Source organism: Engystomops pustulosus, chromosome 6 (genome assembly GCF_040894005.1).
Source record: "Engystomops pustulosus chromosome 6, aEngPut4.maternal, whole genome shotgun sequence".
Taxonomy (NCBI): Eukaryota; Metazoa; Chordata; class Amphibia; order Anura; family Leptodactylidae; genus Engystomops; species Engystomops pustulosus.
This window is the reverse complement of record NC_092416.1, coordinates 67,736,719-67,808,807: the sequence shown is the minus strand read 5'-3', so window position 1 is coordinate 67,808,807 and position 72,089 is coordinate 67,736,719. Positions and strand designations below refer to the sequence as shown.

Sequence of the window (72,089 nt, the reverse complement as noted above, 5' to 3'; positions counted from 1 at the left end):
ATCAAAGGTGCGCCTTATAGGCCAGTGCGCCTTATATATGAACTTATACAGAAATGTACTACAGACTAGATGTACTGTACATTTACCAGTGTTTAATAGCTCCATCCCCAGAAATTTCCTGCACCTTCCCACACAGTATACAGGGTCCCTAGCTCCTGAAGTGCCCTGGCACCACAACTAACATTGTGCCCATCCTGCCCTCCCCTAGCACGGAGAGACCGGAGCTGCCATAGTGCCGACCACGAGGCAATCATCATCATCATCAGTAAACAATCCCCCATACCTGACAGCCCTGTAACAGGGGAAAGAGAAGGAGCCACAGGTAACCCCACAGGAATAACACCCTGCCTGAGGAGGGAAGGAGAAGAGGCAGAGGGAGACCACTTAACCCCTGCTGCAGCCATACCTCTGAGATCAGAGCTCTCTGACACGCTGAAGACAAGTTTCCCGGGAAGTGTAGCTGGCTTGAACTGTGCACAGGTCTGCCACCTGCTGGTCATTTTTAGGTACTGCATTTGATCCTGCGCCTTATACTCCAGTGCGCCTTATATATGAACCTAGATGTCTTAGCAGGCATTTATTAGAGGTGCGCCTTATACTCCAGTGCGCCTTATAGGCCGAAAAAAAATATGGTAATAGTGCACATTAAGATTGTAAAGTTGCTCTTGTCAGTGAATAGCGTGAACTAATATGTATAACATAAAGGTGTTCTTGTCAGTGAATAGCGCTTAGTGATACTTAGATTGTAAAGTTGCTCCTTTCAGTGAATAGAATGCACCAACAGGTAGATCATTATTATGCTGTTGTTAGTAAGTAACACACACCAATGGGTAGATCATGCAGTAATACATAGATTATAGCACACATTAATATGTAGATTATAAAGGTGATGTCACTGAATAGTGTGCAGTAACCACTTGATTGTAAAGGTGCTTTAGTGCAGTAATACCTATATCTAATGTTTGCATGCCATTTTCTGTGCTGGAATTTTAATTATCGGTGAGCATTAATAATCATTCAGTTTTGCAATAAGTTTATCATATAGCTAATTTTTGGTTACTACACGGTCAAACAATCAAGCAACATCCACAATACAGAGCTATTCAGTAAATCAATGACATAGCTTGTATCCATCGCTTTTTCCATCATTTGTAAAAACAGATTGGGCCATTGAGTAGTGGTCATCCTCGATTGAGATCTTAGCAAATTTACGCTGAATATATAGGGTACAAAATAACACACCAACATTTTTAGGGAAACTGCATTGAATAATGCATGTGGAATCTGTATTCTCCATCTGCATCCACTACTGAGACCTCATCTTCCCACAAAAGTTGTTTGGCATCTGGAACTTCATGTTTGCAACTAGACAAGGGCAGGATAATGGCCCATTGAACCTCAGCCCACTGAATCAATACGCATTTGTAACCTAATGCCAAACTATAGGATCCATTGGGGCAGATTTACTTACCCGGTCCGTTCGCGATCCAGCGGCGCGTTCTCTGCGGTGGATTCGGGTCCGTCCAGGATTCATTAAGGCAGTTCCTCTGACATCCACCAGGTGGCGCTGCTGCGCTGAAGAGCCACGGAACGCGCTCAAGTTCACTGGCCTATTCCTAGTGAAGGTAAGTGCAAGCTCCGCGACACTTTTTTCTTTTTTAAATGCAGCGGTTTTTCCGAATCCGTCGGGTTTTCGTTCGGCCAGGCCCCCCTATTTCCATCGCGTGCATGCCAGCGCCGATGCACCAAAATCCGATCGTGTGCGCCAAAATCCCGCGGCAATACAGGGAATAACGGAAATATTCGGGTAACACGTCGGGAAAACACGCATCGGGCCCTTAGTAAATGACCACCATTGTCTGTCAGCTGTTATGGCAGCTACCATGGATAGCAACGGATCACAGCCTTGCTTTTGTGATGAGTGGGTTTGTTGAAATTTGAGTTTGACGAGTTCCGCTGAACATCAGGAAAAAATTTGGTTAAGGTTCTTGGCTTAATCCCCAACTTGGACATGAACTCCACTGAGAACAATGGGGACTTGAATTTAACACCCAAAAATGGCTGTAAAATGGTGGTAGAAAGGGATAGGGAGCTGCATAATGGGGTTAATAGCAGTACAGTTGCCCTCACAAAAAATAACTGGGGAAATGACTATAATAGTTATATTTAAAAATTAAACACCTACTCTCTTGTGTGTACATATGACATAACACGCTGCAATAAATTGCACCAATATGCACATACAAGCATAAAAACCTGTAGAGGTCCTTTATTATCAATGTTCACACCTTACTCCTCATATGCCCATAATACGGTCGATATTATAATAGAAAAGATAAATCTTACCCATATGTGGAATGGTGATTGGGACCGTATCCCATACCTTAAACTGACTTGTTTGGGCCAGTGGGTCCCTTGTCCTATCTGTTGGGGGAAGGGCTAGGTGCAAATGCACTGCTACTTAGTCCTAAACACCCAAGTAAACTGTCCCTATCTTTACATTCGCACCTCCCTTCCCTGACGTGTTTCAACCAACTCTGTATCATCGAAGGGAAAAAGCAGGGGTGCCCAGCCTAGGGGTATCAAAAGGGATAGAGTGCCATTCCCATGCGGCTCACATCAAGAACCGGTCCATTGCACAGGTAGGTATGCAGCATGGTCACACGGTCTGTGTAGCATATACATGAATTATCAAGTTTAATGTGCGGGACAGGGGTGCAAGTGAGAGTTTGGGTATATGGGGTCCCATACCAAAGTTTGCACTACAGCCCAAAAGCGTCTTGTTATGCCACTACTTATGACGTTACATGGAGCGACGATCTAAGCCAAAGTGACAGCGCCCACGTGCAGCTTTGGCAGTGGCAATCAAATGGTTAACACTCGCGAGCATTGATCGCGGCTGTTTTTCGTGGGTGTTTGCTGCAATATGCAGTGAACACCCACATTGTATGGAGAGGGCCCAGCCCTTGAGCCCTTTTCATACACCTGCAACCCATAGGTGATGTACCATTATGTCAACTGTCACTAAGGGATTTAAAATAATAAAGCTTGTGTTATTATATTAAGGAAATATACACATTTACATGTCCAAGTGTGCATATTCTACTCATTTCTCCTAGCAAACTGCCAAATAACAGTAAAATAGTTTTAAGTAATGATACAGCGACATAAAAAGGGCAACAACTACTATTTAAGAGAGCAATTGTCAACATCTGCACAGCACGTCAGCTGACCAGCATACCTCTATCATCTAATCGCAATTTTGTACACATCAATTTTGCTCAGATCAATACAGGCCAGCCCCCAGTTACATACAAGATAGGTTCACATAGGTTTGTTCTAAAGTTGAATTTGTATGTAAGTATAAAATTTATATTTTATAATTGTAGATCAAGACAAAACATTTTTTTGCCCCAGTGATAATTGGAGTTTCAACATTTTTTGCTGTAATATAACCAAAGATTATCAATAAAGCTTAATTACAGACACCTTACAGTACAGCTGATTATTGCATTCTGGGACGATAGTGAAGCATTCAGAGAGCTTCACCAGTGGTCACAATCGGCCCAGGAGTCTGTCTTTAACTATGGGTCGTCTGTAAGTTGGGTGTCCTTAAGTAGGGGACCGCCTGTATAGGAAATTTATAGTACCTATTTAACAAGGTGTGTTTTAAAATTTAGCTTTTAATATTAAAACGAAAAAGGGAAAGGGAGGTGATTTTTGTGACTTTAAAAACGCAACCCATATGGGTAGAAGCAAGGTCTAGAGTGCTGATAAGCACAAAAAATGTAGCATTCATTACCTAAATCACAGGGAAATACTCCTGAGTCTTCTTTTGCATAATGACTTTCACACATGCGGTACGTCTTAGCCTCTGGCCCTAACGACTTATAGGTTGCACATGCTTGAAGTCTTAGTGCTAATTACTCAGCATCCTCGGAGTATCTGCGCCGGCACGTAGAATTCTGAGGTATTAACCATTGGGTGTTTGTGCAAAGTCTCCTATCCTGCCATTAGGTAGACTGCACTTGTGTACATACTTACAATTATTTTCTCACCTCCCTCAAAGTGCCCGCATCGAAACTTATTGGGGCTTTTATTATTTGACTTTTGCTAGGGTTTTGGCAGACTTTTTTCTTTGCACGCCATATTTATCATGTGTTAGTGCCACAATTTAGTTTCTTTTCAGACATGCCTTAATCATATAGTGTTAGAGCATTGGATCTTTTAGATCGCTTAAACTTGAAAATTTAATCTTAAAATGTTCAGTCACTCTACTATATAGTGCATGCTTTGTCACATTGAAGCCTCTGTATTTAATATTCTGAGATAAAGCATGCATACATTTTAAATTTCCAATTCTTATGAATCTATAGAGGATTCTCAGGGACCTTGTCACCAAGATTTCTTGTCCTATGAAAAAGTAAAGGTGTTTAACACAAATTTGTGCTGCTATAAAGGCAAACAATTATAGTCTCTGCTTATCGATATTCTATCTGTGCTCTACAATATTATTATTCCTACAATCATGTAATTTCTTAACAGAAGTACTTAGAATTTATGGAGGAAGCAAATTCCCTTCTACATAAAAGAAAGTCTAATTAAAACTACTTAACCCTGAGATATGATGAATTTAGTCGCCGCCAGAAATACTTCTACATACACATGGGATCAGTTTTAACTAATAAGGGGGGAACTGCTTGTAGCCATATGGGTTGTCCCCATTTCTTCTATAAATTATATTAAGATTAAAATATTACTGTGATGAAGCATGGAAAGTTTCTCACATACTACACTACAGAAAAGGTGCAAAAGTAAAACCCTCATTACGGTCTTTCACAATTGAAGGGCTTTTCCTATTTAGGCAAATAAATGTCATTGTTTGCATAATGCAAAAGTAATACAATTTTACAATATACTTTCTTTATCCATTCCTCACAGTTTTCTAGATATCTGATTACTTCCAGTGGACATAAATGGTCACACAGGTACATGACTCGTTATATCATGCGGCTCTGATTACTCTCTTTGATACTAACGAGCCGTGCACCTGTGAGATATATATATATATATATATATATATATATATGTATATATATATATATATATATAATGATTATCATTGTGATACAACATTACTTCAAAATCTAAAACACATAAAAACCAATAAATAAACATATATATATATATGGCTAGGCAGGCACACTGAGCACTGAGTGTGAGTTGTGCTCACTGGGGCCCTGGCTGTTGCATCTTCTTTACTAAAACCATATGTATTCTAAAAACCACCAGTCTTACAATATAGACAAATCTTGCAATATACACCAGTCCAAAGAGAATGTCCACCCTCACTGGTGTGTAGCTTCTAGTGACAAAGCTGACTTGTTGGTGAGAACTCACTTATATATGGTGAAGGTACTATTTTTCAATTAACCCCTTAAGGACGTAGCCATTTTGTAGCTTAAGGCTCAGCCTCATTTTTTGGATTGTGATTTTGGCGTCGCTTTATCTGGTTATAACATTTGAACGCTGTTACTTATTAAAGCGATTCAAAGACTGTTTTTTTCCCCACATGTTGTGCTTCATTTTAGTGGTAAATGTCGGATGATAAGTTTTGTGTTTATTTACAAAAAAAGAAAAAATTATGAATTTTTGGAACAATTTGCCATTTTCAAAATTCTAAATCACTGCGTTTTCAGGCAGATCGATTTCCCACCTAAATAAATTGCTGAATAACATCTCCCATGTGTCTACTCTACATTTTCATAATTTTTGAAATGTCTGAATAATTTATTTTGATGTCACGCGGCTTACAAATCGAAGATTTTCCGCAGTTTCAGAATTGACCATTTTGGGGATAAATACCGTTTTGAAGGAAATTTTACATATTTAACATCAAAAACCCACTAAATTTTCAACCCATTTTCAAATCTGCACCCCTAAAACTATCAGAAACAGCTTTATGGATGATTGTTTACCCCTTGAGATCTTCATAGTAATTGAATCAAAATAGAGGTGAAAATTAGAATGGTCAAATTGTGCCGGTTATATGTTCATTTAGCCCTAAAATTTATACATTTCCAAAAGATAAAAAGAGAACATCTACCATAAAATTTTTTCAGAAATTTCTCCCGATTACAGAGACCCCCCACATGTGGCCGTTACTTGTTTTATGGGCGCACAGCGAGGCGCAGAAGGGAAGAAGCGCCCTGTAACTGCCAGGATTTTAGTTTTCTCGTTGCCTCCTTTTGTAGGCTATAACATTTTTGCTTTTTCCTTATTGGGGCCATTTGATGGATTTTATTTGCGGGATGAGATGCTTTTTCCAGTGTTACAATTTTGGGGTTGGTATCACCTATTGTTGAAAATTTTGGAATTTGTTTTTGAGGGCAGGAGTAGAAAAGCATCAATTCTGTACTAGATTTTTGACTTTTTTTTCGTGTTCACCGTTTAGCCTAATAATCATGTTATCTTTATTCTATGGGTCGATACGATTGCGGGGATACCAGACTTGAATATATTTTCTTACGTTTTACTAAATTTGTCAAATAAAACCCTAATGTGGGGAAAAATCTATCATTTTTGCATTGCCGTCTTCCAAGTGACATAACATTTTTACTTTCTTGGCTATGGAGCTGGTTGATGACTTGTTTTATTGCATTTTTTGTAAGATTGAATAAGTAAAAATGATAATTTTTGGCGGGTTTTTAACAGTTTTTTATGACGTTCATCATGTGGGTTCAATAATGATTTACTTTTATTCTATGGGTTGTTACAGATGCGTTGATACTATATATGTGGGGTTTGTGTTATGACTTAGACTTTTTTTTTGGGTTATATGACTCTTTATATGTTATGGGGCTTATGTGCATTTTTATTGATTTATTACTTCAGTTTTTATTGAATAACATTTTTTTTTACTTTTTCACTATTTCCACCATGGCACATGAACAAGCAATCATCTGATCTCATGATCAGTAAAGACTACCACTTAATGGCCATTATCCTCCAGTAAATGTCACCATTCTTCAAATGCCTACTTAAAGGAATAAAATAGTCACAATAAAATAGCAGCAAACGGTCGCCATGACAGCCTCAGGTCTTCTGAGGACTTGAGGCTGTCCTGTTTCAACCCATTCATTACAATGTGCAATTTGTACATTTTAATGAATGAGTATTATGACAGTATGAGTAGTAGGCAGTATATGGTATGTATGGTAGTATATGGTAGGTAGTATATGGTTAAAGTACCCTAGGAAATCTGAAAAATAGTAAAAATAAAAATAAAAAAGTTTTAAAAAAATTATAATTAAAAAACCATGAAAATAAAAAATCATCCCCCTTTCCCTAGAACTGATATAAATATAAATAAACAGTAAAAATCATAAACACATCAGTTATTGCCGCGTTCGAAAATTGACGATCTATCAAATTATAATAAAGTTTTTTTCACTGTGTTTAACCCCGTAACGGAAAATAGCTCCCAAAGTCGAAAATGGCACTTTTTTTGCCATTTTGAAAAATATTAAAAATGTATTAGCGCCAGAAGATAGAAAAATAAAAAAATGTATATTTTGTACAGGAGGTTTTAATTTTTGTAAATGTATGAAAACATTATAAAACCTATACAAATTTGGTATCCTGTGATCGTACCAACCCAAAGAATAAAGTAGACATGTAATTTGAGGTGCACAGTGAAAGCCGTAAAATCCAAGCCCACAAGAAAACGTCGCAAATGTGTTTTTTCACCATTTTCACTGCCTTTGGATTTTTCCCCCCACTTCCCAGTACACAGCATGGAATATTAACCGGTTAAGGACCGGGCCCTTTCCTGTTTTTTCATGTCCATTTTTCACTCCCCACCTTCAAAAATCTATAACTTTTTTATTTTTACACGTAAAGAGCTGTGTGACGGCTTATTTTCTGCGTAACAAATTGCACTTCATAATGATGGTATTAAATATTCTATGCCATGTACTCGGAAACGGGAAAAAAATTCCAAATGCAATGAAAATGGTGAAAAAACGCATTTGCACCATTTTCTTGTGGGCTTGGATATTACGTATTTCACTGAGCGCCCCAAATGACATATCTACTTTATTCTGTGGGTCGGTACGATTAAGGAGATACCAAATTTGTATAGGTTTTATAATGTTTTCATACATTTACAAAAATTAAAACCTCCTGTACAAAAATAATTTTTTTGATTTTGCCAACTTCTGGCGCTAATAACTTTTTTATACTTTGGTGTACGGAGCTGTGGGTGATGTAATTTTTTGCGAAATTTGATAATATTTTCAATTATATTATTTTTAGGACTGTACGACCTTTTGATCACTTTTTATAGATTTTTTTAGATTTTTCAAAATGGCAAAAAAGTGCCATTTTCGACTTTGGGCGCTATTTTCCGTTACGGGGTTAAACGCATTGAAAAACCGTTATCATATTTTGATAGATCGGGCATTTTCGGACGCGTCGATACCTAATGTGTTTATGATTTTTACTGTTTATTTATATTTATGTCAGTTCTAGGGAAAGGGGGGTGATTTGAAATTTTAGGTTTTTTTATTATAATTTTTTTTTTAAACTTTTTTTTTTTTATTTATACTATTTTTCAGACTCCCTAGGGTACTTTAACCCTAGGTTGTCTGATCGATCCTATCATATACTGCCATACTACAGTATGGCAGTATATGGGGATTTTCTTCCTCATTCATTACAATGTGCTATCAGCACATTGTAATGAAGGGGTTAAAACGAAATAGCCTCGGGTCTTCGGAAGACCCGAGGCTACCATGGAGACGGATCGCCGCCCCCCGATGACGTCACGGGGAGCGGCGATCCCAGTTAAGATGGCGGCACCCATGCGCCGCTATCTGTTTGAGGCTGCCGGCAGCCCACGCTGTAAAAACACCCGCGATCGGTGCTAGATGTTACCGGTAAGCCTTTGCTGCAATATGGAGAGGGCTCAGCCCGTGAGCCCTCTCCATGCAGCGCGACGCGACCGCCACCGTGAATACACGGCGGGCGGTCGCGAACCGGTTAAATACCATCTCTATGAAGTGCAATTTGTTACACAGAAAACAAGCCCTCACAGAGCTCTTTATGTGTAAAAATAATAAAGTTATAGATTTTTGAAGGTGGGAAGTTAAAACTGGAAATTAAAAAACAAAAAAGGGCCTGATCGTTAAGGGGTTAATAAGGAGGCTCCATATGTGTAACATTATGGTGAATATAGGGTAATGGAAGACCTTTTGCCTATGTTCATCATTTAGTTTCAGTTATTCTCATCTATAGCAGAAGAAGATAACAGGACAAATGTGAACTGGACGTTATATGGCATATTCCTTGGATATGCTGTCACTTTACATAAGGATATGACATCTTCACAAACAATGGTACATCCACACTTAACTAAAATGCTGCAGAAGAATTTCACAAAACTCCTGTGTAGAAAAACAGCAGCATTTTACAGTAGAAATAATACAGTTTCTCAGAAATGTAGAAATAAAATCTGCACAATAACTTTTCAGAGATTGACCAACAATATAGAGCATAAACGTCAGAACGTCAATTATGTGTGGTGTATTTGGACAACGGAAAGCAAAGGGTGACATTTGTGACAAATCCGTAGCATTTCCACAAAGGAATCAGCAATTAACCCAGACCAATGTGAATCTGCACCTGCATTCCCTTCGTTCAGGCTGTGCTATTCTATTGATATTGGTTGCTTATGCAAGGATACATGATGTTTCAGAGATGTGTATCTGGAGGTGCGGCAGTTGGTGAGATAATTATTATATTATAAATATTAAGGTTCTTCAGCAGCTGATATGTATATTACAACGATCTTCAGCAGCTGATATGTATATTACAACGATCTTCAGCAGCTAGAGTGTGTATTGTGTAGCTGTATATGCTGTTTTGTGGCACTTAAGCTTTGTGTTATAAGGTTTTGCAGTAGCTAAGATATGTTGTATTATGTTCTGCATTTTAAAAAGGCTGAGGTGTGTATTGTGATATTCTGCAGCAACTTAGCTTTACACTGCCCTTGTAAACAATCATTCACATGCTACATAGAAATTAGAAAACAAGTTCCCCAGCAGGCAACGCGGCACCTCTGCTACACTTAGTTAAAATAAGTTCCTTTCCAAGGCATGTTTGGGAAGATTTAAAAATACATACACAATGCTGTTTGAAGTGTTGGCTGATTCTGAATTTAAAAGCTAAGAAAAAGTTGAGAAAACCTATTTTTTCTCTCCTTTCTTCTCCTCAACATGAGTAAATGGTATAGCGTCTGCCATTATATAAAAGTGGTAAGGATAAAAGTAACTGAATTCTATAATGTATAAAAATATTATGCAAAATACTTAAATCAACTAAACATATAAATACATACCAAATTTGAAAGTTTTTGTTAGATTTTCAATGGGAAATATCAATGAATCTTCTCCAAAATCCACCTCAGATTTATCTGAAAAGTAACTGTCCAGAACCTGCCTAGTATCACAGCCATGAACATGGTAGAGCTTATGTGTGCTAGAATCCATCTTGTATGCTAGAAAGATTCACCCTCTCTACACTGGTGCTGGAGGTCTTCATATAGTTACCAGGAATCAGTTTAGAATTTGTGTTACTAAGAATCACCTGACACATCATGAGTTCACAACTTCATTGAATCATGTGTTATAATAATTTACATTACATTATGTACCTTTTGATTTTCAGTGCCTGTTGATCCATATAGAAGAAAGGGATAGAGAAAGCAAAGAGAACGAATTGAGCTTCTAAATCAGGGGTCAGGAACCTTTTTGGCTGAGAGAGCCATGAACGCCACATATTTTAAAATGGTATTCCATAAGAGCCGTACCATATGCACATGCCCCCCAGTAGATAGGTAGCCCCAGTGTCATCTAGGTATCGGATCGCAGGCACACCTGTGCCCCTCTTCGTGGCGGCGCCCCTTTCCGAGCTCACTCAACTCTCCACGCTCTGGCACTTTCAGATTTAGAGGGCCAGCGCGCCGCTGATTGGCGCTACCCAATTCCCGGGTTCCTTTAAAGACCCAGCATTCTCCGCCAGATCTTAGTGCTTCATGCCTATGAGCAAGCTTTCCTTACCAAGTGTTGACCTCCCATTGTGACCCCGGACCTGTTCCTGATTCTGCTCCAAGACCAGGTGCCACTGAGATTCCGGTCCCAGGTGTCTGCTTACATCATTGTCCACGGTGGTCCAGGGGGTTCACTACTCCAAATCCAGCACATACCCCCAATAGATAGGTAGCTACAGCACATACTTCCAGTAAATAGGTAGCCACAGCACATGCCTCCAGTAGATAGGTAGCTGCAGCACATACTCCCAGTAAAAAGGTAGCCACAGCACATGCCCCCAAGTAAATAGGAAGCCACAGCATATGCCTCCCAGTAGATAGGTAGCCCCAGCACATATCCCCAGTAGATAGGTAGCCCAAGCACATGCCCCCCAAGTAAATAGGTAGCCACAGCATATGCCCCCAAGTAATTAGGTAGCCACAGAACATGCCCCCCAGTAGATAGATAGCCACAGCACATGCCCCCAAGTAGACAGGTAGCCCCAGAACATACCCCCAGTAGATAGATAGCCACAGCACATGCCCCCAAGTAGATAGGTAGCCACAACACATGCCCCCCCAGTATATAGGTAGCCACAGCACATGCCCCCCAGAAGATAGGTAGCCACAGCACATACTTCCAGTAGATAGGTAGTCACAGCAAAAAAAAAAAAAGAATGTTCACTTACCAGCGCTCCCTCCAGCCAGCTTCTCATCACTCCCACACTCTTCTCTTAGACGATGGCCGCGATGGTACCTTGGTCGTACAAAGGATGTAGGCAGCGGTAGCATCGCTGCCTGTGTCCAGTGATCAGTCTAAGAGACACAGCAGCCATCACTATTTATTAAAGATCTGTCTGAGAGCCAGATGCTGCCAACAAAAGAGCCACATCTGGCTCCCGAGCCAAAGGTTCCCTACCCCTGTTATAAATGAAGTTCACATAGTATCATATTATATAAGGTTGAAAAAAGACTCAAGTTTATCAATTCAACCAATAGAATTAAACAAATGTTTTATCCCCATAACCCGTGATATTTTTTCTCTCCAGAAAGACATCCAGGCCCATCTTGAACATGTACATGTAGTCCAATATAACAACCTCCTGCGGCAGAGAGTTCCATACTCTCACTGCTCTTACAGTAAAGAACCTTTGTCTATGTTGATGGTAGAATCACCTCTCCTCTAGGCGTAGAGGATGCCCCCTTGTCCTGGTCACAGGCCTAGGTATAAAAAGATCTTTGGAGAGATCCTTGTACTGTCCGTTCAGTTATTTGTACATTGTAATGAGGTCTCCCCTTAGTCTTTTTTAGTCAGATTAGTAATCTGTCATTTTATTCTAGTCCCCCCATTCCACTAATAATCTTGGCTGCTCTCCTCTGCACCCGTTCCAGTTCTACTATATCCTTTTTATACACTGGTGCCCAAAACTGTACACAATATTCCATGTGTGGCCTGACCAGGGATTTGTATAAAGGCAAAAGTATGGGGGGAATTTATCAGTGCTCCTATCCCAATTTCCAACATACAAACACTGAAATAATCACAATTTCTTTCACAGAGCAAGAAATTTCTATTACTTTTGCAGCTATGCCACCTCCATCCCATGTGCTCTGAGTGGGCCAGCACAGAGGATTACTGTCCTGTTGATCTGGGCTGGTGTAGTTCTATCTGGCAGCTTGACCCCCTGACGGAAACATCAAAAGACCTATGCCTCTTGATGTATCCACCACAACAAGGGGACAACGGCCTTTATTATATGACACCGCGTGAGCACCAGCACATGATAAATTACCCCCTATGTCCCTATCATGAGAATCTATTCCTCTCTTGACACATCCCATCATTTTAATTGCTATATGAGCAGCTACCTAGCTCTGGTCACTAAAATTAAGTTATCCATCCAACAATACCACCAAGTTTTTTATGCATAAAGGGGTTTTCCCATGAAAGAAAATTCTCAAATGTCAATCCCCTAGTGATGCTAACACAATAAAGATAATCTCTAACCCTTTACTTCACAATTGTACTCATTTTTATTGCTGTTTAAGCTCTTATCACTCAGTGATGGTCGGTGCAAACTTCCAGACTCTGGGCAGAGACTCTCTAAGCAGACACATTATGATCCATTTTGTTCTGTGTGGTGACAGTGTGGTTAGATTATCAGGGTACAGGTTTATAAACACTTTCATTTACCTTCTGAACATTGTACTAGTATCTGACACATAGAAAGAGAGAGATGAGACAGATCAGAGATAATGGGGGTAATTTACTAAGGGCCCGATTTGCGTTTTCCCGACGTGTTACCCGAATATTTCCGATTTGCGCCGATTTTCCCTGAATTGCCCCGGGATTTTGGCGCACGCGATCGGATTGTGGCGCATCGGCGCTGGCATGCACGCGACGGAAATAGGGGGGCGTGGCCGAACCAAAAACCCGACGGATTCGGAAAAACCGCCGCATTTAAAAAAAAAAATTGGTCAAACGCGCCATACTTACATGCACCAGGAAGAGCTCAGTGAACTCTGACGCAACTCGGCGGACCTCAGCGCAGCAGCAACACCTGGTGGCGCAGGACCTTCATGAATCGCCGGAAGACCTGAACGCTCGTCAGAGAAGCCGCCGCTGGAACGCGAATGGACCGGGTAAGTAAATGTACCCCAATGAGATCCATGAGATGCATATTACACACTGTCAGCTCTGTAGCTTATAGTTCTCCTCATGCTCCTCAGTGTCTGTGTATCAGTTTGTATCAGTGTGCAACAGTGTGAGCTCTGTCCTGGACTGCAGGGAACCAGGGCTGCAGGGAGCACAGACAGAGAAACTCAGCAGCACGGGCGTCACCTAGAAATCCAAGATAGTGTTCCCAACCCTAAGTCAGAAGTTACAGGATTGTATCTAGGGGAAACTTTAATTGTGTACACAAGGACTGATAGAGACAGGCTGGAATTATATCTGAGAAATGTTGTATTTTTGTTAATAACATTGAATTGAGTACATTTTAACTTGTCTCCATGGGAATACCCCTTTAAGTCAAGAAATGTATAGTTTAGAGCATCATTATAACATTTGTTTCCAAAGCCCAAATTAATAACCTTACATTTATCTACATTTAACCTCACCAGCCATTTCTCTGCCCAAACCTGCAGCTTCTACAAATCCCTCTGTAATGTTATACTATTTATTACTTGCAAATATTGAAACTCTACTGTATAATAAAACATGTATAAAACACATATAATAAAATGACATGTTATCAGTGAGGGGAGGTCGCTGCTGAGACATTTTATTAGTGAGGGAGGCCTTATATATATATTTATGCCCGGCTGAAAGTTTGCTATGGAACCCACTTATTCCTAGTTACGCCACTGAAGAAAGGACAGGATAATGCAGAGAATCACTATGGGTAATCATTTAAACTCTGCATCTGGAACGCTCATCAGTTCAGCACTGAACAAGGTACGGATCTGTCTTGTCACATATCACAATGTTTAAAATCATTTGGACTGAAAGCCCACTCTGCAGAGACAAAATAGCAGAAATAAAAGGCTAGATCCACCTGTCCATGTTGTTTGGACAGAAGAGAAGTAGTCCACAGTTCATTTCTATAATAAAAGCAAGTTTAATTTATTTGGCCTGATTGGGGCAAATTTATCAAGTGTCTGAAAGTCAGAATTTTTCCACTTGCCCATGGCGAACAATCACAGCTCCCCTTTAAAATATTCATGAGCACTGGTAAAATGAAAGCTGAGCTGTGGTTGGTTGCCATGGGCAACTGGAAAAATTCTGACTTTCAGACACTTGAAAAATCTGCCCCATTATGTTTGTTGACAAACTGGGGAAAGACTGAACCTAAAGTGTGAAAATAAGTTGGTGAAAGGTGTTGGAGGAATTGTTTGACCTCTCATAAAATTATGGACAAGAAACCCACAGTCACAGAACTGTTGAAGAGACTGCCTGAAAAAGTGGACCATAATCACATTAGTGCAGTGTGAGAGACTAGTGATGTCCTCTGGCAGCAGATATTATTCAAAGCAAAGGCGTGTGCCCTCCCTACTGATTGGTGATTGTTCTAACCTACAGAAATAATTTGTTATAATCTTTCACTGTGCTCCAGTCATTTCTGTTTTCTAATTATGATTACCACATTTTTTTTTTTGCTAAATACATTTTTATGTTGATATTCTTTGGTAAATTTGTAAAACACTGTTTTAGTGGCATTGTGTACCCCTTACAAATGTTAATCAATGCAGATTACATTATTTCTGAAAACATCAATTGAATTTGATAATACAGAGTAATTTATATCTGTAGATTTATTGATTCATTGATTTATTATCTATGTCAACATGGAGAGATAAAAATATAAGAAAATATATATATGATTAGCTATCACTATTGCCCGGGATAGTAATAACAGCTCTACAACAAAATAGAATGGGTTGACAAAAAATATTTTATATGTATATATAGACTGTCTCAGACTGTCTCTGACCGTCTCTGTCACTGACCTTCCCTTTTTTATAAGCTTTTTTGACCATCTCTATCCCTTTTTTTATAAACTTTTTTTTACTGTCTCTGTCCCTTTTTTTATAAACTTTATTGACGTCTATGTCGCTGGCAGTCTCTTTCAGCGACTGTCATTGAAATTCTCTTTCAGCGACTGTCTGTTGTGGACAGTCTCTTTCAGTGACTGTCTGCCGCTGGCAATCTCTTTCAGTGACCGTCTGTCACTGACAGTCTCTTTCTGTGACTGTCTCTCTCTCTCTCGCACTCTCATTCCAGTGACTGTCTGTCTCTGAATGTCACTGTATCTATGGGGAGATTGAGCAGAAGTGTCTGAGAGCAGAACTGCTCTAGTTGCCCATGGCAACCAATCAGAGCTCAAGTTACATTTTTGCACAGCTGTTTATAAAATTATAGTTGATCTCTGGTTGGTTTCCATGGGCAACTGGTACCGTTTTACCTCAGACATTTCTGATAAATCTTCCCCTATCTCTGTATCCTTATCCATCTTACCTCACACATGAGAGTCTTCTACTAATTGCCTGCAGTAGCCAAACAAAGCTCAGAGCTCAAATTAATGACCTGTGGCAGAACAGCAACCAATCACGGCTCAGCTTCCAACTGCCACAGCAGCAGCAGACAATGGCTCCTGTATATAGTGGTTAATAAGTGGATTTTGGAAATCGTGGGGTGAAAATTTTGTCTCAAAACCTAGTCTATGATGTTTCCTGAGTCACAGACAATGACTGTGCAAAACTTGGTGTTTGTAAACATGATTGTACAGATTCCTTTAGCGTATTCCTTATAGTATATATATATAGTAATATATATATAGTAATATATATATAAGATTGCTAGTAGAGATGGGTGAATCGATTCTAATGATTCTAACTTTGGTTAGAATTTCAGGAAAATTTCGATTCGTCACAAAGTCAAAGTTAATGCTGATTCACGGGAACGAAGTTGGTTTTTTCCCCTCATGTTTCTGCTAAATGGGCGCAAGAACAACGTGTTACATGGGGCAGAGAACTCTGGGAAGGAGAAAGGAACACCCCCGATGACATCTACAGACAGGGGGCGGCGTTGGTCACCGTTCCCAGCTCCCTGGTCTCCGCTCCCAGATCCTCGGTCTCCGCTCCCAGCTCCTCGGTCTCCGCTCCCTGGTCTCCGCTCCCCAGTCTCCGCATGCACCTCACTCCCCTTGGCAACGAGCATGCACCTCACTCCCCTTGGCAACGAGCCCTTTTTTTGTGTATGTGTTTGTTTTTTTGCCTTCCAGGACCATGCATGCAGTGGACTACTTCGGATTCGATGACCAGCATGTTTTTTTTACAAATAAAATGGTCAACGAGGGTGTGTGTGCTTTTTTTTCAATAAAACTCTCTTTTTGTTATTAAAAATGTGTGGGTTTTTTGTGTCACTTCGTATAGTAGTGGGGCTGTTTAGTTGATGGTGCTCATTACTAAGGGCTGGCCTTACTAAGGTTTGCCCTTTTTTTGGTCAAATTTACACTAACACCAATACTATTACCTCGGTACCCACCGCCACCAGGGGTGCCGGGAAGAGCCGGGTACAAACCAGTGCCTGACCATCTATAGATGGTCAGGTAGTGGGGCGGCTGCAGGCTGTTATTGTTGCGCTGGAATAGCCCCCTAACAGTGGGTTATCCCAGCTCAGTATTGGCAGGCTGCTGCTGTTTTTTTGTATCAGGCTGATTCGGACAATAGGGGGTACCCCACGTCATTTTTTTTTTTTTGCCAATATATGAAAAAAAAGAATGTGGGTTTCCCCCTATTAATAAGGGGGATCCCACGTAATTTTTTTTCCCCATTTTTGGCCAAAATATGAAAAAAGTGTGGGTGTCCCCCTATTAATAAGGGGAACCCCACATAATTTTTTCTCCATTTTTTGGCCAAAAATTAAGAAAAAGAGGGTGTGGGGTCCCCATTAATTAATTAGGGGAAACCCTGATGATTTTTTTAAATTTCTGGCCAAAAAAACGTGGGGCCCCTCCAATTGTCCAAATCAGCCTGATACAAAAAAACTGCTGTAGCCTGCCATTACTGAGCAGGGATAGCCCACTGTTAGGGGACTATTCCAGCACAACAATAACAGCCTGCAGCCGCCCCACTACCTGACCATCTATAGATGGTCAGGTACTGGTTTGTACCCGGCACCCCTGGTGGTGGTGGGTACCAAGTTAATAGTATTGGTGTTAGTGTAAATTTTCCAAAAAAAGGGCAAACACTAAGGCCAGCCCTTAGTATTGAGCACCGTCAATTAGCACCACTGCTATGGCAAATTATACAAAGTGACACCAAAAAAACCCACACTTTTAATAACAAAAAGAAAGCTTTATTGAAACAGTGTGGTGAAAGTGAACACCTGACAACAATTTACAGTTGTTTGTATGGATTTATGGATATCATTGTGCCTCTCTGCGGGCTCCTGCTGCTGCTGCTTCTGATGCCGCCTTCACACTATATCATTGTGCCACTCTGCGGGCTCCTGCTGCTGCTTCCTATGCCACCTTCACACTATATGATTGTGCCACTCTGCGGGCTCCTGCTGCTGCTGCTGCTTCTGATGCCACCTTCACACTATATCATTGTGCTAATCCTGCTGCTGCTACTGATGCCACCTTCATACTATATCATTGTGCCACTCTGTAAGCTCCTGCTGCTTCTGATGCCACCTTCACACTATATCATTGTGCCACTCTGTGGCTTTCCCTATTGTTGCCACCATGTTGCTGACACCTGTGGACTCCTGCTGCTGCTTCTTCTGTCGCCACCTCCACACTCTTATCATTGTGCCACTTTGTGGCCTCCTGTTGCTGCTGCTGCTGATGCCACCTCCACACTATATAATTGTGCCACTCTGTGGCTTTCCCTGTTACTGCCACCATGTTGCTGCCACCTGTGGGATCCTGCTGCTGATGCCACATCCACACTAAATCATTGTGCCAATCTGTGGCTATCCCTGTTGCTGCCACCATGTTGCTGCCACCTGTGGGCTCCTGCTGCTGCTTCTGCTGCCGCCACCTCCACACTCTTATCATTATTTCACTTTGTGGCCTACCATGTTTCCGCCACCTCCATAATTTGTCATTGTGCCACTCTGAAGCCTACTCATGCTGCTGCCAACTGACCGCTGTCTCCCTGGAACACCCTGTGATTTCAATAATGCTGTTTTCATCCTCCATCACTCTATGATGTTGCCACTATGTTTGGTTTCCCCTTCATTTCATCTGTCAGAAGGATGAAAAGCTTCAGGATTAGCCAAAAGCAGGAGTGGATACAGAACACAGAGGACATGCAAGTATCCCATTTGCTGCTCATCTCTATTCTGGATCAACTCCTGTTTGTTTTTGGCTTTAGCAATACTGATGGATTATTGTTTAACAGAACAGGTTCTGTCGTAATCTATGGAATCATCTGATATCAGTGTAAAAAGAGTGCACTCTTTGATGTTATAGTGGGATCTTGGCCCTCAGCTCGGTCCTTTCAAGCTGGCACAGACGTTACCTTGTCAGGCTGCTTTCCCTCTTCGCTTATTTGGGGAAGTTGGCCTATGTAAGTGCACATGGAAGTGAAGAGTGAAGCGATTCTAAGAGCCGCGGCTGTCATGTGCATGTCAAACTAAAACACAGCATTGTTTGAAGACCAAACCACGCTCCCTATGCATATTTAACCCCTTAAGGACCAGGCCCTTTTTCGTTTTTGCGTTTTTATTTTTCACTCCCCACCTTCAAAAATCTATAACTTTTTTATTTTTCCATGTACAGAGCTATGTGATCACTTATTTTCTGCGTAACAAATTGCACTTTGTAGTGATGGTATTAAATATTCCATGCCGTGTACTGGGAAGCGGGAAAAAAATTCTAAATGCAGTGAAAATGATGAAAAAACACATTTGCGCCTTTTCTTGTGGGCTTGGTTTTTACAGCTTTCCCTGTGCGCCCCAAATGACAGGTCTATTTCATTCATTGCATCAATACGATCACGGGGATACCAAATTTGTATAGGTTTTATAATGTTTTCATACATTTACAAAAATTAAAACCTCCTGTACAGAAAAAAATGTCTTCATTTTGCCGTGTTCTTGCGCTAATAACTTTTTCATACTTTAGTGTCTGGAGCTGTCACTGATGTCATTTTTTGCGACTTTTGATGACGTTTTCAATGCTTCTAGTTTTTGAACTGTGCAACCTTTTGATCACTTTTTATAGAATTTTTTCTATTTTTCAAAATGGCAAAAAAATGCCATTTGCGACTTCGGGTGCTATTTTCCGCTAAGGGGTTAAATGCAGGGAAAAACGGTTATTATATTTTGATAGATAGGGCATTTTTGGACACGGCGATACCTAATGTGTTTATGATTTTTACTGTTTATTTATATTTATATCAGTTCTAGGGAAAGGGGGGTGATTTGAATTTTTATGTTTTTTTAATATAATTATTGCGCTATGGGGTTAAGCATGGCTCAACGTTCTACAACACCCTACAGGATCTCTGCAGCCAGGAAATGCCTGTTTTTTAATGTGATTCGTTTTATTCGATTCGGGTCGAATCTTATTTTTTAAAAAAATTCAGCGTATCGGGACGAAACGAATTTTAACAAATTCGCCCATCTCTAATAGCTAGCAATTGAAAAAAGTTAAAGTCCCTTTACCAAAGTTTCCACTCAATGGGGCAGATTTACTTACCCGGTCCATTCGCGATCCAGCGGCGCGTTCTCTGTGCTGGATTCAGTTCCGGCCGGGATTTATTAAGGTAGTTCCTCCGCCGTCCACCAGGTGGCGCTGCTGCGCTGAAAAGCATCGTTCCGATGCTGGAGTTCACCGAACCGGGCTGAGTGAAGGTAAGTGCAAGCTCCGTGACAGATTTTTTGTTTTAAATGCGGCGGTTTTTCCGAATCTGTCGGGTTTTCGTACAGCCACGCCCCCCGATTTCCGTTGCGTGCATGCCAGCGCCGATGCGCCACAATCCGATCGCGTGCGCCAAAATCCCGGGGCAATTCAGGGGAAATCGTCGCAAATCGGAAATATTCGGGTAACACGTCGGGAAAACACGAATCGGGCCCTTAGTAAATGACCCCCAATGTTTCAGCTCCTACACACTGGAGCCTTTCTCAAGCTTTAATGGGGTTTTCCCATGAAAGAAAATTCTCAAATCTCAATCCCCTAATGATGTTTACACAGTAAACCCCCTTACTTTACATTTCTATTCAGTTTTATTCAGTTTTAGCTCATTTCACTGTGTGTAAGATATCAGGGGACTCTCTGAGCAGACACATTGGGGGTCATTTACTATCGCGCTTTTCCGGCGGGTTACCCAAATCTTTCCGTTTTGCGCCAATTTTCCCTGAATTGCCCCGGGTTTTTGGCGCACGCGATCGGATTGTGGTGCATCGGCGTCGGCAAGCACGCAACGGAAGTCGGGGGGCCTGGCCGCAAGAAAACCCGACGGTTTCGAAAAAACCGCCATATATAAAGAAAAAAAAAAAGGGTCTCTTGACACGCACATACTTACCTGCACCCAGCAATGGATCGTGAACTCCAGTGAACTCCGACGGACTTCAGCGCAGCAGCGACACCTGGTGGACATCGGGCGCACTACCTTAGTGAATCGCCGGAAGACCCGAATCCTCCACAGAGAACGCGCCGCTGGATCGTGAATGAACCGGGTAAGTAAATCTGCCCCATTATGATCCATCTATTTCTGTGAGCTGACAGTGCGGTTAGATTATCATTGTACAGGTTTACATACATTTTCACCAGCACATGTCTCCCCAGTAAATGCATAGATAACCCCCAGCTCCAGCACATGCCTTCCTTGGTATATACATAGATAGTCCCAGAACATGTCATTCTCAGTATATAAATTGATAGCCCCCAGCAGACGGCTCCCCAGTATATACATAGATAGCCCCCAGCTCTAGCACATGTCTCCCTCAGTAAATGCATAGATAGACAGCCCCCAGCGCATGGCCGCCTCAGTGTATACGGAGACAGCCCCCAGTGCATGGCTGCCTCAGGCTGTTTTTAGCATATTTGCTGCTTGAGTCGAAAACTAAAATTCTGCCCCACCCCCTCCTTCAGTAGCCTACTCCTGTTCCATTATCCACACCTGGCTCAGTGTATTCTGAAAACTTTACTAAGAATTGTTAACATCCCCACAGGCAGCTCACTGTCACTCTGACTGACGACAGTCATTAGTGGCAGCTAGTACCTTATAGATGACAATCTCTTCCATCAGGAGGAGGACTTTATTACCGGTTTTCCCATCCATGATGTATCACAGCTGAATTTATGGCCAGATATCTTCAGCTCCATGCAGCACATCTCCACCCGGCGTCCCTAAAAATACCATAGTCACTAATAGTATAAAGTCACCTGGATAACGCTGTGATCCTAAATGATATATACCCCTCACAACACAACTACCCACACACTCTCCCACACATATAAAACATCACTTCATTATATATAAATATTCTACTAGAATTATAGCATGTACAGCACCCCCACTAATATATTTAATGGCCTTTAATATACCTCCCAAATTAAATTATATACAGACACTCTTCTTCTTCTGGCTCCACATAGCCTTCCCTGCTTAGTTATATTCTGTACCCTATTAACAGCCGCCCCTACTTTAATTCAAATCCAGCCCCATATGCAGAAATTACTAGTTTAATTATAAACAGTCTCCCATATAGTCCACCACCCCAGCTGAATTCTTATCTGACCCTAATATATAACTCCTATATAGTATCCCCCAGTTTAATTAATATATTGCCTCCATATTTAGATTCACCCTAAGTTTTACTATATACAGTCTGCTATATAGTCCCCACTAATTTAATTATTAACTTGCCCCATATATAAATTCCCCCACCCAGTTTTATTATATTCCAAAGCTCCCATCACAGTTAATTTATCTATAGCCTCACATATATAACATATACAGGCGATCCCCGACTTACAGACGACCCCTGGATTTTGGTAATTTACTGTAGTTTAGTCCCAGGCTACAATGATCTGCTGTAAGAGTTATGAAAAGTGTCTGAAATTAAGATTTGTTGTTAATTCTGGTTCTTATGACAACCCAAAAGTTTTAAAATCCAATTGTCACAGAGACCAAAACATTTTTGTCTGGAGTTACAATTATAAAATATACAGTTCAGACTTAGATACAAATTCAACTTAAGAACAAACATACAGAATCTTGTACATAGCCTAGGGACTGACTGTATAACCTGCCAGTTTATTTATATTCTATACAACCATATATAATTCTCCCTACAAGTGAAAGTATATATAGAGCCTAACAGTATAAAGCGTATCCAGCCCCTTATGAATAAATTGAGATCCCCAGACCCCCCTTCATCAGTTTTGCCAATAAAATTAATAAAACTGATACTCACCTGCAGACAGTGGGCTCCCACATGGCACGGCTCCCTTCTACTTTTCAGCCGTGGCTCCACACAGAAACACAGGCAGCGTGACGTCATCACCCGCCGCCTGTGTCCGTGCATAGTAGGGAGCGACGCAGGAAGCCGAAAAGGTGCTGCATCACCCGGCATATCTATCACACCTGTCTTAAAGAGACAGGTGCGATTGATTCACCTGGTGGTGCTTCAAGGGCGCCCAAATTGCCCACCATATTATTGGAAATGCTGTCGTTCCCCAAAGGACTCTGCATTCTGGTGCCTAATGCGAGATTTTCATTTCACCTCATGGCAGATGCCCTAAGTATATACATAGCCCTCAGCACATGGCCCCCTCAGTATATAGATAGATAGCCCCCAGCATATGGCCGCTCATAGTCTCAGCACAGTTAAAATAAATTATACTCACCATTCAACGTAGCCATGTTCCCTGCAGCCTCCACTGCAAACCCGAGTTCCAGAGAACTAAAGGATGCAGGGTCCTCCTCTCTATCATCCAGCACCATCAGCTAATCAACGGGGGTGGCACCTGGGCTGCACAAAGGATGCAGAGAGCAGAAACATCAACATCCAGTGATTGTGGATGTGGGCTCTGTGACTAAAGCGGGCCACCCTTTGACTGCAAAACAGGATGGGTCCTATAAACAGAGTCCCACTAAAGCCCCCATGATGGCGGCCAGTAGAAGATAAAATACCAAGACAAATAGACCGTACTGTTGAATTCAACAAAAAGCTAAGAAAATAAAATGTGTTCAATTCAGAATACCTGTATTCATGATGAGGGAACTCAAAAATACCCTATGCAGAAACGCAAGACATCAGATAATAATGTTCTTTCCTTCGTTTTTTGTTTAATTCAGTAGAACTGTGCATTTATATTTCATTTAAACTTCTATTGGCATTTTTTACTAATTCTGCAACTCTATTATTATGTTCTGAAATTACATCCACACTAACTAGGAATTACATGAAGGGACCAGCATTATACCTTTTTGGGGGGGACCGCACCAAATCATTTTTTCTGTGTTAATATGTTGGCTTCGTATCTGAGAAATGTTGTGCTCCTGTTACTGTGTTATAATTTTTATTGCCATTTTTTAATTACCTTATATACTCGAGTATAAGCCTAGTTTTTCAGCACAAAAAATGTGCTGAAAAACCCAAACTCGGCTTATACTCGAGTCAAAAAAATAAATATATCTAAACTCACCTTTCCGGCGACCCCTGTATATCTTCTGTGCGATCTGTTCGGCAGCGGCGGCAGGCTATATACACTGGGGCAGGGTCTGACAGGCTATATACACTGGGGCAGGGTCTGGCAGGCTATATACACTGGGGCAGGGTCTGGCAGGCTATATACACGGGGGCAGGGTCTGGCAGGCTATATACACTGGGGCAGGGTCTGGCAGGCTATATACACTGGGGCAGAGTCTGGCAGGCTATATACACTGGGGCAGGGGCTGGCAGGCTATATACACTGGGGCAGGGGCTGGCTGGCTATATACTGGGGAAGCTGTGACCAATGCATTTCCCACCCTCGGCTTATACTCGAGTCAATAGGTTTTCCCAGTATTTTGTGGTAAAATTAGGGGCCTCGGCTTATACTCGGGTCGGCTTATACTCGAGTATATACGGTAATGAGAATTTTTCATGATGGGTTACTATATGTATATGGTCTGTTTTTCTTCCACAATACACCCATTAAAGGGGTATTTCCATGAAGACAAGTTTCTTAAACATACTCAAGATAATAAAATAACACATTATCTAATAATTCACTGTTACTAACAAAAATACAGCATTTCACAGATATAATTCCATCCTGTCTCTATCAGTTCCGCTATATACAGTTTTAGCTTCCCCTGGTTTCCAACCCTGGATCTTCTGACTTTAGGGTGGGCAGCCATCTTGTCTGACGCTGTGGAGCTGAGTTCTTCTCTGCTCTCTGCTCCCTGCAGCGTTCCCTCCCCTCTGCATTCAAGGACTAGCTCTCACTGATACACACACACTGAATTTCTGCCGGCAAACATCAGCAGCAGCAAGAGGAGAAATACAAGCTACAGGCAGATAAGTTCTTTATCCCGGGGAGGGGAGGGAGGCACATCACATCTGAGAGCTGAGTGTGTAATAGTGTGCAATGTTCGTTTCATGGATCTCATCATCTCAACTCTGATCTGTCACATCTCTTTCTCTCTCTATGTATAAGATACTAGTAAAATGTTCAGAAGATAAATTAAAGTGTATATAAACCTGAACCCTGATCATCTAAGCACATTGTCAGAACACTGTATCTCACAGCACAGAGGGATCATGAAGTTTCTGCTTGGAGAGTCCTCACTCACATTCTGGAATTTTGCACTGACCTTTAGTGAGTGATAGAAGCTAAAACAGCAATAAAAAGTAAAATTGTAGAGTAAGGGGTTAAAATGATCTTTATTGTGTAAAAATTTGAGAATTTTCTTGAGCATACCCCTTCTTTAAGTATATAACTTTCTATTCAGGTCTCCATTTTCTTGTGAGCTGCAATGAATATGATGGCCTTATAGTCAGTAATGTCACTGACATTTGATCTCTTTTTAACCTCACAGAAATCAATAACAAAACCTTCTCCAACTAGAGCTTTCCTGGCAAAATCCTCATCATATCTCAACATATGGAGCCTGTCTTTCCCGACTATGAAGTATGTTGTGTATAAACATCCAATTAATATGAAGTGTCCTCCAGGTTTTAGCAACTTTGAGAACTTCCTCAGATATTGAATGTATTCATCTTGGTCTTTGCTGATAGCATCCAGGAGCCAAGCACTGATGATACAATCGGCTGATGGTAAATCTATTGGCTCTGTCATATTTTCTTTTGCAAGGTCACATTTCATAACATGTTGCAGCGCTGATCGCACTTTTCCTTCTTTATCTTGTAACTGGTCACTAAAAGAAAAATGACAAATGACAAAAATATCAGGTGACAAGATGGGTGGTTGCCTGCAGGGGCGTAATGATTATGGTCGCAGGGGGTGAGACCGTGAATGGGCCTATTGGAGGGGATGGGCCCAGCTGGGGCTGTCACTTAAACCTCTGCCTGTGCATGGTAGAATTATGGAATGTGACAGCCGCGGTCCGGGTCCCCTGTCATAAATATGCGCACTTACAATTGATTATACTAGGGCACGGGCAGAGACTTGCCCACACACGGTGTGCACGGGAAGAGCAACTCTGTGAACCGGACTGGCTCCCGCTGGAGTGCATGTACCTCAGGAGACAGCAGAGAGAGGAGGTGGAAGATAGAAAGTAGGAGGGAGAGAGGGGCACAGAGCACAGTTAAGCTTAAAGTGTAACCGTCATTTCAAAAAACTTTTGATATGTTATAGGGCAGGTAATTTTAAGCACTTTTGCTATTGGATTAGTCACCCGAATCTCTCTCCTTCCTCTTTTATTCTGTAGACTTCCCCTAGATGTCAGTATACTCTCATATGTCTGTTGCTAAGCTCCTCCCGTCTTCATTAAGAAGCTGAGACTATGGAGGAAGAGACATGCCACCATCTCTCTCCCTCCAATCAGCTTATTACCTCATGTCTCACTGCCCCAGCACTCAGTCATGTGCAGGGAGAAGACCTCACTAATGTAGTGACCAAGCAGCTACATTCTTATCTCTCCTCAGTTTTCCCTACACTTGTGTATACACACATAATCCACACAGACAAAAACTGCAGCCTCCCCTCCCCCCATCACTTCACACAAGGAAGTGGCAGGCAATACTATCCAAGTCTCCAAGCTGTCCTGTCATGTGCTGTAGTGTTAGATAGACAGATAGATAGATAGATAGATAGATAGATATGAGATAGATATAGATTGGATATACATAGATGGATATACATAGATATGAGATGGATAAATAGATAGATATGGGCTAAGTAGATAGATAGCTCTGGTGTCATTGGTCAGCAAAAGGTGCTTGTGATGAGGTGACAGGGGCAGGCTCCACCCCTCCATCTTGCTGATTGTAGTTTTTTTGAGAGCTGGAAACCATGGTTGCTATGAGCCAAAAGAGGTACTAAATGAGGGCCGAGAGGCAAAATACTTTTAGGAATAATTCCCAGGGACACCTGGAGCAGAATTATGTATTTTAGTTTTTTTTTTCTCAGAATGACAGTTACACTTTAAAGTGTACACCTGACTGTATTAGAAGGGTGCACACAAACTATAGGTGTCTAGTGTTTTGCTGCAGGGATTTAAGGGGTTAAAAGCACTTTAGGGAAGAGGGATGGGTTAGTGGTTTACCCATGATTCAAGGGGGCTGTCTCCTCCCCCTCCTAGCCAAGTGTAGCTTATAAAAGGGGATTGTGGCAAAGTCTGGCCCTCTTTTGATATTCACCTCAAGCTTTCCACCCTCTATCCCCTTTTTGATGAGATTTTGTGATACACGTTAGTTTTGATATTGTATTTTTCTGAACTGTTATATATATGTCACAGCTGGCAGAATAACAATAGAGAATTTGAGTTATCCAGGTGGTCGACTTGCCAGTCCGGCTGTAAATACTGCTCCTGGTGGTGGTGTATCAACATTCATAACCAGTTGTGCCTTAAAACCACATGGGTGAATTTCCCAACCGTTCTGCCATAAGATGTTAAAGTGCTGTGACCATTTTCCACCCAACAACAAGCCTCTGCCTCAGTTATTTACTTGGTGGGTAAGGGGTTGGGCTAAGTTAAAGGAAAAGTGAAATATGTTATTTAGGACAGTTATCTGTGTTTACTACCAATAGTCTAGCCTGGACAGATCCTGCTACAGTACTGTATATGTGTGTATTTTGTAGCTGACCTGTACTGTCTGCCACTAGTTTGGGCACATAATACTATAGAAGTTGACAGTCCCCCATGGGAACATGCGTCTGCCGTTGGAGTAGAGGCTGCTGCTGGACGTTTCAGTGAGTGGAGGCTGCTGCTGGACGTTTCAGTGAGTGGAGGCTGCTGCAGGACGTTTCAGTGAGTGGAGGCTGACTGACCGGATATAACGCTATTGTAGGCCTAAATAAGCCATTGGGGTTCTCCTATGGCCATTTTCTAACCTACACTGAAAGCACACTGCTTTGCCAGATTACTTTGAGTTATAAAAAGAAATAAACGTAAAAAAAAATAAATCGGCAGACTGTGCCTAATTCAAATCAAACCCCTAATAAATTGTCCCACTTCGGTGTTTAAGGTGGATATGTGTGTCACTAAGAGCTAAACACAACGGTAGCAAGTCTCCCTGCAAATTACTCACAATATGGTACTAGCTGCACTACTAATGGCAGCAAGCCCAGCCACAGGCAAACCAAAAAAAAGTAAAATAAAACGTTATTGTAGCCCTAAAAAGGGCTGTTGGGTTCTTGTAGAATCACTCCTGCCTAACACTATTCTAATAGAACACCCTAACGCTTTCCCTGACCAGCAGCAGCTCTCTCCCTAGCGGCATCCAGACAGAGAATGATCCGAGCAGCGCGGGCAGGGGCTAGTCTATTCCAGGGTCACCTGATCAGGCCAGCCAACCACTGCTATCGACGTGTAAGGGTACCACGTCATGCTGGGTGGAGTGCAGAGTCTCCTGGCTTGTGATTGGCTCTGTTTCTGGCCGCCAAAAATCACAACGGCGGGAGATGCCATTTTCTCGAGCGGGCGAAGTATTCGTCCGAGCAACGAGCAGTTTCGAGTACGCTAATGCTCGAACGAGCATCAAGCTCGGACGAGTATGTTCGCTCATCTCTACTTGTAACGTCATATTCTCAAAGCCACAACGCTTGAATGTTGCTAGAGCAAGCAGGATAGGAGGAGTATGAGCTAAAATATATAACATTAGTTATGGGGGGAGATTTATCAGAGCTATCTGAGGAAAAACACTTCTAGTTGCTCATGGAAACCAATTGGAAGACATTGAAAATCTTGCCACCATTTTCCTAGCACAATACAAAGTTTCGGTGTGGAAGGCAATTTCTGTGGTGGATTGGAACAAAATCTGGATCCACCAAGGGGAGGCACCCTATGGGGCTGCTACAACCATTTTGTCAAAAATGAATTTACAAACCTCCATACAAACCCCTTACCTCAGTAAATAGAGAAAAGAGCCTAAGGTCTCAGCATAATTAGCACATATATCTGGACAACTAGGACAATCCTTAACCCCTTAAGGACGCAGCCATTTTGTAGCTTAAGGCTCAGCCCGATTTTTTGGATTCTGACTTGCGTCTCTTTATACGGTTATAACTTTTGAACACTGTTACTTATCAAAGCGATTCTGAGATTGTTTTTTCCCCACATGTTGTACTTCATTTTAGTGGTAAATTTTGGCAGATAAGTTTTGCATTTATTTACAAAAAAAAAGAAAATATGATAAATTTTTGGAAAAATTTGCCATTTTCGAAATTCAAAATCATTGCGTTTTCAGGCAGATCGATTTACCACCTAAATAAGTTGCTGAATAACATTTCCCATTTGTCTACTTTACATTTTCATAATTTCTGAAATGTCTGGATAATTTATTTTGATGTCACGCGGCTTACAAATAGAATATCGCTTTTCCGGATTTTCAGAATTGACTATTTTGGGGATAAATACAGTTTGGAATGAAATTTTACATATTTAGCATCAAAACCCCCTATATAACCAACCCATTTTCAAATCTGCACCCCTCAAGCTATCAGAAACAGCTTTTACGAAGATTGTTAACCCCTTGAGATCTTCATAGTAATTGAATCAAAATGGAGGTGAAATTTAGAATGGTCATATTGTTCCCTTATACGTTCATTTAGCCCTAAAATTTACACATTTCCAAAAGATAAAAAGAGAAAACCCACCATACAATTTGTTCTGCAATTTCTCCTGAGTACAAAGACCCCCCACATGTGGCTGTGACTTGTGTTATGGGGGCACAGCGAGGCGCAGAAGGGAAGGAGGGCGCTGCAGCTGCCAGGATTTTAGTTTCCTCATTGGCCCCTTTTGAAGGCTATAAAATTTTCGCTTTTTCGTTATTGGGGCCATGTGATGCCATTTTTTTTGCGGGATGAGATGCTTTTTCCAATGTTACCATTTTGGGGTTTGTATCACCTATTGTTGAAAATTTAGGAACGTTTTTTGAGGACAGGAGTAGAAAAGCATCAATTCTGTACTGGATTTTTTACTTCTTTTTTTTTTGGTGTTCACCGTATAGACTAATAATCATGTTATCTTTATTCTATGGGTCGATACGATTACGGGGATACCAAACATGAATATATTTTCTTACGTTTTACTAAATGTGTCAAACAAAACCCTAATGTGGGGAAAAATCTATCATTTATGTATTGCCGTCTTCCAAGTGGCATAACTTTGTTACTTTTTTGGCTACGGAGCTGGTTGATGGCTTGTTTTTTGCGGGACATGTTGTACATTGCACCAGTATCATGTCGCAGTACATATGGTTTTTTGATCACATTTTATAGCATTTTTTGTGGGATTGAAAAGGTAAAAATCATAATTTTTGGAGGGTTTATAACAGTTTTTTTTTACGGCGTTTATCGTGCGGGTTCAATAATGATTTACTTTTATTCTACGGGTTGTTACGGACGCGGTGATACTATATATGTGGGGTTTGTGTTATGATTTAGACTTTTTTTTGAGTTATATGTCTCTTTATATGTTTTGGGGGTTTGGGGCATTTTTAGTGATTTATGACTTTATTTTTTTATTGAATAACTTTTTTTTTTACTTTTTCACTTTTATACCATGGGACATGAAGAAGCAATCTTCTGATTGCTTCTTCATGATAATATTCTGCAATACTCATGTATTGCAGAGTATTATCAGTGTCAGCCTATACACTTGCATAGGCTGGCACTGTGCCAGTAAGATGACGTCACAGACGCCATCTTACTGGCAATTCTTGCAGGTAACTCTGGGGTCCAGATCGGACCCCAGAGTTACTATAGCAACGATCGGCGCACCCCGAAAACGGTTCGGGGGGGCCGATCGTGGGGGAAAGATCCCCCAGATACATGTTAGATGCCGCGGTCGCGCTGACCGCGGCATTTAACGGGTTAAGCACCCGCGATCGGAGACAACTCCGATCGCGGGTGTTACACTGGGGTGCCGGCTATCAGTCACAGCCGGCACCCCGTCTTTCCCGATGCCGGTTCGGCTCAGATCTTGAGCTGAACCGGCATCAGCTCAGCGTCCGATATATCGGACGCTGAGCGCTAAGTCACTGCGCTCAGCGTCCGATATATCGGACGCTGAGCGTTAAGAGGTTAATGTCCCTGGCTGTAACATATGAAGCACCAGACAGAGACCAGTTTGCACATAAAGAGGGCATTATCCCATTCCTCATCCTTTAGTGGACATATCTCCAAGCCAAATATTACAAAAAGCAGCGCAAATAAAAAAAAAATGGGTGCACGCTAACCATGGTCGGGCATCAGGTCCTCCAATCGTAGCATGTAGAAAGGTATAATTCTGGTGTTTTTCTTCTTTTATGCCATTGATACAGGCTTGTATCATGCGCTTTAACCTGACGTCATTATGTTTTAATTTTTTTGGTTGAAATAAAGGATTCTAAATTTTTTTTATGTCACGAGAGCAGGATCGTTCAACATAACTTTCTTACTACAACTTCAACTAAAATCTAGATTGTAAAGGTATCAGTGAATAGCATGCAATAATACCTAGATCATAAAGGTGCTGTTTTCCAAGAATAAACACTAAATAAAAGATACAAAATTTCAGTTGACTGGAGCTCTTTTTCCAATAAATGTTCCTTCAATGATCAAATGAATGTATACCATGGTTCTTGTGACAGCTATGGTTTGTCACAAATCACTGTGCAGAGAATATGCCACATCCAGGAATCTACATGCCGTTCCCCTACTCTATACTTCCAATAGAGCCTTTCCACTATTCTGCAGAGGATGATTAGGAGACATATCGTAGCCTGTTTTTCAAAATTCATAAATTTGGGAAATGAAAGTTATGAATTAATTTGGGTGCTATGACTATATGCTTCAAAAGTAGAGAATTTAGAACTTTGAAAATAATTTCCATTTTTTTCATAACTAAATACAAAAGATATCAATTAAATTTTTAAACTAATTTGAAGTACAATGCGTCACGAGAAAACAATCTCAAAATCCCCTGGATAACCCTAAGGGGATATACAACGTTGGCCATCAATGCCCAACCTTGGGTTGCATTTGAAGAAGGGTAAAAGTTGTCATAGGGTCGGCTTTGAAGGAACTTTTATTGGAAGAGGAGCTCCAGTTGGAGTTTTTGGTTCTATTAGTGGGCGTTGCATCAACTATGATCTCGGATACTTGAAGAGCACAAGTGTGCAGGAGTATATAATTATAAACTGTATATTTTCAGTGAATAGCTTGCAGTAATACCTAAATCAGAAAGGTGCTTTTGTCCGTGAATATTGTGCAGTAATACTTTGATTGTACAGGTGATGCTGCATGTGAATAGCATTCACTAGTACATAAATCATAAAGGTTCTTCTTTCAGTGAATATCCTGAACTAATGCCTGGATCTCAATGATAATGTCATTGTATACTATGCTACTGTAGGTCTTTTAAAATGAGGAAAGCTGGAATTAAATGACAGGAATGTGGCAATGGTGAGGCCATGGCAAGGCTGCCTTGGTGGTGATGGTACTAGTGATGCAGGAAGAACACATGGTTTGTCTCTGACTGTTGTAATTTCTTCTGGTGCAAGTAGGTGCAAGGGTATGTAACATGAACTCCTAAGCCCCAATAGACCACACAAAATTGAGGCATTGGTCAATTACATTGCAGATAGTGTCTCAATTTCTATGGTAGATGAAGTGGATTTATGTCACACTCAGGTATTCACGAACACAGGAGATGGAAGGTAATCGAATATTTTATTTTGTATCTCTAACTCGTTTCAGAGTCTAAAATGACTCCTTTATCAAGTTGTATGAGACTGGGGAACATAAAAAAATATACAGGGGGGAGGATAAAATTATGTGTAATACAGATAATATACATTATACATTTATCATACAACATGATAAAACAATTTCATGGTAATAGATAGTTAGGGATGCGGTCTTTCTACTAACCCTAATAATAATACACAGTTAGTATAGTGAAGATAAAAATAGTTTGTTGGGGTAATTCATTATGTTAAAATTATAGTGTAAAAAAGCTATTACTATTATTTCTCCATTTATAGTTAAAAATAATAATATTTATTTATATAGCACCATCAAATTCGGTAGTGCTTTACAAATCACAGGGGACATATACAAATATGTTACAAAGAACAAACATGAAACAATAGGAGTGAGGTCCCTGCTCACAAGAGCTTACAGACTATGAGGATGTTGACCCAAGAGGTTGTAGAATGGTCCAGCCATTCTTTATAAGGGAACAATATTAAAGAATTTAATAAATAAAAATTCTGCTGCTTGAACCAGCCATCTTATTTACAGGGTCCTAGGTGAAAGAGACTGCAGAGAAGTCTGGAGCTTGGTATATATCTGGTGTTTGTCGAATAACAGACGGGAGATAGGACATAGGATGGATTAGTAAAGGGAGAGTTGACATTTTATGCAGTTAGCGAGTGTGATAGGTTTACCTAAAGTGATGGATTTTAAGAGCACGTTTAAAGCCTTGAGCAACAGTGAGCAAGAGATTGAATATATGGTGAAAAGAAGAGGTCAGGAGAGGTAATCCCACACCGAGATGGAGAGGTCAGGGTTAGGTAAGTTAGTAGATGGTGGAAAGACAAGAAGTTCAGTCTTAGAAAGATTGTTTCAAGAAGAGAGAGGACATAATGTTAGAGACAGCAGAGAGACAATCGCTAGTGTTCTGGATTAAGGCAGGGGTGATGTTATGTGCAGAGGTATACAGCTGGGTGTCATCAGCATAAAGATGATAGTAGAAACCAAATCTGCTGATGGTCCGTCCAATAGGGGCAGTATAGAGGGAGAATAGAAGAGGTCCTAGGACTGAGCCCTGAGGAACCCCGACACTGAGAGGAAGATGAGAAGAGAAAGATCCAGAAAAGGAGACACTGAAAGTGCGGTCATCGGCAGCGTTTGATTCTGTGGACCACCAGCTCCTCAGGATGCTTTGCTCCATTGGCCTAAAGGACATTTCTACTATCTTGGCCTTATATGTGTACATTATTTGGATTATTGAATAAATGTTCAGGAAATTTTTGTATTTAAACACCAGAATACATGTCAAGTGCCAAGCCCCGGAAGAAGCCCGAAGAGGCGAAACCTGGGTAGGGCAAGGTGTTTTAAAGATTTGATATGCACACTTTTTATGTTCTTTTGTGAGTATACACAATAAATAGTTTGTACCCATTATCCTGGTGTTCTACACTACCTGTCCATAAACACAGGGACAACAGTGAACCTCGGACACAAGAGTGGGACAGGGTGCATGCTTCAACCCAGTGAGTGGAGGTGGGGAGAGGAGCAGTGAACGCTGCCAATAGATCCAGAAGAATAAGGAGAGAATAGTCGCCTTTGGATTTTGCAGTGAGGAGATCATTGGAGACTTAAGAAAGGGCAGTTTCAGTGGAATACATAGAGCAGAAACCAGATTGCAGGGGGTCAAGGAGGGAGTTAGCTGATAGATAGCGGGTTAGTCGAGAATAGACCAGGCATTCCAGGAGTTTGGAGATGAAAGGGAGGTTAAAAACTGGTCTGTAGTTAGTAGCATTGGAAGGGTCCAGTGAAGGTTTCTTTAGTAAAGGGGTAAACAACAGCATGCTTGAAAGAAGAGGGGACGACACCAGAAGAGAGAGAGATTTTAGTGAGGTGAGAAGTGACTGCTGGGGAGAGAGACTGTATGAGATGTGAGGGGATGGGGTCACAGGTAATGGGTCGAGCAGAGGAAAGGAGCCTGGAAACTTCTTCCTCTGTGACCAGCTCAAAGGAAGTGAGTGAACAAGGTAAGGAACCGGAGGGATTTAGTGGTGTGAGAGGATTGAGCAATTATTTCCTGACGAATACAATTTTATCCTTAACCTCTTCCTGACATTTGACGTAATAGTACTGCATTGCGGGAGGTGCGTTCAAAATACATTACTATTACATCATGCATCATACATCCTTAACGGTGCCGGGGCCAGAAGCTGCGGGTGTCGGCTGTAAATTATAGCTGACACCCGCCTCTAACACCCGCGATGCCCTAAGGGCATTGGATGCGATTCGGACGTGATATTATAGCTGACACCTGCCTCTAACACCCTCGATGCCTTAAGGGCATTGGACGTGGTTCGGACTCCCCCCCCCCCCCCCCCCCGCGGCGCTTACCGGGGGTATCCGCTGCTCCGATCACAGCCCCGGGACTGCCAGTGTCCCGGGGCTGTGCGATCTTCTTCTAGGAGCCGGGTCCCTGCGCAACAGCTCAGTGTCTTACATTACACAGTGCAATACATCTGTATTGCACTGTGTAACCTGTAAAAGAGCTTCAGAAGATCACTTGTTCAAGCTAAGATGTCAATAACAGTAAAAAAATGTTTAAACAATAAAGGTTTTAAAAAAAAAAAAAATAATAAAGTGAAAGTCCCCCCAAACACCACATTTCCCTGTACACAAGTAATATAGTACAAAAAAAAACTAAGTCACAAAAAAACCACTTATTTGGTATCGCTGCGTCCATAACAATCTGTACAACAAATCATAATCATAATTGGACCCGCTTGGTGAACGTGGAAAAAATAACCCCAAAAAACTTGCCAAAAGATTAAATTTTTTATCAAATTGCTTTACAAAAATGTTCTAAAAAGTGATCCGAAAAAGATACAAGCACCAAAATGATAGCACTGAAAAGAACAACTTGTCACGCAAAAAATAAGCTCACAACCAGCTCCGTCAAACAAAAAATACTATAGTTATGCCGCTGTGAAAATGGCAATACTAAAACAAATGCAATTTTTCTATTCTAGTTTTCCTTCAATAAAATTGGACAAATATAAATAAAACTATATAAATGAGGTATCACCATAATCGTAAAATAAAGATAATTTATTATTAGAGATGAGCGAGCACTAAAATGCTGAGGTGCTCGTTATTCGAGACAAACTTTTCCAGATGCTCGAGTGCTCGTCTCGAATAACGAGCCCCATTGAAGTCAATGGGAGACCCGAGCACTTTTTTGCTAAAACAGAACAGTAAAAGAACAGTGTTTAATAAAATATTACAGATGTTTCCTCATGTTTGCTTATTAGAACACATTGAAATAACACTATTCTTCACTAAGTTCGGAGATGTTGGGAACATCTGGAATGTGAAGAATAGTGTTCTTTCAATGTGTTCTGCACTTAAATGGTCCTGTATTCACTGGTTTTAATGTTTTAATTCTATTCTTCACTTTGCAGATGTGCGCACGTATCTCCGAACCTATCGGGAGACACGCGTGCACACCTGCAATGTGAAGAATAGCATTAAAACGTTAAAAACAGTGAATACAGGACCATTTAAGTGCAGAACACATTGAACGAACACTATTCTTCACATTCCAGATGTTCCGAACATCTCCGAACCTAGCGGGAGACACGCCCGCACACCTGCAAAGTGAAGAATAGTGTTATTTCAATGTGTTCTTACAAGCAAAACATCAGGAAACATCTGTAATATTTTATTAAACAATAAAAATACTGTTCTTCACTTAATTTAATGCTTGATCTCGAGCAGGGGAAATACTTGTCCGAGTAACGAGCCGGTCCGAGTATGCTAATACTCGACCGAGCAGTATACTCGGACGCGTATACTCGCTCATCTCTATTTATTATTGTTATGCTACAGTGAACACCCCCCACCCAAAAAAAATTTAAAAATCCAAAACAAGAATTGATGATTTTATTTTCCTCCACACGTAAAGAGTTCATAAAATTATAAAATTGCTTCAATAAGCTAAAAACCCACTAAAATAAAGTTTTTTTTACAGTGCATCTCGTCACGCAAAAAATAAGACCTTATTTGTCTAAATTGCCAAAAAAAAAAAAAAAAAAAAGATTGTATAGCCTATAAACCCCTTCCCAATGCGCGCTGTAATAGAACAGTGCAGCAGGAAGTGACTTGCCAACACGGTTCAGACACAGTGATCGGGGAAAGATGGAGGGTGTTCCTGACGGCCATCCATCCTGCCCCATGGACCAGGAGGGTTTTGTCACCCCCCCCCCACCCTCTACCCCCAGTTCATGATCGCTGCTATTGGCTCATCAATTCAGACCAGCCAATAGCAGCGAATTTACTTATGACGTCAGTAATGCCGATCACCATGTCTGTAGAGGCGGTGATCAGGGCAGGGTGGCGGCTGTTCCTTACAGCCGCCTATTTTGCCTTTCAGCCCTGAGGGGTTTTGTTGCCCCCCTCTGTCCATGTTCGCCGCTATTGGCTGGTCAATTTGGTCCAGCCAATAGCAGCAATATTCGTCACAATGGGCATTGCTAGGGTGAATAAGAGCAACACTTGGCGATAATTGTTCCTGTCTAGGACAGCACCAATCATAAGTGGTAGGGGCCATGTCTGGTGCCTTCTTGCCATCTCTCAGAGAGCTCATAGTGACCGATCTGTGCACCCACTGCTGGAGAAAGGTTACCACTTGTATGTGGATAACCTTTATCCCAGCGTTCCCCTACTCCAATTCCTCAGTTCCAGAGGTTCTGTAGCGCACACAATTCGTGGGGACTCCTGCACCCTCACCCCTGTACAAGGTACCTCAACCGCTGCCCCCAAACCACAATAAATACATGGGTTAGTTGGTCCCCTGGTATATTCCACTTCCTTATACGCAACACATTCACAATTCACGTCCAACCTTTGTTGTGAATTCATTTCGGTAAAATGAATAATTGTAACAATTAGGTCACACTGCTCCCTATACCCCTCTATTATTAAATTGCGGGATGTAGTTTGCAAACTAGGGGCACTTGTGGGTTTATGTTTTTTATTTAGGTTTTCTATTTCCCCTCTTAGTCTCTGGATTTGTTAGTAGATCCTTTATATATCTCCAAGTTTTTATTTATTATTATTATTATTTATATTCCAAGTGCTTTATCATTCCGGAGCCCTGCTGGATTTTCTGGCTAGCATTTAGGATCAAATGTTAGGTCTTTCTCACATCAGGAAACATGGATTCCTAATCAGAGAGCTGACATTTTACAATGGCACAAATTGGGCATCACATAACGGGCGCCAAATAACGGACGCCACATAATGGGCACTGAACTTTCTAGAAATAATTGCAATTTCCATCTTGGACTCCATTGTACATCATATTTGGAAACCACCTATATGTTTAAAATGCTCACTGCACCACATATTACACCTTGCTAAATTCCCCAAGGGGTGTACATTCAACAATTAGGGTCACTTTTCAGGTTTTCCTCTGTTTTGGTACCACTAGGGCTCTCCAAATGCATCCTGACACAGGGGTTATTTCATATATTATAATATATTATTTCATATATTATCCCTTGTGGCTTACAAAAATGACATTTATAGGAAAATTTTAACCTTTTTAATTTTTAGGGCCTAATTGGATCATTCACCTATAGGGGCAAATACATATATTACACATTGCGAAATTCTCTAAGGGGTGTGCGTTCAAAAATTAGGGTCACTTTTCCGATTCTTATCTGTTTTATACCACTAGGGTTCTCCAAATGCATGTAAAACATTTCTGTCAAATTTGGCTCCTAAAAGGCAAACATCCCTCTTTCCTTCTATTGTGTGCCCATACAACATTTTATATACACATGTGGGGTACTTCTACACTCGAGAGAAATAGGTTTACACATTTTGGGGGGTTATTACATTTTTTTTTATCCCTTGTGACTATAAAAAATTAGGGGTAAAATGACCTTCATAGGAAAATTTTCCTATAGGTCCTAATTAAATCAAACACCTTTAAGGACGAATAGACATATTACACCTTGCTAAATTCTCCAAAGGGTGCACTTTCCAAAATGGTGACACCTATTGGGGTTCCCCTCTGTTTTGGTACCACTAGGGCTCTCCAAATGCATCCTGACACATGTAAAGGATGTCTGTCAAATTTGGCTTCTTTCCCTTCTGAGCCCTATTGTGTACCCATACAACACTTTATATGCACAAGTGGTGCAATTCTGTGCCTAGGAGAAATAGTTTAAGACATTTATGGGGGTTGTTCCATCTTTTATCCCTTGTGGCTTACAAAAATTTGGGGTAAAAGTGACTTTTTTGAGAAAGATTTCACCTTTTTCCTTTTTAGGGCCTAATTGAATCAAACACCTGTTGGGGCAACTACACAAATTACACGTTGCTAAACTCTCCAAGGGGTGTACTTTCCAAAATGGTGTCTCTTGTTGGGGCTTTTCTCTGTTTTGGTACCGTTAGGGTTCTCCAAATGCATCCTGACACATGAAAACTTTTTCAGACATATTTGTCCTCCAAAAACATGCTCTTTCCCTTCCAAGTGCCGCCCTGTGCCTGTACAGCAGGGTACAGTGACAAAATGGGTATTGGCATACTCAGAAGGAATTGCACTAAACATTGTAGAATGCATTTCCCTTTTTAACCCATTGTGAAGTCGCAAATTTTAGTGTTCAATGAATCTATTGTAAGATAAAATTACATTTCTGTAATTTCACTTTCATTTATCTTTCACCCTCATGAAATGCTCAAAGGGTTAACAAAATTCCCAAAGGTTGTTTTGAATATTTTGAGGGGTGTAGTTTCTAAAATGGTTCATTTGTGGGGGTTTTCTGTCATGTAGGCCTTATAAAGTCACTTCTAACTAAATTGACCCCCCAAAAGTAGATTTTGATGATTTGCGTGAAAATCTGAAAAATTGCACCTAAAGTTATAAGCCTCCTAACATCCTAAATAAAGTAAAATATGTTTGAAAAATGATGCCAAGTTAAAGCAGACATATGGAAAATGTTAGTTATCAAGTTATTTTAGTGATATGGCCAACTTTCCAAAAAGTTTTGAACTTGGAAAACAATGTTTTTTTCAAACATTTTGCCAAATTTCTGTTTATTTCATAAATAAATACTAAACATATTGCTTAAATTTCTCAACCAACATGAAGTATAATGTGTCACAAAAAACAATCTCAAAATCAACTGGATATGTTAAAGCTTTGCAAAGTTATAACCACTTAAATAGACACATGTCAATTTGAAAAAATGGCCCGTGCCAGGAAGGTGAAAAGTGGCTTCGGCATTAAGGGGTTAAAGTAGGTGGCCAGATCTTCAGCCCCAAGGTCTGTGACAGGTGGCTGCACTATTGGTGTTAGTAAGGAGTGAAGCATATTAAAGAGCCTTTTGGGGGTGTTAGAGAGAGAGGAAATTAGATTAGTAAAATAGACCTGTTTAGCATGGTGAAGGGAAGAGTTATAAGTTTTGAGCATAAGTTTGAAGCGGAGAGTTTTCTGTGAGTTGGTGAGTATCTAATGCATGTGGGTTCTGCTATGAATGATGGGTGGAAGGATTCTGAGAAGGTGAAGGATTATTGAAAGTAACAGGAGGTTATGGTCTGAAAGTGGAAAGGAAGAATTGGTAAAATTAGATATTGAAGATAGTTGTGGAAAAACCAAATCAAGTATGTTTCCCTCATTAAAAGTGGGGGAATCGCAGAGTTGTGAAAGACCTAGAGAAGTAGTTAGTGCTGAGAGGCAGGAGGGGAAATGGGAGTGTTAACAGGGATGCTGAAGTCTCCCATGATGATGGTTGGAATGTCACAGGATAGAAAGTGAGAGAGCCAAGAGGCAAAGTGGTCAAAGAACTGATAGGGTGAGCCAGGAGGACGGTATACTACAGCCACACGAAGAGAGAATGGGCGGAAAAGTCTGAGGTTTTGAACCTCAAAAGATGGGAAAGTAAGAGAGGGTACAGGAGGAATGACCTGGAAGGTGCATTGTGGAGAGAGGAGTATGCCTACCCCTCCTCCCTGCCTATTCTCAGGTCTGAAATAGTGAGAAAAGTGTGAACCCCCATAAGACAATGCCGCAACCGAGGTGGAGTCATCCTGCTGGATCCATGTTTCCGTGATGGCCAGTGGGTCAAAAGACTTAGAAAGAAAAAGGTCATGAACTGATTCTAGTTTATTGCACACAGAGCGGGCATTCCATAGGGCACATTTAAAAGGGGTTGCGAGTGGAGGAGGAGAAGAGGGAGAACACTGAATTTTTATAAGGTTAGCAGGGTTTCTGGGTCTATCAAAATATAATAACATTTTTTCACTGCGTTTAACCCAATAACAGAAAATAGCGGCCAAAAGTCAAAAATGGCCCTTTTTTGCCATTTTGAAAAAATACAAAATTCAGTAAAAAGAATGATAGCAATGAAAACATCATCAAAATTTGCAAAAAATGACACCACCCACTGCTCCATAAACCAAAGTATTAAAAAGATATTCGCTCCAGAAGAAGGCAAAATTTACACAAGATTTTACATTTTGAATTAGGAACACTACCGTCACACAGTGAGGGACACTACCGCCATACAGAGAGGAACACTAGCGCCATAGAGTGACGGACACTAGCGCCATACATAAATATACTCATGTGCATATACACATACATATAGTGCCACATGCAACATACTCACATAAAGTGTATACAGACACCATATACACATCACAGTTACTGCATACATACATCACAGTATATGTTATATACATATTATGCTGGACATGTGCAGTACAATAAAATATAATGGTGCACATCCTCCATTCTTTATTTTGTCAGGTCGGATGACGGGGCCCCCTGACAATGAGGGCCCCATAGCGGCTGCTATCGCTGTAATTATGCCCCTGAATACATCCGGGCAGTGAGGGAACACTACCGCCGGGCAGTGAGGGAACACTACCGCCAGGCAGTGAGGGAACACCACCGCCGGGCAGTGAGGGAACACTACCGCCGGGCAGTGAGGGAACACTACCGCCAGACAGCGCCAGGTTTGGGTCAGACTAGGTAGGTGATGGCGAACTCACCCTGCGACGTCCCTGCGGGCTAAGGCCCTGCCTAAAGCAGATAAACCGCCCTGGAAAGGGCGAACCCACTATCAGGAACCTACCTGACAGTCCCTGGTAACAGAAATTGCTTGTCTCTTTTTTGTCTTTTAATCCCCCTTTTTCTTTTTGTTCATTTATCCCTAATATTATTGTTGTCATAGTTTGTACTTCACTCTCTGTACCCTCTCTGCTGCTGTAATGCTGTGAATTTCCCCACTGTGGGACTAATAAAGGATTATCTTATGTTTATCTTATCTTAAACCGACACTAGATAGACAGGAAGGTGGGGTTAACCCTAGGAGATAAAAGATACTGAGGGACAACAACAGATACAAGACATACAAGCGGAGTCAAACAAACCGGGTCAAAACCAAGATGCCGGCAAAGGTACAGATTCCTATAGCAAATAGAATGGTCAGTAGGCAAAGTAGAAGTCAATACACAGAGAAGCAAGAAACACAATGGCAAGTGCACAAGATAGACTGCAATAACCATACCTCCCAACTTTTGTGGAGGAGAAAGAGGGACAAAACGGCGATGCGCAAATCGCGCCGCGGCAATTTTTTTACCCACAGAAGCCACACCCTAGCCACGCCCCCTAACCACACCCCCTGGCCACGCCACTGCTCATACCTCCAACGCATCCACTGGCACCAATGTATATTTATGTATATAATTGGGGGGCATATTCCACTCCCCTTAGACAACGAGCATGTCCCCCCCCTAGACAACAAGCATGTCTCCCCTAGACAACGAGCATGTCCCCCCCAGACAACGAGCATGTCCCCCCCAGACAACGAGCATGTCCCCCCCCAGACAACGAGCATGTCCTCCCCTAGACAACGAGCATGCCCCCCCCCAGACAACGAGCATGTCCTCCCCTAGACAACGAGCATGCCCCCCCCCCTAGAGAACGAGCATGTCCCCCCCAGACAACGAGCATGTCCCTCCCAGACAACGGGCATGTCCCCCCCCAGACAACGAGCATGCCCCCCCTAGACAACGAGCATGTCCCCCCACCTAGACAACGAGCATGTACCCCCACCTAGACAACGAGCATGTACCCCCACCTAGACAACGAGCATGTCCCCCCCTAGACAACGAGCATGCCCCCCCAAACAACGAGCATGCCTCCCCCCCCCCCCCCTAGACAACGAACATGTCCTCCCCTGTGGCTGCGTGCCCTTTTTTGTGTGTTTGTGTTATTTTTGTCTTCCAGGACCGTGCCTGCTGTGGACTGCTTCGGATTCGAAGGATTACATCGATGACCGACATTTCTAACAAATAAAATGGTGTTTCTTGCAACAGAGAAGCAAGAAACACAATGGCAAGTGCACAAGATAGACTGCAATAACCATACCTCCCAACTTTTGTGGAGGAGAAAGAGGGACAAAACGGCGATGCGCGAATCGCGCCGCGGCAATTTTTTTACCCACAGAAGCCACACCCTAGCCACGCCCCCTAACCACACCCCCTGGCCACGCCACTGCTCATACCTCCAACGCATCCACTGGCATCAATGTATATTTATGTATATAATTGGGGGGCATATTCCACTCCCCTTAGACAACGAGCATGTCCCCCCCCTAGACAACAAGCATGTCTCCCCTAGACAACGAGCATGTCCCCCCCAGACAACGAGCATGTCCCCCCAGACAACGAGCATGTCCCCCCCCAGACAACGAGCATGCCCCCCCTAGACAACGAGCATGTCCCCCCACCTAGACAACGAGCATGCCCCCCCACCTAGACAACGAGCATGTCCCCCCACCTAGACAACGAGCATGTGCCCCCACCTAGACAACGAGCATGTCCGCCCCCAGACAACGAGCATGCCCCCCCAGACAACGAGCATGCCTCCCCCCCCCTAGACAACGAACATGTCCTCCCCTGTGGCTGCGTGCCCTTTTTTGTGTGTTTGTGTTATTTTTGTCTTCCAGGACCGTGCCTGCTGTGGACTGCTTCGGATTCGAAGGATTACATCGATGACCGACATTTCTAACAAATAAAATGGTCAATGAGGGTGTGTCTGCGTTTTTTGTCCAATAAAATTTTCTGAAAATGGTGTGATTATTTATTTTTTTGCGACACTCTTCATAGTTTGCCATAGTAGTGGTGCCGGCTAGGTGACGGTGCTCATTACTAAGGGCTGGCCTTAGTGTTTGCCTTAATTTTTTTGGCAAATTCACACTAACGCCCATACCATTACCCCGGTACCCACCGCCACTAGGGGTGCCGGCAAGAGACCCGGGTACAAACCAGTACCTTACCGTCTATATATGGTCGGGTAGTGGGGCGTCTGCAGGCTGTTATTGTTGCGTTGGAATAGCCCCCTAACAGTGGGCTATCCCAGCTCAGTAATGGCGGCGGCTGCTGCTTTTTTGTATCAGGCTGATTTGAAAAATAGGGGGAGCCCAGGGGGCTCCCAGGCTGTTTCCCCCTCGTTGACCATTTTCTTTGTTAGAAATGTCGGTCATCGACGTAATCCTTCGAATCCGAAGCAGTCCACAGCAGGCACGGTCCTGGAAGACAAAAATAAAAAAAACCTACACACAAAAAAGGGCACACAGCCACAGGGGAGGACATGCTCATTGTCTAGGGGTCGGGGGTAGACATGCTTGTTGTCTAGGGGGGGGGGAAATGCTCGTTGTCTAGGGGGGGACATGCTCGTTGTCTAGGAGTCGGGGGGAGACATGCTCGTTGTCTAGGGGGGGGTAAATGCTCGTTGTCTAGGGGGAGGACATGCTCGTTGTCTTGGGGGGGGGGACATGCTCGTTGTCTAGGGGTCAGGGGGAGACATGCTCGTTGTCTGGGGGGGGGAATGCTCGTTGTCTAGGGGGGGAAATGCTCGTTGTCTAGCGGGGGGACATGCTTGTTGTCGCAGTAAAGGGGAGGGGTCCTATGGAGTGCAGTAAAGGGGAGGGGGTCCTATGGAGCGCAGTAAAGGGGAGGAGTCCTATGGAGCGCAGTAAAGGGGAGGGGTCCTATGGAGCGCAGTAAAGGGGAGGAGTCCTATGGAGCGCAGTAAAGGGGAGGGGTCCTATGGAGCGCGCAGTGAAAGCCATAAGAACCACATTTGATATTTTCCTTCCCGCTTCCCAGTACAGGGCCTGGAATATTTAATACTGTCACTAGGAAGTATAATTTGTTACGCAGAAACAGGCCGCACATAGCTCTGTACGTGGAAAAATAAAAAAGTTATTGATTTTTGAAAGTGGGGAGTGAAATATGGAAACGCAAAAATTAAAAAGGGCCAAGTCCTTATAGGGGTTTTCCTGCAAATACAAATTAGTTCCTATCCACAGGATTGGGCCTAAGTTGCTGATCAGTGGGGGTCTCAGTGATGAGATCTCCACAGATCATGAAAACGAGGGATCCTACATACCTCCAACGGAAACCCTCGTCGTTCCGTCAGCATAATGGAGCAGACGGCCGTGTATGACCATTCTGCTCCATTACTGTCATAGAGCGATGACATGTACCTTATGTGGACCCCAACAGACCCCTCGTTTTCATGATCTGTGGGGGTCACATCACTGAAACCCCCACACATCAGCAGGTTAAGCCCTGTCCTATGGATAGGGCCTAACTTGTATTTGTGGGAAAACCCCTTTAACCCCTTAAGGCTCTGCGCCGTAGCTCTACGGCGCAGAGGTATAAGGAGTGTATGAAGAGGGCTCACGGGCTGAGTCCTCTTCATACAAGGTGGGGGGTTTTGCATGTTGCAGAAAACCCCCACCGCTAATAACCGCGGTCGGTCATTGTCGCCGGCAAAGTCTTTTTTACGATCGCCGTGCCCCCGAACGTCATCGGGGGGCGGCGATCGTTTGCCATGGTAGCCTCGGGTCTTCTTTTGACACGAGGCTACATGGCTTCTGCAGATTCGTTACAATGAGCCAGAAGTATTGCAGTATATGGTAGAAGCGATCTGACCATCTAGGGTTAATGTACCCTAGATGGTCTAAGAAATACTGGAAAAAAAAAGAAAAAAAAAAGTTTAAAAAATAAAAAAAATTTATAAAATATTAAAAATTCTAATCACCCCCCTTTCTCTAGAACTGATATAAAACATAATAAACAGTAAAAATCACAAACATATTAGGTATCGCCGCGTCCCAAAATGCCCGATCTATCAAAATATAAAAACAGTTACAGCCAGCGGTGACCTCCGAGACGGGAAATGGCGCCCAAATGTCCGAAATGCGACTTTTACACCTTTTTACATCACATAAAAAATTAAATTAAAAATGATCAAAATGTCACACAGACCTCAAAATGGTAGCATTGAAAACGTCGGCCCATTTCGCAAAAAATGACCCCTCACACATCTCCGTGCGCCAAAGTATGAAAACGTAATTAGCGTCAAAAGATGGCAAAATTTTTTATTTTTTTTTTCATACACATTCGTTTAATTTTTGAAAATGTATTAAAACACAATAAAACCTGTATAAATTTGGTATCACCGCGATCGGACCGAACCAAAGAATAAAGCTGAGGTGTTATTTTGAGTGCACAGTCAAAGTCGAAAAAACTGAGCCCACAAGAACGTGATGCACGTGCGTTTTTTTAAAAAAAATTTTCCACATTTGGAAATTTTTTCAGCTTCGCAGTACACGGCATGTTAAAATAAATAACATTACGGGAAAGTAAAATTTGTTTCGCACAAAATAAGCCCTCACACAGGTCTGTACACAGAAAAATGAAAAAGTTATGGATTTTTGAAGTTGGAGAGCGAGAAATGAGAGGAAAAACCCTGCGTCCTTAAGGGGTTAAGGGATTAAGTATATGGTACAATAAAAGCAGAATAGAAGGGCACTGGGGGGATTAGGGATGGGGGCAGGGGGTCTATGGAGGAAAGTGAATTGTTTAACCCTTTAGCTGCTGCCTGCAGTCACTGTAGAGTACCTGTTATCACACTGCAGCAGCTGCACACACTCGGCTCTGCTTCATCAGAGGAACTTCAGTGAGGAGCAGGAGGAGGTGGGGGCAGGGAGCTATTGATGTAGCAGAGCTGGAGAGCTCCTGCCTGCACGGAGGCTGATCCCCTGGGGCTGCTGTGCAGGGGCAGTGCAGAGAATATGACACTCTGCACTGCTCCATCCATCCATCCATGTGCCTGCATCCTGTGCTGAGTGGCAGCCTGGGGACAGGGAGGGCTCTGCTTCCCAGGGGAGGGGATGGGGGAGGTGCCGGCTCTGCAGCAGACAGCCCGGGAGCTGGAGAGGAGGAGGACGCTGCACCCCGGGGGCGGGACAAGACAGAAAAATCAGTGACAGCGCAGAAATAACCGGGAATTTCACTTAACGGCCCGTGCAGGCGGGTCAAGGGTTAAAAAACGGGACTGTCCCGCCCAAAACGGGACGGTTGGGAGGTATGCAATAACCAGCACCAAATGAAGGGGCTGAGCAGAATATAAGGCAGAAATGGACACTACCTCCAGCACTGACTGGCTCCATCACTCAAACCGCAGCTGCAGGCAAAACAAGTTCAAAGACACACCCAGCTTTCCCAGGATCAGAAATGGAGCTGTCAATCACAGGCAGCTCTGGGTGTGGTTTTCCTGCAAGAAGCTTGAAACCTGATCCCATCAGTACAATTTGCTAGTTCTGACAAATACAGTGAGGAACACTACCCCCATACAGTGAGGGACACTACCTCCATATAGTGAGGAATACTAGAACCATACATTGAGGGACACTAGCCCCATACAGTGAGGAACACTACCTCCGTAATGTGAGGAACACTACTGCCATACAGTGAGGGACACTACTGCCATACATGAAGGGACACTACCCCCATATAGGGAGGGACACTACCCACATATAGGGAGGGACACTACCCACATATAGGGAGGGACACTACCCCCCATATAGGGAGGGACACTAACGCCATATAGTGAGGGACACTACCCCATACAGTGACGGACACTACTCCCATACAGTGAGGAACAATACCTCCGTACAGTGAAGAATACAGACATACAGTGAGGAACACTACCACCATACAGTGAGGAACACTACCACCATACAGTGAGGAACACTACCACCATACAGTGAGGGACACTACCCCCATACAGTGAGGGACACTACCCCCATACAGTGAGGAACACTACCCCCATACAGTGAGGAACACTACCCCCATACAGTGAGGAACACTACTCCCATACAGTGAGGAACACTACTCCTATACAGTGAGGAACAGTACCACCATGTTCCTTTCTTCTTCCCAGAGTTCTCTGCCCAATGTGACTCGTTGTGCTTGCGGCCATTTTGCTTATAAAGGGGAATTTTTTTTTTCGTTTAAATTTGAAATTTGTTTCCACTAATCACTGTAAACTTTGGATTTGTGACAATGAACTTAGAATCGTTAGAATCGATTCGCCCATCTCTACTTTCAATTTTTGCCTCTCAGAAATTGACAGGTTGTGGGAGAATTTAATATCTGCATTAATCGATCTAAAATCATTTTCAACCATGATCATGAAAGGTTTCAATATTGTTACACCTATGATGGAGGGGATAAAATGTGGATTTGGGTTTTAAGTCACTTTCTCTTACCGGAGGTTCATTTCGTTGTTGGGGATTTTCTTAGGTAGGTTAAAGTGTCTGGTGAAGGTCTGTTTGCTTATAAATGATTGGAGGTCGATGACTAATTGGAATTCAATAATCTTTGAGGTCGGACAGTATGAAAGACCTTTGTTTAGAAGACTTACTTAGCTGGTAGGTGGATAAGTTAAAGATTTTTACTTCAACTTTTTGTTCTACCTTCTTTGGTTTCTGAACTAGAACTATGGGTTCTAGTGGAATATGGAGGGTCGTTTCTTCCGATGTCATTTTTTCTCCTATTTCTTCTTTTTCTTTTTCCTCCTCTGTTGCCTTTTCTGAATTTTTTCTTTTTTGACTTTTTATTGAGCCCAACTGAAAAAAGATGATGGTTTACTTTCTTGTTTTGGAGGATGCATGGGTTGGGGGAGGTTTCGGCTATTGGTAGAGCCTTTGTGTTTGATTTGTGTCGATTGGGGGTCATATAGTTGGAGATCAGGTTGTGGGTGGTCTTAAGGATGACAGTATGGCTGATGTGTGGATTCCAGCCTTGGGGAAATTAGAGGCAGTTATTCCACTGGGGGTAGGGTTTAATAGCTGGGTGGATGTTGGAGGGGAGGTGGTTAGGGGTTTTGGAATGTGGTTGGGGGTAAGTTGAGTGGACAAGATTGAGGAGGGACTTGGCCAGTGGTGGCGAACCTATGGCACGGGTGCCAGAGGTGGCACTCAGAGCCCTCTTTATGGGCACCCTTGCCATCACCCCAGGGTATAATTTGCCAGACAGGACTCAAGGCCTCTTGCAGTCCCAGGCAGCCCAGGACCCCAGAAGGAAGCTACAATGATAATCCAAACTTCTTCACCTTCTTTCTACTGTTATGGTGTCCTCGGGTGCCATTACAATTTAAACCTGTGAAAGGGCAGGTAATAATAAGTTTCTGCTTAATTTGTCGCATTGGCACTTTGCGAAAAATATGTGGGTTTTGGTTGTAGTTTAGGCACTCGGTGTCTAAAAGGTTTGCCATCACTGGACTAGGGGATGGTGGGTGGGGTGAAAAACTTTGAGGTTGGGGTTGGTCCAGTTTTTAATGGTGTAAAGGGCAGTGGTACACTGTTGTGGGGCTTAGGGGTGTGGACGGGGTCATCTTTTAATTCAGATTTGGCAGCAGTGGTTTTGAAGCTGATGGATGAGGCTCATTTTTGTTCTTGATGTATGACTTGTATTTGCTTTAGATTTACGGATTGCTGGACAGGTACTGACAGTATGGCTGTTTCTGGAGTTACTGAATATGGTCTGGGAGTTGTGAGTGAATTGTCTTCTCCGATCGTTGGGGGGGTGGGTCTGTTCAGTTGGGATAATTGGCTTAATAGATGTAATTGGTACACAGTTGGTGGGGGATGTGGGTTCTGTAGTCTTGGTTTGTTTTAGCCAGAATTTAATGTTGTTTGACAGAAAATCTGTTCTATTTAAAGTTCTTATCTATTTTTAATTGAGTGCCCATGCATCCTCCAATATGTGGGGTGCACCACACAGCAACTAAAAACAAGGATGAATAGCCATAGATAAAACACAGTGGGGCACATTTACTAAGGGTCCGCCGGGTTTTCCGAATTTACCTGGGTTTTTGGCACACGCGATCGGATTGTGTCGCATCGGCGCTGGCTTGCAAAAAAAAGTCGCTTACATGCAACAGCAATAGGATGGTGAACTCCGGCTGACCTCGGCGGACCTCGGCACAGCAGCGACATCTGGTGGACATCGGGCGCACGACCTTAGTGAATCGGCGGAAGACCTGAATCCTCGACGGAGAACGCGCTGTTGGATCGCAACAGGACCGGGTAAGTACATGACCCCCAGTGTTTCAAGACACGGATTTACGCACCATCAAAAAGATTTTTCCCTTTTCTCCATTCCTCCTATTAAGTACGTCCCTGAAGGAAATGACCACATTAATTTACTCCCCCAGAGAGAGGTGTTCTGGATCTTCAAAATTAATTGCCTCACTCCCAATGGCCTAAATGAATCTCTGGAAAGTAACTTCTAAGACATTCAAACCCAACACCTGAATCAAAGTCTCTCTTCATAAAACCCCTCCTCCTTTACAACCCTCCCATCGTATGGTCACTGTTTACATTAAAACTAAATTAATTGTCTTATACAAATCTACTACATCATGTCCTCAATAAGTCAACAAGTCATGGAACAGTCACTCATGCTGTACAATGACTCTAGAGGCATTTACAGCGTGTAACCTATTTCTTTCCAAGGGGATCTAGAATGCCAGAATAACAGTGCTGAATTGTAACAGCTGGCTAACTTGATGTTTATCAACCACACTCATTTGTCTCCTGGTCTCATTCTTATAGAGAGAGTTCTTTGCAAACTCCTGATTAATCTTTAATTCTGCTCTCTGTATTCTGGTATTTTGATTCTTTTTCTCACATACAGACTATCCTTTTGCCTTAACATTCTGTACTGCATCTGACCTCTTTGTTGTGAAATAGCTCTGGAGACTATTCTTCTGTGTTTTTCTTGTGTTATCTTTGTCTCCTTGTTTTGCACTGTGGTGCAGGAATGGAACGTCTCCTAGCCACCCCTTACCACCTAGGGTAAAGTAAAGCAATCGGGCAGGGACAAATTGGAAGGGGGTTCAGTCTCTGGACCTACTGTCTCTGTCTGTGTCTCTTTGTTCCTTCCCAGAGCCTACATAATCAATAGTAATGAAAAATAAAAGTAATGAAAAAGTAACAATCACAATAACAATTGGTTTCCCCTTATTTTTGGACAAACCTTTTTCCTGTGAAGTATCCATGAAGTTTTGCAGCATGACCCCAGTAAAATGCTCCTGTACGCCTATCTACCCATCTCTTCAGCTCCAGGATGCATCTGTCATTGACCTTCAGAACTATGATGTGTTTGAAAAACTCACAGGCTGAGTACAGTTGATGAACCAGGGAGTTACAGCTTAAGTCAATCAAGATATCTCCTTTAATATGACCTGTAGGGAAAAAAGATAATGAAAACTGAACGATATGGTATGCTAAAACTGTCAGAGGTTGATAAACAATGACTGGGAAAACCCAGACAGCAAATTTTTATTTTCATTTCAGTGCTGGAGGGGTATGAATACTAAGACAAAAGGAGAAAGGGGGGTCAGAGGACTAAAATAATTAAAGACAAAGATTTTTTGTACCATGTTAGCCATTGGTTAGATACACATATATAAATGTAACTTATGCAAAGGTTTGCTTATTAATAGAAGTAAAACAAAAATGGAATTAAACATACAATATGCATATGGTACAGAAGTTCAGATTAAAGAGTAACTAACATTTATTTTTTCCTATAAATCAATAGCTCTTGGGATGTAAAAAAAACTTTGCCAATTATCTTTGTTACCTATATCCAGCAGTTAAGCATCTCATACAGGCAAAAGAAAGACAAAAAGTCGCGGCACTCAGCCAGCAAATCTTCTTTATTCAAAACGGTGCATAGGACAGGGAGGTGTAGCACGAAGAAAGCTTCGTCGACGGGCCGTTTCGCACATTCCTGCACCGTTTCGCAGGAGTGCTGGATGAGTGCTGCAACTTTTTGTCTTTCTTTTGCCTGTATGAGATACTCACCTGCCAATTGCCGGCTGAGCACCACCCACGAAAACTACACGCGCCCAGACTGTATTATAGTGCCCTTGCCATCTATTGCCTTTTACTCTTAGTCTGGTGGTGCCAACGTTTTTCTGGGTGGTGTGCACACTGCCCGAGACTTTCCTCTTGTTGTAAAGATATATCCAGCAGTTTCTTTGCTATAGCCCTCTGATTATCTCTTTGCTGCGATAGCTGCTTCCTCTCCCTCTGCTGATAAGCCCTGGAAACCTTGGTATAAACAGGCTTCACAAACTCTAGGGTTTCATGGAAAGGGAGGGGCTGCTGCTCCCTGCTCACAGAAGAGGAGGTCATGTGACAGAGCTCTCTATTTGTATGTAGCAGGGCTGGATATGTTCAGAACAGTGGATATAGATGTCTTCTGCATAGAATAGTGAGGTACAAGTTCTCCCATGTTCCCTATCCATCCATCCCAGTCTAACTCTACAGAACTTTCTCTGTCTCTGCACCTCATGCTTCAGTTCTTCCTCTCCCTGGTCATCCGCAGTTTCAGCTCTGTGCTGATAAGCTACTAACCCTTAGTGCTCACACAGCACAGGCTATAGACTGCATGTAACTGGGTTACTTATGATTTCTTTCACTTAATACATGTTCCCAGCTCCTCCATGTGATGAAAGGTGCGATATACATCCATATGTTCCATATACATCCATATGTGCCATATACACCATATACATCCTGTATGTGCACTGTGAAGTATTCAGTGGATTTACTTATGGGAAACTAAATGGATTTTGATGCTAAATTGCTTTGAAAGAGAACCCAAGTCTTCATGGGATATGTGGGCAAGCTATCTGGCCTCAGCTGGAGGGCAAAGACAGACATTAGTTTCTGCCCACTTCACCTCTGGTAAGAGATTTTTGTCAAACACTTTCAGAACAGAAAATGCCATAACTTTGGAAATAAAGGAACAAGTTGCATAATATTGGCATTTTTCTGTTTCTATACATTCTACTAGTATCTGACACTTGGATAGAGAGATGAGATAGATCAGAGATGAGAGATGATGAGATCAATGCAATGCATGGTACACATGACATTCCCTCTCCCTGGATAAATGTCTTATCTGCCTGTAGCTTGTGCCTCCTTACAATGTGTGGTGTTTGCTGGCAGAAAGCCAGTGTGTGTGAGAGCCTGTCCTAGAATGCAATGGGCGGTAGGAAGAGAGGAGGTCAGCTCCGTGCAGTGTCAGATAGAAGAACAATGGGGCACATTTACTTACCCGGACCTGTCGCGATCCAGCGGCACGTTCTATGTCGAGGATTCGGGTCTTCCTTTCACTAAAGTAGTGCGTAGTGCGCCCGATGTCCACCAGGTGTCGTTGCTGTGCCAAGGTCCGCCGGAGTTCACTATCCTATTTCTGGTGCAGGTAAGCGCGTGTCAATCGACACATTTTTTTTTTTTTTTTAATACCGCTGTATTTCCGAATCCGTCGGTTTTCCGACGGCCATGCCCCCGATTTCCGTTGCATGCATGCCGGCGCCGATGCACCACAATCCGATCTTGTACGCCAAAAACCCAGGGCAATTCAGGGAAAAATGGCGCAAATCGGTAATATTCCGGAAACCCGATGAAAAATAGCGATTCAGGCCCTTAGTAAATGACCCACAATATGTCCTCCCGACCCTAAAGTCATAGAATGCAGGGGTAACCAAATTTGTGCACACCAGGACTGATTGAGACAGTTTGGAATTTTATCTGTCAAATGCTGTATTTTTGTTAATAACATTGAATTAGAGATTTGGTGTTATTTTGTTATCATGAGTACATTTAAGAATCATGTCTTTGTGGGAATATCCCTTTAATACCTTGCTCCAAAAACTAACATCCCAGTCCGAATTACCATATGATTTCTGCAACAAAAGCACATGGACCCTGCACCAAAATTGATGAATGCCTCCCAATATGTCACCAAAAAAAGCCTCAAAATCTTGAGTAAATTAAAAGCATTCTAAGGTTATTACAGCATATATTAACACATCCTACCCAAAATCATTCTTGATCCTATAGGTGATAATGTTAGTTACTTATCATTAGGCAGGCTTCTTGCGACAGTTCTATGTCTGCCTTTGAAGTACAATTATTAAAGTGACATAGTCTCCTTAATAAATAGGCGGTCCCCTACTTAAGAACACTCAACTTACATATGACCCCTAGTTACAAACGGACCTCTGGATATTGGTAATTTATTTTGCTTTAGTCCTAGGCTACAATAAACAGCTGTAACAGTTATCAGGTGTCTGTAATGAAGCTTTATTATTAATCCTGATTCTTATGACAACCCAACATTTTTAAAATCCAATTGTCACAGAGACCAAAAAAGTTCTGGCTGGGATCACAATGATAAAATATACAGTTCCGACTTACATACAAATTCAACTTAAGAACAAACCTACAGACCCTATCTTGTATGTAACCCAGGGACTGCCTGTATTTTCAAAATTAGTAAAAAAAAAAGGTGGCTTTACACAGAAATGCACTAGCAGTAGTTCTATGTTTAAGCCATTGCAATTTTTTTCCGCAAAATTTTTTTAAAAAGCCCTATTGGATTTTTTGCCACTTTTGTATGCCAAATAGTTAAGAACATCCTATTATAGATGTTCCAATTGAGTCTGATCGTAGATGCTAAGAGAATGTTGAGAAAATGTATTCTCTCCTTTTTTCACCTTGAGTGACTGGTATTGCGTTTGTTACAATATGAATATTGTAAGGATGAAGGTTACTCTATAATATAAGCCTAAAAAAATATAATCAACAGGATAAATCAATTAGATAAATAGATAAACACATACCCAATTTGAAGGTTTTTGTCAGATTTTCAATGGGAAATATCAATGAATCTTCTCTAAACACCATATCAGATTTATCTGAAAAGCAACTGTCCAGAACCTGCCTAATATCGCAGTCATGAACATGGTAGAGCTTATGTGTGCTAGAATCCATTGTGTAATCTTGTATGCTTGAAAGATTCACCCTCTCTACACTGGTGCTGAAGCTCTTTATATAGTTACCAGGAATCAGTTTGGGATGCATGATAATAAGAATTAACTGGCACATCATTCACATCTTCAGGCGTCAACCTTGTGACCATGCAATAAAATACATTTTTATTACAATATGTACGCAGTTCAGTGCTGTGTGCAAGTTATGGTTCTCATTGCCCAAGGATCTATACAGAAGTAAGTAATATAGAAAGCAAAGATAGAGAATTCCTCTTCTCAATAAAGGTTACATACATAATCAGAATTGTATTGTTTTGGAAATAACTCCATCCATGGGTCTGAATCCTGATATGTGAAAACTGATTTAGAACCAACGGGGGGTCATTTATCGTTAGCCAGGACATTTGTGCATGTATTTTTTTCATTTCTGTCAGCATTGGCTGATACTGCTAATACCCTGCAAAACATTTGTATTTCAGAGTATTATCATGAACAAGCTATCTTGTTCATGTCCATGGTGGAAATAGTAAAAAAGTAAAAAAATGTTTTTCAATAAAAAATAAAGTAATAAATCAATAAAAATGCCCATAAGCCCCATAATATAAAGAGACATATTACACAAAATAAGTCTAAATCATAACACAAACCCCACAAATATAGTATTACCGCATCTGTGTAGAATAAAAATAAATAATTATTGAACCCGCAAGATGAACGTCATAAAAAACTGTTAAAAACCCGCCAAAAATTATGATTTTTACCTATTGAATTACACAAAAAATGCAATAAAAAGTTATCAAAAACATATGTACTCCAGAATGATACTGTTACAAAGTACAACATGTACCACAAAAAACAAGTCATCAACCAGCTCTGTAGCCAAAAAAGTTAAAATGAAATGCCACTTGGAAGACGGCATTGCAAAAATGATACATTTTTCCCCACATTAGGGTTTTATTTGGCAAATTTAGTAAAACATAAAAAAAAATATCTAAGTATGATATCCACGTAATCGTATTGACCCATAGTATATAGATAACATGATTATTAAGCTATATGGTGAACACCAAAAAAAAAGTAAAAAATCCAGTACAGAATTGATGCTTTTTTACTCCTGCCCTCAAAAAAAAGTTCCTACATTTTCAACAATAGGGGATACCAAACCCAAAATGGTAACACTTGAAAAGTCATCTTATCCAACAAAAGAAAATGCCATCACACGTCCCCAATAACGAAAAGCTAAAATTTTATAACCAACAAAAGGGGCCAATGAGAAAACTAAAATCCTGGCAGCTGCAGGGCGCTCCTTCCCTTCTGCGCTTCGCTGTGCACCCATAAAACAAGTAATGGCCACATGTGGGGGGGTCTCTGTACTCGAGAGAAATTGCATAACAAATTGTATGGTGGGTTTTCTCTTTTTGATGGCTAAATGAACACATACCTGAAACAATTTGACCATTCTAAATTTTCCCCTCCATTCAAAGAGTTTCCTGTATTTTCATGACTATAATTATTGTAGATTCACACTGAAGACATCAAAACTATGGATTAACACATGTGGAATTATATACTTAACAAAGAAGTGTGAAACAACCAAAAATTGTGAATTAGACTCACCGGTAATTCGGTTTCCATCTAGTCCTCCATGACGGCCCACTAGGAGGATGACCCTTGACCTCTGTAGGGACAGGAAGCAGAGAGGTTAAAAGCCTCCCCCCACATCCTCCCGCCAGTGTCTACCAAATAACTACACCAGTGGAAGATACAACATATTTTTATTCTGTCTTGTTAGAATCACATACAGAATTTTCAAAGAAGTGAAAGAAACATGGGAGGGAAAAATATATAGGCCGTCATGGAGGACTAGATGGAAACCGAATTACCGGTGAGTCTAATTCACAATTTCCATAACGTCCCCCATGACGGCCCACTAGGAGATCTACAAAATTAGTAGAGTTAGGGTGGGACCACAGCCTGGAGAACCTTCTGACCGAAGGCGAGATCCTGTGAGTTGGGTAAGTCCAGCCGATAGTGTTTTGCAAAGGTGGATGAAGAAACCCAGGTGGCGGCTCTGCAGATTTGTTCAAGAGAAGCGCCCCTCTTCTCTGCCCAGGAGGCGGATATGGCTCTGGTGGAATGGGCTTTAAGGTTAGGAGGAACTTCCTTCCCTTGTTCTGTGTAACAGGAGGCTATGGCAGTCTTTAACCATCTGGCGATCGTGGTTTTGGATGCCTTTACCCCTTTGTTCTTCCCCTGAAACTGAACAAAGAGATTGTGATCTTTGCGCCAAGGTTTCGTAGCTTTTAAGTACTCTAAGACCGAGCGCCTTACATCCAGGGAATGCCACTCCAATTCCTTGCTTGAAGAAGGATTCCCGTAGAATGATGGAAGAATTATTTCTTGGTTCTTGTGAAACCTGGACGCCACTTTAGGAACAAAGCTTGGATCCAGAGTCAAAGTTATCCTGTCAGGGAGAATACACATATAGGGTTCTCTAATAGAAATGGCTTGGAGTTCCCCCAGCCTTCTAGCTGAGGTCACAGCTACTAATAAGGAAGTTTTTAAGGTTAGGTTTTTTATACTAGCGTCTTTTAAAGGCTCAAAGGGAGGCCTGGAGAGAGCATCTAGAACCAGGGAGAGATCCCAGGAGGGAACCCGTTTCAGAACCTGAGGCCTAATTCTATTTGCAGCAGCAATAAATCTTTTGACCCACCTGTGGTCCGCCAGGGGTTGGTCGAAGAATGCGCTCAGAGCCGAAATTTGGACTTTCAAAGTGCTAGTAGAAAGACCAATTTCTAGTCCTTTTTGCAGGAAGTCTAGTACCTGTAAAATATTTGGGTTAGACTGAGAGGGGGGATTAGCCCCACAAAAGGTCACAAACTTTTTCCATATCTTATGGTATATGGCGAAAGTAACCTTTTTCCTACTTGCCTTCAACGTAGTTATTACGGCCCGAGAGAGACCTTGGGACCTTAGGAACTCGAACTCAGGATCCAAGCCGCCAGACGGAGTCTTCCTGGATCGGGATGGAAAATCGGACCTTGGTATAGCAGGTCCTTCTGAATCGGTAGAATAAAGGGTTGCTGGACAGATAGGGACCTCAGCAGTGGGTACCAGCTTCTTTTTGGCCAGTTTGGGCAGATCAGGATCACCCTTGACCGGTCGAGCAAGATTTTCCTGAGTACTCTCGCAATTAGGGGAATTGGGGGAAAGGCATACATAAGACTTCCGCTCCAACGATGGCTGAACGCGTCCAAGTGATCTCTGGACTCGCCGGCCTCCAGAGAGAAGTATTGTTGGCATTTTGAATTCTCCCTCGTGGCGAATAGGTCTATTTGGGGCATGCCCCAGACGCTGGTTAGATGTAGGAAGATTTCCTGGTTGAGACACCATTCGTTCGGTAGGATCTCTCTCCTGCTGAGATAATCCGCTTCTCTGTTGAGGGATCCCTTCAAATGGGTGGCAGAGATGGAAAGGATGTTTTCTTCCGCCCACTGGAAGATGGTACGAGCCAGACTCGATAATACTGGAGATCTTGTACCCCCTTGTCTCCTTAAATAGGACACTGTCGAGACGTTGTCCGAGAGAATGTGGATATGATGATCCCTCAGATAGGCTGTGTTCGATCTTAGCGCTTCCCAGACCGCTCTTAACTCCCTGTAGTTTGAGCTGCTTTTTGCTTGGGCTAGAGTCCAGGACCCCTGCTCGTAGTGGGAAGGAAGGATTGCTCCCCAGCCTGAGCTGCTTGCGTCCGTCACTATGGTGATGGTTGGGAGGTGGTGCCAACATACTCCTTTCTCTAGGTTCCTTGATTCCATCCACCACAGCAGGTCCCTCTTTACAAAGGAAGGAATCCGGATCTTCTTGTCTAGACCTGAAGACTTCCTGTTCCAGAAGGTTAGGATCCAACTCTGAAGGATCCGAGTATGGCTCTGACTCCAGGCGACCGCAGGTAGGCATGCTGTGAGGAGCCCCAGGATCTTCATCGCCTGTCTGACTGGTACAGAGTCCTTCCGTCTGAATGAACGAATCTGATGCCTTATGTTGGATATTTTCTCCTGAGGAAGAAAAGACATTTGGTGAGTTGAGTCTAGAATGATCCCTAGAAAGGTCTTTCGAGTGGAGGGTACTAAACTTGATTTTTTCAGGTTGATTAACCACCCCAACTCTGTTAAAATTCTTAGGGAAGACTCTCTTGCCAAGATTAGTTTTTGTTTGTCTTTCCCTATAATTAGCAAATCGTCTAGGTAAGGGATGATTGATATGTCTTGTAGTCTTAAAAAGGCTACCACCTCCACCATGATCTTGGTAAAGACCCTTGGAGCCGATGAAATACCGAATGGAAGTGCACGGAATTGAAAGTGTAAGACAGAGCCCTCGGGAGAGAGAACCGAGAATCTTAGGAATCTCTGAGATGAGGGGTGAATAGGTACATGGTAATATGCGTCTTTTAGATCTAAAGTGCACATATAGGAGCCTGTGTGAATAAGTTGGGTAGCTGTTCTTACCGACTCCATGCGAAATCTTCTGTAAACGATGAAGCGGTTTAGCTCTTTCAAGTTGATAATTAGGCGATTTGATCCGTCTGGTTTTTTGACAAGGAACAACGGGGAGTAGAATCCCAATTTTTCTTGTTCTTGAGGGACCGGCACCACCACTCCCATGTGGATTAGATGAAACACTTCCTGCCAAATGAAGGAATGTGTAGAATGAGAGGGAGAGGGTAAGGGAGCGACAAACCTTGGAGAAGGGGGGGGTGATGAGAATTCTATCCTGTAGCCTGATTCCAAGATAGATAGTACCCAGGGATTCGAGGTGACCTTTGTCCACTGGGATAGGAATCCCAGGAGACGCCCCCCCACTCTGGCGTCATTGTTTCTTGTTTCCTGGACCCTCTGGGAGGTTAGAGAAAAGGAACCCCCTTCCCCTTCCTCCTTTGGGATAACTCCACCGTCCTTGCTTACCTTTGCCACGGTAAGTCTCTCCGGTGTTCCTAAAAGGACGAAAGGAAGATTTCTTGGGTACTGTTTTGGACTCTGGAAATCCCCTTTTTCTGTCGGACGCCTTTTCGAGTATAGCGTCCAATTCGGGTCCGAACACAAAGTCTCCGGAGAAAGGAATGCTGCACAATTTGGATTTAGAGCGGATGTCCCCGCTCCACTGTTTCAGCCATAAGGCCCTCCTGGTGGCATTGGTAAGAGCTCCTTCTTTTGCAGCAAACCTTATTCCTTCGGCAGATGCGTCAGCAAGGAAGGCAGTAGCAGATCTTAACAATGGTATGCTTTCCAGTAAGTCTTCTCTGGGAGTACCCTCCCGGATATGGGACTCTAATTTCCCCAGCCAGAAATATAGTGTTCTTGCTACCGAAGTGGCTCCTAAGTTCGATTTTAGGCTTAGCATGGAAGTTTCCCACGCTTTCTTTAAAAGGGCTTCTGATTTCCTGTCCATTGGGTCTCTTAACTGAGCCGAATCTTCAAAGGGCAGGTCCATCTTCCTAGCGACCTTGGAAACCTGTACATCAACTTTGGGGAACGAGTCCCAATCCTTTGACTCTTCAGGGTCGAAGACTAAGCGTTTCCTGAAATTCTTAGAGACCGCGATTTTCCTCTCAGGGTCTCTCCATTCCTGACTAATTAGACCCCTAAGGGTATCATTGAGGGGAAAGACACGCTGTTTCCTGGCTTTGAGTCCCCCAAATAGTTCATCTTCGCGAGAAAGAGGGGGTTCCTCGTCCTCGAGGTTCAATGTATCTCTCATAGCTTTCAGAAGATCGTCCAGATCCTCATTTTGGAATAAGTAGCGGGAACATGTTGCTTGCTCACGATCCTGATGATCCTGGTCTCCCGCCAGAGAGCAGGAGGGAGAGTCTGAAATACACCCCTCTTCTTCCTCTGAGGAGGAAGCCGATACTATCCGAGCTTTCTTACGTGGGGGTGGGGCTCCCTGCGTAGCCGCCGCCACTGAAGAAACCACCTTCTCGTCTATAAAGGACTTAAGCTCGTCCATAAAAGACGTTTTCTCCTCCCGCATGAATTCTTCTATGCAGAGTCTGCAGATCGGTTTCTTATAGCCCTCTAGTAGTGTACGGAAGCACATACTGCATTTTTTAACAGGAATCCTGCTTTTTTCAGGTTTTTCTCTACTCTTTTCCTTTCCTGATTTCTCTTCCTTGCCTTTCCCCTTAGAAACTTGCTCCTAGGGAAGGAAGGCAAGGAGACAATGACTTGGAGCTCACACAAAAAACAGTTGTATATGTTGCCATACAGCACCACTCACGTGCACCGGGGGGTGGAGTAGGCCCAAGTCTGCCTCATCAGCCATTATGATGTCTGGGACGGCCGGCCAAGAAGAAAACGAGTCATAGACCTCAGACCAACTGACTACCCGCTATTTGAGGATTTAAATACCTGCATGGGGAGCCCATCCCCCTGTCGGTGGCTCCTACTGCGTCCCGCGCCCGGTCCGCGGTCACTTCCGGTCGCGACCGGAAGTCGTCATCGAACAGGGGGAATTCTGGGAAACGTAGTTTCCTGCGTCCGCGCGAGAGTCTGGTGACCAGCCCGCCGGAGAGGACGCCAGCCGGAACGAAGATAACTTCCAGGGAGAGCCCGCAGCCGCCGGGCTAACCGAGGATCTGTCCGGAGGGGAACTTGGACCGCAGTCGGCGTAACCCCAGGTAAGGCTTGGTGAGTATGGAGATCCTTCTCCGTTTTTTTTTTTTTTTTTTTCAAAACGTCCCCCCCCCCCCCTTAGGAGGAGAGAGACCCTCTCTTGACCTGACCCCTGTAGGGACAGGAAGACACTGGCGGGAGGATGTGGGGGGAGGCTTTTAACCTCTCTGCTTCCTGTCCCTACAGAGGTCAAGGGTCATCCTCCTAGTGGGCCGTCATGGGGGACGTTATGGAAATATGTCTTATATTCTAGGTTCTTCAAACTTTTGCTTTGAATTCTGCTTTGTACTCTCTTGGCATTCTCTTGATGAGCTTCAAGAGGTAGTCACCAGAAAAGGTTTTAACATCACAGGTGTGTCCTTTCAGGTTTAATAAGTGGGCTCTCTCGCCTTTTAAATGGGTTTGGGACAGTCAGTTGTGTTGTGCAGAAGTCAGGTGGATACACAGCTGATAGTCTCATTGAATTGACTGTTAGCTGCTTTTTTCTAGCCATAATAAAAATTCTAAGTAAGGTAAAATGAGTGGCTGTCATTACTTTAAGAAATGAAGGGCAGTAAATCCAAAAAATTGGGAAAACTTTGGAAGTGCAGTTGCAAAAACCATCAAGCACTACAAAGAAACTGGCTCCCATGAGGACCTCCCCAGGAAAGGAAGACCAAGAGTCACCTCTGCTGCAGAAGATAAGTTCATCTGAGATACCACCCTCAGAAATCACAGATTAACAGCAGCTCAGATTAGAGACCAGGTCAATGCCACACAGAGTTGTAGCAGCAGACACATCTCTACAACAATTGTTAACCCCTTAAGGACGCAGGGTATTTTCGCTGATTTCTCGCTCTCCATCTTCAAAAATCCATAACTTTTTCATTTTTCCGTGTACAGAGCTGTGTGAGGGCTTATTTTGTGCGTAACAAATTTTACTTTCCCATGATGTTATTTATTATTCCATGCCATGTAGTGGGAAGCCGCAAAAAAATTCCAAATGTGGAAAAATTGAAAAAAACTGCATGTGCGTCATGTTCTTGTGGGCTCAGTTTTTACGACTTTCACTCTGCGCGCCAAATAACATGCCTACTTTATTCTTTGGTTCGGTACGATCGCGGTGATACCAAATTTATATAGGTTTTATTGCGTTTTAATAAATTTTCAAAAATTAAACGAATGTGTACAAAAAAGAAAAAAATTTTTTGCCATCTTCTGACGCTAATAACTTTTTCATACTTTGGTGCACGGAGATGTGTGAGGGGTCATTTTTTGCGAAATGAGCCGACGTTCTCATTGCTACCATTTTGAGGACTGTGCGACATTTGGATCATTTTTTATGTCATCTAAAAAGGTGTAAAAGTCGCATTTTGGACATTTGGGCGCCATTTGCCGTTCCGGAGGTCACCGCCGCCCGTAACCGTTTTTATATTTTGATAGATCGGGCATTTTGGGACGCGGCGATACCTAATGTGTCTGTGATTTTTACTATTTATTATATTTTATATCAGTTCTAGGGAAAGGGGGGTGATTTGAACTTTTAATATTTTATTATTTTTTTACATTTTTTAAACTTTTTTTTTTCTCTTTTTTTCCACTGTTTCTTAGACCCTCTAGGGTACATTAACCCTAGATGGTCTGATCGCTCCTGCCATATACTGCAACACTACTGTATCGCAGTATATGGCATTTCTGCACACTATACATTACAATGAGCCACAGGCTCATTGTAATGCATGTGCAGAAGCCATGTATCCTCGGGTCAAACGAAGACCCGAGGCTACCATGGCAACCGATCGCCGCCCCCCGATGACGTTCGGGGGAGCGGCGATCGGAGGTAAGATGGCGGCGCCCACGCGCCGCCAAATTTAAAGTGCCGCCGGCGACTTTGCCGGCGGCAAAGAAGAGGTTAACACCCGCGATCGGTGCAAGCACCGACCGCGGGTGATAGCGATGGGTCTTTGCTGCGATATGCAGCAAAGCCCATCACTGTATGAAGAAGGCTCAGCCCGTGAGCCTTCTTCATACAACCTTCACAGCTCCGTGGCGGATATATCCGTCACGGAGCGTGAAGGGGTTAAGAGGAGACTGTGTGCAGCAGCCTTCATGGTAAAATAGCTCTTAGGAAACCACTGCTAAGGACAGGAAACAAACAAGAGAATTGTTTGGGCTAAAGAAAACAAGGAATGGAAAATCAGTGGAAATCTGTGCTTTTATGTGATGAGTCAAAATTTGACATCTTTGGTTCCAAAGACTGTGTTAAAATCACTTTGTAAGGTGTTCAATCTTTGTATTAATTTATACCCCTTTCTTTCCTTTCCCTTTGTGTCTTCAAATGTCTCATTAAAACTGCAATCCATAAATCTTCCATACTGTGGTCCTCTCAAGGGCAGCCCTCTCCATAGCCGGTAGCAAAGACTTACCGGTAACACCAATCATGGGTGTTATCCAGTCGATCGCCGCCTGCAAAGCTGCCGGCGGCTTCAAAACGGTGGCAGCGCATGGCCAGTGCTATCTTGGTGACAATCGGCGCACACCGTGACATCATGGGTCTTCATGACAGTCTTGGGTCTTCTGAAGACCCGAGGTTAAAGTACCCTAGGGTGTCTGAAAAATAGTAAAAATAAAAATTTAAAAAAATAAAAAAAATAGAAATTAAAATCACCCTCCTTTCCCTAGAACTGATATAAATATAATTAAAGAGTACAAATCATAAACACATTGGGGCTCATTTACTTACCCGGTCCAGTCGCGATCCAGCGGCACGTTCTCTGATGAGGATTCGGGTTCTGCTGGCATTCACTAAGATCCTGCGCCCGATATCCACCAGGTGTTGCTGCTGCGCCGAGGTCCGCTGGAGTTCACCTTCTTCATCCCGGTGCATGTAAGTGCTGATCAAAACAAAGTGTCACATCATTATCCGGGCTGTCAGTCATATGTATAGGAGAATCTCATACACACATAGGATGCGGGGGGCGCCAACACCATGAGTGTCACATCATTAACCAGGCTGTCATTCATATGTATAGGAGAATCTCATACACACAGGCTGCAAGGAGGGGGGGAGCGCCAGCACCATGATTGTCACATCATTATCCGGCTGTCAGTCAAGCATTGGGGGTATGGCTGTGCCTCCCACTCATGAATAAGCTGGACAGCTGAATATGATAATGACTCATTGGACCAATCTCAAGTCATTTGCATACAGCTTTAGGACCTAATAGTTTGAGTTTACAGGCATGTAGAGGGACAATAAGAATAGGGGCAATGCCTTCTAATGGCAGTTTATAAAAATATAAATTGGTTTAGGGGGTTAATTTGCCTGACAGGTTCTCTTTAAATCATGGGCACTGACATCATGCCATCATTGTGGAGTGACAATCCATTTACTGGAGTCTGTAAAAGATTCCAGCACTTGTCAATCTTGTCAGATCTGACACTTTAAAATAGTAGCGTTGAAAACATCAGCTCATCTTGCAAAAAATGACACCTTACACAGCTCCATAGATTGAACTATGAAAAAATTATTAGGGCCAGGATATCATGAAACAAAACTTAATACACAAGGTTTCAATTTTTAAAATGTATTAAAACACCTTAAAACCTGTATACATTTTGTATCCCCGTGATCGTACTGAGCCAAAGAATAAAGGAAAAACATGATTTGGATCATAGTGAAAGACATAGAAACTGAGCCCACAAAAAGATGGTGCAAATGCATTTTTTTCACAAATTTCACTGCATTTAGAATTTTTTTACCCCCATAGATCACGAAAAGGAGAGGTCTGATGGGCTCCCATGTACCTCCGTTGGGCCCCTTGTCGCTCCATCAGAGTAATGATGCAGATGGCTACGCATGACCATTCTGCTCCATTAATCTCTATGGAGCTGACGGAAATTGCAGAGTGCCGCACTGTGGATAAGGCCTTACTTGTGTTCGTGGGAAAACCCCTTTAAAGGGTTATTTATTTATTTTTTAAGACAGCCACTTAACCACAGTAATATACCACAAGCCAACTGACAGAACAGCCTACCAGAGAAATGACACCCCAAACACACTAGATAACCCATTATATACAGTCAGTCTATGCCTTACAACTGTTTCTGCTCCGACAAGACAGACCTGGAAAAACACCTTCGGGAGCTGAGGTCTGAGTTTCTCCAATTGGGCTAAAGACCAAAAGTGACTGACAATAAAATAAGTAAAGCAGCATCTGGTAGTCACCTACAGCCTGCAACTGGAGAGCCTACGTCATATTGCCAAGGAACACCCACCTTTTCTTCCCTCCTTTCCTTCAAGCAACCACCAAACCTGAAACAACTTGTTGTCTGGAGTGCCCAGAGACCCCCATCAGAAAATGATACCACACCCTACCTGCAAAACAGGTTCAAATATGTTGCCACATTCACATGGGTGACCATGTACTAGTACCACAATCACAGCATGTACTCAAGATCCTGCAATCTGGTTCATCTCATTATGTGTAAACAGTGTCCCACCACAGGCCTTTATGTTTAGGAAACAGATGTAGCGGGGTCAGTTTTAATGTGACAAAGTCCAGAGACACAGACAGGCTTGACAGCAGAAATGCGGTTTCCTTGCGGCTTTTATTGGCAGCCAAAACAATGCAGCTTTACAGGCAAGTAAAATAAAACAAAGCGGGGAAACAAAAACGGGCTCATCTGAGCACTACCTGTACATCAGCAGGTCCCTCTCTAGCAAAGCAGCGTACTCACAGCGGCTAGTGACACACGGCTGGCAAGCCTTCCAGAGCAATGTCTCTCACACAGAGCTCCAGCCCAGTATACAGCTCTGGGATAAAACCCCTTCTCCCAGCTGCACTTGGTAATTAGGGCTGTGCAGTCTCTGGTCAGTGCATTAACCCTTTACCACAGGTAAGGAAGTAACCTGAAAGGAATATATACACCATCTATTACCTTTCCAGCTGCTGTCCTACACAGGTCAAAGACTTCATCAGCGTTTCAACTCCCACCTATCCGACATTAAAATGTAAGATCTCCCAGTGGCCACACATGTTTCCTTAAAGGACAACACTGTGAATTACTGTTTTAATAGGACAGTTCAAGACACAGAGGGAAAGGAATGGTATAAATAAACGTAAGAGATTTAAAACCTTACATCTTAATGTCCATGGCAACATCCAACCAGAGAAGTAGCAGCACTCCGTATCAAATTCAAAGGTGTTTATTCACCAGGTGACAGTACAGCAACGTTTCAGCTAACTCAATGTAGCCATTCTCAAGCAGTGATAAGAGTGTTACATGGCGGGTTTAAATCCCCTGCAGGACGTGACGTCAAGGATGAAGTTTAACAATATACTATACATTGAAATTGTGCAAAATACGAACATAATATAATGATACATTGAAATGTATGCAGTGAGTTGATAAAATTGTGCAATATTTGTGACCAATGGTAAGATGACACACAACACCGCGGCACTCCAACTCCCATATCCTCACCGGGCGGTCTGCGCATGTCCAAGCGTTGCTTGGTAACGTCCCAAGCGTTGCATGGGAAAACAAAATCAAAAAATGCGAAGCACCTTGGAGTCTTCCATATTTAGCACTCAGATTAAGTCCTCCAAGAAGCGGCTGTGTTTGTACCTTCCAACGATGAGTTGCTCCGGATGCGACTGCCAGGAATCCGCGATCGCTCGCGTCTAGTAACAGTTTTGCGTCCACATGCGGAGTCTCACCTCTCGCGAGAGTATCGCTCCGGTGTGGTAACGGCCATCTTGAAAGAGGGAAAAGAGTGACAGGGACTCAACCTGGTGTGCACTCGCTGGGGAGAACAGGTGAGTATGTCCAATTGTGATTTAGCCATCGGGACCAAAGGGACAAGCCATGGCAGGTTCATGATCCTCTATCCCTGACCTGGAGGCCACAGCAGATAAGAACCAGCGCTCCCTTGTCACACCACTGTCTTTGTAGATATTATTCTGTTGTTTTAAACTTTTTATATCTTATGATGATCATTGCCAAGTGTGTATAAAATACTGTGAATTTGCTGTTTCTGATGAAGAGAACAAGTATTCTTGAAAACTCACCATCAAATAAACTCAGTTAGCCTCAATTAAGCTAGCCTGATTTCTTCAATGTGCATAATTCTGCAGACTCCCATCATATATGGAGTGGGTTCATGACGCTTAATGATTCTGTGACATACTATTCCATCACAGGTCGTTAAGGAGTTAACTGGTGCCCACTCCTGAATGACACTTTTTGTAATACTATTAAGTGGCAGTCCAATTTCCCATGTTATGACTATTGCTTGTAATGGAGCTGTTCAGTCTTTCTAAATTATCTGAACCTTCCAGACCGGTAGTAACAGTGCTAATAAAAAATTTTCCTGTGGTATATGTCAACTTTCTGTAGACAGACTTTTTATAGTTTTAGGTATGCATTATAGGCTTTAAGCCATGGTCCCTGTCTAGTATAGTAGCATTGTATCATCAAACATTCAAAAGGGAACCTGTCATCAGAAATTGGCCTAATAAACCACTACCAGTGTGTTGTCATGCAGTTGTACAGGCTCAAGATCATGTTTCTTTCATGACCCAGCTTGGTGGCATCATCCAAAAAATCAACTTTGAAGTTAGTTGTATAAAGTCAGGGAGGCAGAGATTTTAACATTGAAATCAAGCTCTCCCCACCTCTGAACACCTTCTCCCATGTGATTGACATCACGCGCCAGACTTCAGGAGATCTGATCAATGATGTCCCTGGACATGGGACCATCAATTATAGGGGAGGGGGCATTTTAAAGCAGGGAAAGCTTGACTTCAGTGTTAAATTCTCCGCTTCCTTGACTTCATAAAACCAATTAACATCCCACTTCAAAGGTGATTTTCTGGATGATGCCACCACACTCGACCATGAAACAAACATCATCTAGAAGCTGCTCAGCTGCTTTTCAACATACCGCTAGTGGTTTATAAGGCCAATTTCTGATGGCTTCAAGTTTATAAAACTGATGTCATATTCTCAGAGACAGAAAAACATCCGTGTCTGTGAATTGCGTGAAGGATCACCTGATAAAATACATATGCATTTATATGGCATTTATATGGCTGTTATGTTTCTCATCAGTCTGCTAGGTTGTTCATAAAAAACTTGTGACTGCATACATATCCTGAGGAAAAAGAGATATTTACAACATGTTTCTGACTTATTTTTAACCCTTTCAAGATACAGTTACTTGTCACTGCGTAAAGGCTCAGCCCCATTTTATGTAATATGACATGTGTCACTTTATATGGTGATTTAGACTCTGGAAACAGATCCCATCCCCTCAATTAGTAACATAATAGAAGAGGTAAATTAGATAAAATAAGAGAAAATTTTATATATGTGTGATTAAGACCAGGGATTTGAAAGACAAATTGAGCCATTGTTGGGAACAACAATATTTTTAAAATCTGATCTTTACCTTTTTATTCTAATAAATATTTACTGCTATGTATAATTATAAAAAAGAAAAGCAAGAAAATTTTTAAACCAACTCAAGGATGTGTATCTAAGGTTCACTGAAAATTCAAAATCTCTACCAGCATGGCAGTGAACATATAAAACTCATAAACTTTAATTCATTTAGTTAAAAATGTCACCCATCCACGAGTGACAAATCAAACAACCTGGAAAAAATACATATTCAGACACCTATGTATAATGGTGTCCTGTATCCGTGATAAATGCACAGAGGAAAAGAAAAAACACACAAAACAGGTAAACTAAGATTTAACGGCAGGAAAAGTCATGTGGTCTATACACTGGCAATATCAAAAGTGCTATGGTCTTACCCACTCAGCCGCTTTGTACCAGTTGATGGAAATGTTTTCCGCTGGTCTGACCGTTATGCTGTGTGGTCACCTGTACGTAGAAGGCCGGGAGCCCCAGGATAGGTCCAAGCACATACCTGAGTGTAGCAGGAGGAATAGTTGGATGATGAACAACACCTACCACTGTCCCTCTCACCCCAGGCGTGCAAGCTCCCGCCCTTACAAGGGCAGTACCAAACTGTACCCTGTTCTAATCACCCAGCATCCCCCCTCCTTGACGCGTTTCCGCCTTATTAGGATTCATCAGAGGGATTTCTGGCAGAAATGCTTTTTTGGAAATAATAACAACAGGACAGCCTATAGTGACAAGATGTCCCTTGGGTGTAATACAGTGGGTATACCCAAATGTAGGGTAACCCTCCCTCCAGTACGGAGACCCGGACTAATGATCCCTAGCTGGTCTAATGGGGATACAGGCCCCTGTGCCGTGCCAGGATCTAAACAAACGGGTAATACACGCCCCCTATCGTCACCTACCAATGAAGGACCGTGTACCGGTTCGCCCGTCAACGAGAACAGCTGTGTCTCATTAGAACCACACGCGCGGCAACCAGAAGCCGACAGCACTTCCGGTCACGTGATCGGGTCATGTGACAGCGCTTCCGGTCACGTGATCGGGTCATGTGACAGTTTAGGGGAGGGTGTAATGTAGCTAGTTGTCATGGAAACATGACACTACCAGTGCGGATGACAGTGGTCAGCCGCTTAAGGTAGCCGGCAGCTTGTATGGATTGCCAAAACAACGGCCCGCAATGGGGGAAACAGCAGTTTAAACAAATGGACCATATTGTTGCTTAATCATACAGTAACAATTATTTGTCAGAGAAAGCTTAGTGCTGATTGGTCTGATTAAAAGTGCCTTGTTGCGAGAGCAGGGGTTTGGGAAAAACAGAGTATGATGATAGCAGGATTGCATAGTCTCCTAGTTTCGAGATGACAAAGGTGTGTTAGAATACCCCAACAAAACCGCCTATAGCGGAACAGATGTGGTTAAATTTATATCCACATATATAAAGCATGTATCAACAGTAAAGAAGGCAGTGTGTACTATAGGTTAGGAGGGGACCCTGTCCTGAAAGACGACCGTAAGCCCCACCTGGTGTGCACTCGGACTATAAAAAGCAGGTAAATTGCAGTTGTTCATTTAGTCCGCCAGGTGACACAGTTCCCAGCCTATATATCCATTTTGTTTCAGCCTGCAGGATTCTTTTATTCCAGTCCCCGCCTCTCATTGGATATGGTACCATGTCAATACCTACAAAACGTAGCTGTTTGTAATTACCCCCATGATGCTGTTGGATATGTCTCGCCAATGGTGTATCCCTTGCGTGTCTGATATCACCTAGATGATCCCCCACCCGTCTTCGAAAATCTCTATAGGTTTTACCTATATATTCCAATCCACACTCACATGTGGCTTTGTAGATGACCCCTGCTGTCCGACAATTAATAAAGCCATGGATCTTAAAGACTTTGCCTGTTACATTACTGCAAAACCATTTCGTGTTAGAAATGTAAGGGCAGGCGACACAATTCTTCCCACATTTAAAACAGCCAATGGGGCTGCGATCCAACCAGGTGCCTTCTGGTTTTTCTGGGATAAACTGGCTGTGGACCACCCTGTCCCTGATAGATCGTCCCCTCCTAAAGGTGACCAGAGGTCTAGGGCCAACCATCTCCCTTATATCATCGTCCAACATCAGCACCGGCCAATGACGTTCCAGTATGGATTTGACTCTTTCCGCACCATTATCATATGTGGCGATGAGTCTTGACAACTGCTTGTCATCATCATTACTTTTTGCAGTACTTTCAAAGAGCTCAGTCTGATGAAAGCGTGAGGCATGCTGGAATGCTTTACGGAGGACCCTATCAGGGTACCCTCATTCCTTAAATCTTCTCCTCAGCTCATCTGCCTGATGTTTGAACTCTGTCAGTACTACAATTTCTCCTCATGCGCAGGTACTGCGTCTTAGGTTTTCCCCTACGAAGGTGAAGAGGGTGGTGGCTTTCCCATTGCAAGAGGGAATTAGTTGCCGTTGTTTTGCGGAAAATCGTAGTCTCTAATGTCCCCTCTACAGTTCGTGATAGGAGTACATCCAGAAAGGGTAGACTATCCTTACTAGTCTCAAACGTGAGACGTAGTCCAATTTCATTACTATTAAGACTCTCCACAAAATCGACGAAAATATCGTCGATGTAACGACGAAAGATCTCTGCCTTCTCTATACCTGGAAAGGGGACATCACCAAACAGGACTGTGTTCTCCCACCAGCCCAGGAGCAAGTTGGCATACGTGGGGGCACTTGGGCTCCCCATTGCCGTGCCCCTGAGCTGGTGGTAGATCTTGTCATTAAACAAGAAGAAGTTGTGTCTAAGGGAGAAATCGAGTAA

At 42.5% G+C, this 72,089-nt stretch overlaps 3 protein-coding genes across 7 annotated transcripts in view; all 3 read right to left on the bottom strand.

The window, feature by feature from the left end:
- LOC140065934 (nicotinamide N-methyltransferase-like) overlaps positions 1-10,564 on the bottom strand; it is a 22,549-nt gene extending 11,985 nt beyond the window's left edge. Inside the window, exon 1 of the mRNA XM_072113493.1 lies at positions 10,400-10,564. Coding sequence (XP_071969594.1) covers positions 10,400-10,550 — 151 coding nt within the window. The 5' untranslated portion in view covers positions 10,551-10,564. The remainder of the gene's footprint in view (positions 1-10,399) is intronic.
- Positions 10,565-25,512: 14,948 nt separating this feature from the next.
- On the bottom strand, positions 25,513-66,655 carry LOC140065767 (nicotinamide N-methyltransferase-like). Of its 3 annotated transcripts, XM_072113338.1 has the most exons (5): positions 66,571-66,655; positions 64,574-64,724; positions 64,257-64,440; positions 51,367-51,574; positions 25,513-25,975 (listed from the first exon to the last, which is right to left on the bottom strand). In XM_072113338.1, the coding sequence occupies exons 3-5, from the start codon at positions 64,270-64,272 to the stop codon at positions 25,546-25,548; spliced, it is 654 nt and encodes a 217-aa protein (XP_071969439.1). In that variant the 5' UTR covers positions 64,273-64,440; positions 64,574-64,724; positions 66,571-66,655; the 3' UTR covers positions 25,513-25,545. The 3 variants fall into 3 exon arrangements, with proteins under 3 accessions (XP_071969439.1, XP_071969440.1, XP_071969438.1); XM_072113339.1 differs by lacking the exon at positions 64,574-64,724 and having other exon boundaries at positions 66,571-66,636; XM_072113337.1 differs by lacking the exons at positions 64,257-64,440; positions 64,574-64,724; positions 66,571-66,655 and adding an exon at positions 55,031-55,198.
- Positions 56,835-59,140, bottom strand: LOC140135215 (uncharacterized). 3 transcript variants are annotated; one of them, XM_072156386.1, is made up of 2 exons: positions 57,512-59,140; positions 56,835-57,439 (listed from the first exon to the last, which is right to left on the bottom strand). In XM_072156386.1, exons 1-2 carry the CDS (start codon positions 59,138-59,140, stop codon positions 57,137-57,139), a joined length of 1,932 nt encoding a protein of 643 aa, XP_072012487.1. In that variant the 3' UTR covers positions 56,835-57,136. The 3 variants fall into 3 exon arrangements, with proteins under 3 accessions (XP_072012487.1, XP_072012489.1, XP_072012488.1); XM_072156388.1 differs by having other exon boundaries at positions 56,835-57,644; positions 57,894-59,140; XM_072156387.1 differs by having other exon boundaries at positions 56,835-58,003; positions 58,112-59,140.
- Positions 66,656-72,089: the final 5,434 nt, after the last annotated feature.

Excerpts from the sequence above, each read along its gene's own strand:
- LOC140065767 (XM_072113337.1), bottom strand. The coding sequence starts at position 55,181 with ATGGATTCTAGCACACATAAGCTCTACCATGTTCATGACTGCGATATT. Across the intron at positions 51,575-55,030 it reads GACAAAAACCTTCAAATTGG|GTCATATTAAAGGAGATATC; the intron begins GTATGTGTTTAT and ends TTTTCCCTACAG. Across the intron at positions 25,976-51,366 it reads GGATACTTCACAGGAAAAAG|TGACCAGTTACAAGATAAAG; the intron begins GTTTGTCCAAAA and ends TTTTTCTTTTAG.
- LOC140135215 (XM_072156386.1), bottom strand. The coding sequence starts at position 59,140 with ATGCCTACCTGCGGTCGCCTGGAGTCAGAGCCATACTCGGATCCTTCA. Across the intron at positions 57,440-57,511 it reads TGGAGTGGCATTCCCTGGAT|TTTCAGGGGAAGAACAAAGG; the intron begins GTAAGGCGCTCG and ends CTCTTTGTTCAG.